The sequence below is a fragment of the Apostichopus japonicus genome, chromosome 18, assembly GCF_037975245.1.
Source record: "Apostichopus japonicus isolate 1M-3 chromosome 18, ASM3797524v1, whole genome shotgun sequence".
NCBI lineage: Eukaryota > Metazoa > Echinodermata > Holothuroidea > Aspidochirotida > Stichopodidae > Apostichopus > Apostichopus japonicus.
In genome coordinates, this window is record NC_092578.1 from 11,376,469 (window position 1) to 11,448,557 (window position 72,089).

A 72,089-nucleotide genomic window follows, 5' to 3' on the forward strand; every position below is an offset into this window, starting at 1 on the left:
GGGTAATGTCGGACCGACTTAAGATCGGTTGGCCGGAGTACCCATTCAAGTGCCACTTACCCTTTGTTTTCGGTGCAGGTCAAAGGTCATTTGGGGTCACCAGGGGTCAAATGGTCAACATCTTGTCAACGAGTTATCTCAAGTGGGTGATGTCGGACCGACTTAAGATCGGTTGGCCGGAGTACCCATTCAAGTGCCAATTACCCTTTGTATTCGGTGCAGGTCAAAGGTCATTTGGGGTCACCAGGGGTCAAATGGTCTCAATTTTGTCAACGCGATATCTCAAGTGGGCAATGTCGGACCGGCTTAACATTGGTTGGCCGGAGTACCCATTCAAGTACCACTTACCTTTGTTTTCGGTGCAGGTCAAAGGTCATTTGGGGTCACCAGGGGTCATCATGGGTCAAATGGTCAAAATCTTGTCAACAAGATATCTCAAGTGGGTAATGTCGGACCGACACAAGATCGGTGGGCCGGAGTACCCACTCAAGTACCACTTACCCTTTGTTTTCGGTGTAGGTCAAAGGTCATTTGGGGTCACCAGGGGTCACCAAGGGTCACCAGGGGTCAAATGGTCAAAACCTTGTCAACGAGATATCTCAAGTGGGTAATGTCGGACCGGCTTAACATCGGTTGGGCGGAGTACCCATTCAAGTACCACTTACCCTTTGTTCTCGGTGCAGGTCAAAGGTCATTTGGGGTCACCAGGGGTCACCATGGGTCAAATTGTCAAGTTCTTGTCAACGAGATATCTCAAGTGGGTATTGTCGGACCGACACAAGATCGGTTGGCCGGAGTACCCATTCAAGTGCCACTTACCCTTTGTTTTCGGTGCAGGTCAAAGGTCATTTGGGGTCACCAGGGGTCAAATGGTCAACATCTTGTCAACGAGATATCTCAAGTGGGTAATGTCGGACCGACACAAGATCGGTGGGCCGGAGTACCCATTCAAGTGCCACTTACCCTTTGTTTTCGGTGCAGGTCAAAGGTCATTTGGGGTCACCAGGGGTCACCAGGGGTCACCAGGGGTCAAATGGTCAAAATCTTGTCAACGAGATATCTCAAGTGGGTAATGTCCGACCGACATAAGATCGGTTGGCCGGAGTACCCATTCAAGTGCCACTTACCCTTTGTTTTCGGTGCTGGTCAAATGTCATTTGGGGTCACCAGGGGTCAAATGGTCAAAATCTTGTCAACGAGACATCTCAAGTGGGTAATGTCGGACCGACTTAAGATCGGTTGGCCGGAGTACCCATTCAAGTGTCACTTACCCTTTGTTTTCGGTGCAGGTCAAAGGTCATTTGGGGTCACCAGGGGTCAAATGGTCAAAATTTTGTCAACGCGATATCTCAAGTGGGCAATGTCGGACCGGCTTAACATTGGTTGGCCGGAGTACCCATTCAAGTACCACTTACCCATTGTTTTCGGTGCAGGTCAAAGGTCATTTGGGGTCACCAGGGGTCACCAGGGGTCAAATGGTCAAAATCTTGACAATGAGATATCTCAAGTGGGTTATGTCGGACCGACACAAGATCGGTGGGCCGGAGTACCCATTCAAGTGCCACTTACCCTTTGTTTTCGGTGCAGGTCAAAGGTCATTTGGGGTCACCAGGGGTCACCAGGGGTCACCAGGGGTCAAATGGACAAAATCTTGTCAACGAGATATCTCAAGTGGGTAATGTCGGACCGACATAAGATCGGTTGGCCGGAGTACCCATTCAAGTGCCACTTACCCTTTGTTTTCGGTGCTGGTCAAAGGTCATTTGGGGTCACCAGGGGTCAAATGGTCAAAATCTTGTCAACGAGACATCTCAAGTGGGTAATGTCGGACCGACTTAAGATCGGTTGGCCGGAGTACCCATTCAAGTGCCACTTACCCTTTGTTTTCGGTGCAGGTCAAAGGTCATTTGGGGTCACCAGGGGTCAAATGGTCAACATCTTGTCAACGAGTTATCTCAAGTGGGTGATGTCGGACCGACTTAAGATCGGTTGGCCGGAGTACCCATTCAAGTGCCAATTACCCTTTGTATTCGGTGCAGGTCAAAGGTCATTTGGGGTCACCAGGGGTCAAATGGTCAAAATTTTGTCAACGCGATATCTCAAGTGGGCAATGTCGGACCGGCTTAACATCGGTTGGCCGGAGTACCCATTCAAGTACCACTTACCCTTTGTTTTCGGTGCAGGTCAAAGGTCATTTGGGGTCACCAGGGGTCACCAGGGGTCAAATGGTCAAAATCTTGACAACGAGATATCTCAAGCGGGTAATGTCGGACCGACATAAGATCGGTGGGCCGGAGTACCCATTCAAGTGCCACTTACCCTTTGTTTTCGGTGCTGGTCAAAGGTCATTTGGGGTCACCAGGGGTCACATGGTCAAAATCTTGTCAACGAGATATCTCAAGCGGGTAATGTCGGACCGACTTAAGATCGGTTGGCCGAAGTACCCATTCAAGTGCCACTTACCCTTTGTTTTCGGTGCAGGTTAAAGGTCATTTGGGGTCACCGGGGGTCACCAGTGGTCAAATGGTCAAAATCTTGTCAACGAGATATCTCAAGTGGGTATTGTCGGACCGACTTAACATCGGTTGGCCGGAGTACCCATTCAAGTGCCACTTACCCTTTGTTTTCGGTGCAGGTCAAAGATCATTTGGGGTCACAAGGGGTCAAATGGTCAAAATCTTGTCAACGAGATATCTCAAGTGGGTATTGTCGGACCGACTTAACATCGGTTGGCCGGAGTACCCATTCAAGTGCCACTTACCATTTGTTTTCGGTGCAGGTCAAAGGTCATTTGGGGTCACCAGGGATCAAATGGTCAAAATCTTGTCAACGAGATATCTCAAGTGGGTATTGTCGGACCGACATGAGATCGGTTGGCCGGAGTACCCATTCAAGTGCCACTTATCCTTTGTTTTCGGTGCTGGTCAAAGGTCATTTGGGGTCACCAGGGGTCAAATGGTCAAAATCTTGTCAACGAGATATCTCAAGTGGGTAATGTCGGACCGACACAAGATCGGTGGGCCGGAGTACCCATTCAAGTGCCACTTACCCTTTGTTTTCGGTGCAGGTCAAAGGTCATTTGGGGTCACCAGGGGTCACCAGGGGTCAAATGGTCAAAATCTTGTCAACGAGATATCTCAAGTGGGTAATGTCGGACCGGCTTAACATCGGTTGGCCGGAGTACCCATTCAAGTACCAGTTACCCTTTGTTTTCGGTGCAGGTCAAAGGTCATTTGGGGTCACCAGGGGTCAAATGGTCAAAATCTTGTCAACGAGATATCTCAGGTGGGTATTGTCGGACCGACACAAGATCGGTGGGCCGGAGTACCCATTCAAGTGCCACTTACCCTTTATTTTCGGTGCTGGTCAAAGGTCATTTGGGGTCACCAGGGGTCAAATGGTCAAAATCTTGTCAACGAGATATCTCAAGTGGGTAATGTCGGACCGAATTAAGATCGGTTGGCCGGAGTACCCATTCAAGTGCCACTTACCCTTTGTTTTCGGTGCAGGTCAAAGGTCATTTGGGGTCACAAGGGGTCAAATGGTCAAAATCTTGTCAACGAGATATCTCAAGTGGGTAATGTCGGACCGACACAAGATCGGTTGGCCGGAGTACCCACTCAAGTGCCACGTACCCTTTGTTTTCGGTGCAGGTCAAAGGTCATTTGGGGTCATTTGGGGTCACCAGGGGTCAAATGGTCAAAATCTTGTCAACGAGATATCTCAAGTGGGTAGTGTCGGACCGACATAAGATCGGTGGGCCGGAGTACCCATTCAAGTGCCACTTACCCTTTGTTTTCGGTGCAGGTCAAAGGTCATTTGGGGTCACCAGGGGTCAAATGGTCAAAATCTTGTCAACGAGATATCTCAAGTGGGTAATGACAGACCGAATTAAGATCGGTTGGCCGGAGTACCCATTCAAGTGCCACTTACCCTTTGCTTTCGGTGCAGGTCAAAGGTCATTTGGGGTCACCAGGGGTCAAATGGTCAAAATCTTGTCAACGAGATATCTCAAGTGGGTAATGTCGGACCGACTTAAGATCGGTTGGCCGGAGTACCCATTCAAGTGCCACTTACCCTTTGTTTTCGGTGCAGGTCAAAGGTCATTTGGGGTCACCAGGGGTCACCAGGGTCCAAATGGTCAACATCTTGTCAACGAGATATCTCAAGTGGGTAATGTCGGACCGGCTTAACGTTGGTTGGCCGGAGTACTTATTCAAGTACCACTTACCCTTTGTTTTCGGTGCAGGTCAAAGGTCATTTGGGGTCACCATGGGTCAAATGGTCAAAATCTTGTCTACGAGATATCTCAAGTGGGTAATGTCGGACCGACAAAAGATCGGTGGGCCGGAGTACCCATTCAAGTGCCACTTACCCTTTGTTTTCGGTGCAGTTCAAAGGTCATTTGGGGTCACCAGGGGTCAAATGGTCAAAATCTTGTCAACGAGATATCTCAAGTGGGTAATGTCGGACCGACATAAGATCGGTTGGCCGGAGTACCCATTCAAGTGCCACTTACCCTTTGTTTTCGGTGCAGGTCAAAGGTCATTTGGGGTCACCAGGGGTCAAATGGTCAAAATCTTGTCAACGAGATATCTCAAGTGGGTATTGTCGGACCGAATTAAGATCGGTTGGCCGGAGTACCCATTCAAGTGCCACTTACCGTTTGTTTTCGGTGCAGGTCAAAGGTCATTTGGGGTCACCAGGGGTCAAATGGTCAAAATCTTGTCAACGAGATATCTCAAGTGGGTAATGTCGGACCGACACAAGATCGGTTGGCCGGAGTACCCACTCAAGTGCCACTTACCCTTTGTTTTCGGTGCAGGTCAAAGGTCATTTGGGGTTATTTGGGGTCACCAGGGGTCAAATGGTCAAAATCTTGTCAACGAGATATCTCAAGTGGGTAATGTCGGACCGACACAAGATCGGTGGGTAGGAGTACCCATTCAAGTGCCACTTACCCTTTGTTTTCGGTGCTGGTCAAAGGTCATTTGGGGTCACCAGGAGTCAAATGGTCAAAATCTTGTCAACGAGATATCTCAAGTGGGTAATGTCGGACCGAATTAAGATCGGTTGGCAGGAGTACCCATTCAAGTGCCACTTACCCTTTGTTTTCGGTGCAGGTCAAAGGTCATTTGGGGTCACCAGGGGTCAAATGGTCAAAATCTTGTCAACGAGATATCTCAAGTGGGTAATGTCGGACCGACACAAGATCGGTTGGCCGGAGTACCCACTCAAGTGCCACTTACCCTTTGTTTTCGGTGCAGGTCAAAGGTCATTTGGGGTCATTTGGGGTCACCAGGCGTAAAATGGTCAAAATCTTGTCAACGAGATATCTCAAGTGGGTAATGCCGGACCGACACAAGATCGGTGGGCCGGAGTACCCATTCAAGTGGCACTTACCCTCTGTTTTCGGTGCTGGTCAAAGGTCATTTGGGGTCACCAGGTTTCAAATGGTCAAAATCTTGTCAACAAGATATCTCAAGTGGGTAATGTCGGACCGACATAAGATCGGTTGGCCGGAGTACCCATTCAAGTGCCACTTACCCTTTGTTTTCGGTGCAGGTCAAAGGTCATTTGGGGTCACCAGGAGTCACCAGGGGTCAAATGGTCAAAATCTTGTCAACGAGATATCTCAAGTGGGTAATGTCGCACCGGCTTAACATCGGTTGGCCGGAGTACCCATTCAAGTGCCACTTACCCTTTGTTTTCGGTGCAGGTCAAAGGTCATTTGGGGTCACCAGGGGTCAAATGGTCAAAATCTTGTCAACGAGATATCTCAAGTGGGTAATGTCGGACCGACTTAAGATCGGTGGGCCGGAGTACCCATTCAAGTGCCACTTACCCTTTGCTTTCGGTGCAGGTCAAAGGTCATTTGGGGTCCCCAGGGGTCACCAGGGGTCAAATGGTCGAAATCTTGTCAACGAGATATCTCAAGTGGGTAATGTCGGACCGACACAAGATCGGTGGGCCGGAGTACCCATTCAAGTGCCACTTACCCTTTGTTTTCGGTGCTGGTCAAAGGTCATTTGGGGTCACAAGGGGTCAAATGGTCAAAATCTTGTCAACGAGATATCTCAAGTGGGTAATGTCGGACCGAATTAAGATCGGTTGACCGGAGTACCCATTCAAGTGCCACTTACCCTTTGTTTTCGGTGCAGGTCAAAGGTCATTTGGGGTCATTTGGGGTCACCAGGGGTCACATGGTCAAAATCTTGTCAACGAGATATCTCAAGTGGGTAATGTCGGACCGACATAAGATCGGTGGGCCGGAGTACCCATTCAAGTGCCACTTACCCTTTGTTTTCGGTGCAGGTCAAAGGTCATTTGGGGTCACCAGGGGTCAAATGGTCAAAATCTTGTCAACGAGTTATCTCAGGTGGGTAATGTCGGACCGACTTAAGATCGGTTGGCCGGAGTACCCATTCAAGTGCCACTTACCCTTTGTTTTCGGTGCAGGTCAAAGGTCATTTGGGGTCACCAGGGGTCACCAGGGTCCAAATGGTCAACATCTTGTCAACGAGATATCTCAAGTGGGTAATGTCGCACCGACTTAAGATCGGTTGGCCGGAGTACCCATTCAAGTGCCACTTACCCTTTGTTTTCGGTGCTGGTCAAAGGTCATTTGGGGTCACCAGGGGTCAAATGGTCAAAATCTTGTCAACGAGATATCTCAAGTGGGTAATGTCGGACCGAATTAAGATCGGTTGGCCGGAGTACCCATTCAAGTGCCACTTACCCTTTGTTTTCGGTGCAGGTCAAAGGTCATTTGGGGTCACCAGGGGTCACCATGGGTCAAATGGTCAAAATCTTGTCAACGAGATATCTCAAGTGGGTAATGTCGGACCGACACAAGATCGGTGGGCCGGAGTACCCATTCAAGTGCCACTTACCCTTTGTTTTCGGTGCAGTTCAAAGGTCATTTGGTGTCACCAGGGGTCAAATGGTCAAAATCTTGTCAACGAGATATCTCAAGTGGGTAATGTCGGACCGACATAAGATCGGTTGGCCGGAGTACCCATTCAAGTGCCACTTACCCTTTGTTTTCGGTGCTGGTCAAAGGTCATTTGGGGTCACCATGGGTCAAATGGTCAAAATCTTGTCAACGAGATATCTCAAGTGGGTAATGTCGGACCGACACAAGATCGGTGGGCCGGAGTACCCATTCAAGTGCCACTTACCCTTTGTTTTCGGTGCAGTTCAAAGGTCATTTGGGGTCACCAGGGGTCAAATGGTCAAAATCTTGTCAACGAGATATCTCAAGTGGGTAATGTCGGACCGACATAAGATCGGTTGGCCGGAGTACCCATTCAAGTGCCACTTACCCTTTGTTTTCGGTGCAGGTCAAAGGTCATTTGGGGTCACCAGGGGTCAAATGGTCAAAATCTTGTCAACGAGATATCTCAAGTGGGTAATGTCGGACCGAATTAAGATCGGTTAAACCGGAGTACCCATTCAAGTGCCACTTACCCTTTGTTTTCGGTGCAGGTCAAAGGTCATTTGGGGTCACCAGGGGTCAAATGGTCAAAATCTTGTCAATGAGATATCTCAAGTGGGTTATGTCGGACCGACACAAGATCGGTTGGCCGGAGTACCCACTCAAGTGCCACTTACCCTTTGTTTTCGGTGCAGGTCAAAGGTCATTTGGAGTTATTTGGGGTCACCAGGGGTCAAATGGTCAAAATCTTGTCAACGAGATATCTCAAGTGGGTAATGTCGGACCGACACAAGATCGGTGGGCCGGAGTACCCATTCAAGTGCCACTTACCCTTTGTTTTCGGTGCTGGTCAAAGGTCATTTGGGGTCACCAGGGGTCAAATGGTCAAAATCTTGTCAACGAGATATCTCAAGTGGGTAATGTCGGACCGACTTAAGATCGGTGGGCCGGAGTACCCATTCAAGTGCCACTTACCCTTTGCTTTCGGTGCAGGTCAAAGGTCATTTGGGGTCACCAGGGGTCACCAGGGGTCAAATGGTCAAAATCTTGTCAACGAGATATCTCAAGTGGGTTATGTCGGACCGACACAAGATCGGTGGGCCGGAGTATCCATTCAAGTGCCACTTACCCTTTGTTTTCGGTGCTGGTCAAAGGTCATTTGGGGTCACCAGGGGTCAAATGGTCAAAATCTTGTCAACGAGATATCTCAAGTGGGTAATGTCGGACCGAATTAAGATCGGTTGGCCGGAGTACCCATTCAAGTGCCACTTACCCTTTGTTTTCGGTGCAGGTCAAAGGTCATTTGGGGTCACCAGGGGTCACCAGGGGTCAAATGGTCAAAATCTTGTCAACGAGATATCTCAAGTGATAATGTCGGACCGAATTAAGATCGGTTGGCCGGAGTACCCATTCAAGTGCCACTTACCCTTTGTTTTCGGTGCAGGTCAAAGGTCATTTGGGGTCACCAGGGGTCAAATGATCAAAATCTTGTCAACGAGATATCTCAAGCGGGTAATGTCGGACCGAATTAAGATCGGTTGGCCGGAGTACCCATTCAAGTGCCACTTACCCTTTGTTTTCGGTGCAGGTCAAAGGTCATTTGGGGTCACCAGGGGTCAAATGGTCAAAATCTTGTCAACGAGATATCTCAAGTGGGTAATGTCGGACCGGCTTAACGTTGGTTGGCCGGAGTACCCATTCAAGTGCCACTTACCCTTTGTTTTCGGTGCAGGTCAAAGGTCATTTGGGGTCACCAGGGGTCAAATGGTCAAAATCTTGTCAACGAGATATCTCAAGTGGGTAATGTCGGACCGACACAAGATCGATGGGCCGGAGTACCCATTCAAGTGCCACTTACCCTTTGTTTTCGGTGCAGTTCAAAGGTCATTTGGTGTCACCAGGGGTCAAATGGTCAAAATCTTGTCAACGAGATATCTCAAGTGGGTAATGTCGGACCGACATAAGATCGGTGGGCCGGAGTACCCATTCAAGTGCCACTTACCCTTTGTTTTCGGTGCAGTTCAAAGGTCATTTGGGGTCACCAGGGGTCAAATGGTCAAAATCTTGTCAACGAGATATCTCAAGTGGGTAATGTCGGACCGACATAAGATCGGTTGGCCGGAGTACCCATTCAAGTGCCACTTACCCTTTGTTTTCGGTGCAGGTCAAAGGTCATTTGGGGTCACCAGGGGTCAAATGGTCAAAATCTTGTCAACGAGATATCTCAAGTGGGTAATGTCGGACCGAATTAAGATCGGTTAAACCGGAGTACCCATTCAAGTGCCACTTACCCTTTGTTTTCGGTGCAGGTCAAAGGTCATTTGGGGTCACCAGGGGTCAAATGGTCAACATCTTGTCAACGAGTTATCTCAAGTGGGTGATGTCGGACCGACTTAAGATCGGTTGGCCGGAGTACCCATTCAAGTGCCAATTACCCTTTGTATTCGGTGCAGGTCAAAGGTCATTTGGGGTCACCAGGGGTCAAATGGTCAAAATTTTGTCAACGCGATATCTCAAGTGGGCAATGTCGGACCGGCTTAACATTGGTTGGCCGTAGTACCCATTCAAGTACCACTTACCCTTTGTTTTCGGTGCAGGTCAAAGGTCATTTGGGGTCACCAGGGGTCACCAGGGGTCAAATGGTCAAAATCTTGACAACGAGATATCTCAAGCGGGTAATGTCGGACCGACAGAAGATCGGTGGGCCGGAGTACCCATTCAAGTGCCACTTACCCTTTGTTTTCGGTGCTGGTCAAAGGTCATTTGGGGTCACCAGGGGTCACATGGTCAAAATCTTGTCAACGAGATATCTCAAGCGGGTAATGTCGGACCGACTTAAGATCGGTTGGCCGAAGTACCCATTCAAGTGCCACTTACCCTTTGTTTTCGGTGCAGGTTAAAGGTCATTTGGGGTCACCGGGGGTCACCAGGGGTCAAATGGTCAAAATCTTGTCAACGAGATATCTCAAGTGGGTATTGTCGGACCGACTTAACATCGGTTGGCCGGAGTACCCATTCAAGTGCCACTTACCCTTTGTTTTCGGTGCAGGTCAAAGATCATTTGGGGTCACAAGGGGTCAAATGGTCAAAATCTTGTCAACGAGATATCTCAAGTGGGTATTGTCGGACCGACTTAACATCGGTTGGCCGGAGTACCCATTCAAGTGCCACTTACCATTTGTTTTCGGTGCAGGTCAAAGGTCATTTGGGGTCACCAGGGATCAAATGGTCAAAATCTTGTCAACGAGATATCTCAAGTGGGTATTGTCGGACCGACATGAGATCGGTTGGCCGGAGTACCCATTCAAGTGCCACTTATCCTTTGTTTTCGGTGCTGGTCAAAGGTCATTTGGGGTCACCAGGGGTCAAATGGTCAAAATCTTGTCAACGAGATATCTCAAGTGGGTAATGTCGGACCGACACAAGATCGGTGGGCCGGAGTACCCATTCAAGTGCCACTTACCCTTTGTTTTCGGTGCAGGTCAAAGGTCATTTGGGGTCACCAGGGGTCACCAGGGGTCAAATGGTCAAAATCTTGTCAACGAGATATCTCAAGTGGGTAATGTCGGACCGGCTTAACATCGGTTGGCCGGAGTACCCATTCAAGTACCAGTTACCCTTTGTTTTCGGTGCAGGTCAAAGGTCATTTGGGGTCACCAGGGGTCAAATGGTCAAAATCTTGTCAACGAGATATCTCAAGTGGGTATTGTCGGACCGACACAAGATCGGTGGGCCGGAGTACCCATTCAAGTGCCACTTACCCTTTATTTTCGGTGCTGGTCAAAGGTCATTTGGGGTCACCAGGGGTCAAATGGTCAAAATCTTGTCAACGAGATATCTCAAGTGGGTAATGTCGGACCGAATTAAGATCGGTTGGCCGGAGTACCCATTCAAGTGCCACTTACCCTTTGTTTTCGGTGCAGGTCAAAGGTCATTTGGGGTCACAAGGGGTCAAATGGTCAAAATCTTGTCAACGAGATATCTCAAGTGGGTAATGTCGGACCGACACAAGATCGGTTGGCCGGAGTACCCACTCAAGTGCCACGTACCCTTTGTTTTCGGTGCAGGTCAAAGGTCATTTGGGGTCATTTGGGGTCACCAGGGGTCAAATGGTCAAAATCTTGTCAACGAGATATCTCAAGTGGGTAATGTCGGACCGACATAAGATCGGTGGGCCGGAGTACCCATTCAAGTGCCACTTACCCTTTGTTTTCGGTGCAGGTCAAAGGTCATTTGGGGTCACCAGGGGTCAAATGGTCAAAATCTTGTCAACGAGATATCTCAAGTGGGTAATGACAGACCGACATAAGATCGGTTGGCCGGAGTACCCATTCAAGTGCCACTTACCCTTTGCTTTCGGTGCAGGTCAAAGGTCATTTGGGGTCACCAGGGGTCAAATGGTCAAAATCTTGTCAACGAGATATCTCAAGTGGGTAATGTCGGACCGACTTAAGATCGGTTGGCCGGAGTACCCATTCAAGTGCCACTTACCCTTTGTTTTCGGTGCAGGTCAAAGGTCATTTGGGGTCACCAGGGGTCACCAGGGTCCAAATGGTCAACATCTTGTCAACGAGATATCTCAAGTGGGTAATGTCGGACCGGCTTAACGTTGGTTGGCCGGAGTACTTATTCAAGTACCACTTACCCTTTGTTTTCGGTGCAGGTCAAAGGTCATTTGGGGTCACCATGGGTCAAATGGTCAAAATCTTGTCTACGAGATATCTCAAGTGGGTAATGTCGGACCGACAAAAGATCGGTGGGCCGGAGTACCCATTCAAGTGCCACTTACCCTTTGTTTTCGGTGCAGTTCAAAGGTCATTTGGGGTCACCAGGGGTCAAATGGTCAAAATCTTGTCAACGAGATATCTCAAGTGGGTAATGTCGGACCGACATAAGATCGGTTGGCCGGAGTACCCATTCAAGTGCCACTTACCCTTTGTTTTCGGTGCAGGTCAAAGGTCATTTGGGGTCACCAGGGGTCAAATGGTCAAAATCTTGTCAACGAGATATCTCAAGTGGGTATTGTCGGACCGAATTAAGATCGGTTGGCCGGAGTACCCATTCAAGTGCCACTTACCGTTTGTTTTCGGTGCAGGTCAAAGGTCATTTGGGGTCACCAGGGGTCAAATGGTCAAAATCTTGTCAACGAGATATCTCAAGTGGGTAATGTCGGACCGACACAAGATCGGTTGGCCGGAGTACCCACTCAAGTGCCACTTACCCTTTGTTTTCGGTGCAGGTCAAAGGTCATTTGGGGTTATTTGGGGTCACCAGGGGTCAAATGGTCAAAATCTTGTCAACGAGATATCTCAAGTGGGTAATGTCGGACCGACACAAGATCGGTGGGTAGGAGTACCCATTCAAGTGCCACTTACCCTTTGTTTTCGGTGCTGGTCAAAGGTCATTTGGGGTCACCAGGAGTCAAATGGTCAAAATCTTGTCAACGAGATATCTCAAGTGGGTAATGTCGGACCGAATTAAGATCGGTTGGCAGGAGTACCCATTCAAGTACCACTTACCCTTTGTTTTCGGTGCAGGTCAAAGGTCATTTGGGGTCACCAGGGGTCAAATGGTCAAAATCTTGTCAACGAGATATCTCAAGTGGGTAATGTCGGACCGACACAAGATCGGTTGGCCGGAGTATCCACTCAAGTGCCACTAACCCTTTGTTTTCGGTGCAGGTCAAAGGTCATTTGGGGTCATTTGGGGTCACCAGGCGTAAAATGGTCAAAATCTTGTCAACGAGATATCTCAAGTGGGTAATGCCGGACCGACACAAGATCGGTGGGCCGGAGTACCCATTCAAGTGGCACTTACCCTCTGTTTTCGGTGCTGGTCAAAGGTCATTTGGGGTCACCAGGTTTCAAATGGTCAAAATCTTGTCAACAAGATATCTCAAGTGGGTAATGTCGGACCGACATAAGATCGGTTGGCCGGAGTACCCATTCAAGTGCCACTTACCCTTTGTTTTCGGTGCAGGTCAAAGGTCATTTGGGGTCACCAGGAGTCACCAGGGGTCAAATGGTCAAAATCTTGTCAACGAGATATCTCAAGTGGGTAATGTCGAACCGGCTTAACATCGGTTGGCCGGAGTACCCATTCAAGTGCCACTTACCCTTTGTTTTCGGTGCAGGTCAAAGGTCATTTGGGGTCACCAGGGGTCAAATGGTCAAAATCTTGTCAACGAGATATCTCAAGTGGGTAATGTCGGACCGACTTAAGATCGGTGGGCCGGAGTACCCATTCAAGTGCCACTTACCCTTTGCTTTCGGTGCAGGTCAAAGGTCATTTGGGGTCCCCAGGGGTCACCAGGGGTCAAATGGTCGAAATCTTGTCAACGAGATATCTCAAGTGGGTAATGTCGGACCGACACAAGATCGGTGGGCCGGAGTACCCATTCAAGTGCCACTTACCCTTTGTTTTCGGTGCAGTTCAAAGGTCATTTGGGGTCACAAGGGGTCAAATGGTCAAAATCTTGTCAACGAGATATCTCAAGTGGGTAATGTCGGACCGAATTAAGATCGGTTGGCCGGAGTACCCATTCAAGTGCCACTTACCCTTTGTTTTCGGTGCAGGTCAAAGGTCATTTGGGGTCACCAGGGGTCAAATGGTCAAAATCTTGTCAACGAGATATCTCAAGTGGGTAATGTCGGACCGAATTAAGATCGGTTGGCCGGAGTACCCATTCAAGTGCCACTTACCCTTTGTTTTCGGTGCAGGTCAAAGGTCATTTGGGGTCACCAGGGGTCAAATGGTCAAAATCTTGTCAACGAGATATCTCAAGTGGGTAATGTCGGACCGACACAAGATCGGTTGGCCGGAGTACCCACTCAAGTGCCACGTACCCTTTGTTTTCGGTTCAGGTCAAAGGTCATTTGGGGTCACCAGGGGTCACCAGGGGTCAAATGGTCAAAATCTTGTCAACGAGATATCTCAAGTGGGTAATATCGGACCGACTTAAGATCGGTGGGCCGGAGTACCCATTCAAGTGCCACTTACCCTTTGTTTTCGGTGCTGGTCAAAGGTCATTTGGGGTCACCAGGGGTCAAATGGTCAAAATCTTGTCAACGAGATATCTCAAGTGGGTAATGTCGGATTGACTTAACATCGGTGGGCCGGAGTACCCACTCAAGTGCCACTTACCCTTTGTTTTCGGTGCAGGTCAAAGGACATTTGGGGTCACCAGGGGTCAAATGGTCAAAATCTTGTCAACGAGATATCTCAAGTGGGTAATGTCGGACCGACTTAAGATCGGTGGGCCGGAGTACCCATTCAAGTGCCACTTACCCTTTGTTTTCGGTGCTGGTCAAAGGTCATTTGGGGTCACCAGGGGTCAAATGGTCAAAATCTTGTCAACGAGATATCTCAAGTGGGTATTGTCGGACCGAATTAAGATCGGTTGGCCGGAGTACCCATTCAAGTGCCACTTACCCTTTGTTTTCGGTGCAGGTCAAAGGTCATTTGGGGTCACCAGGGGTCACCAGGGGTCAAATGGACAAAATCTTTTCAACGAGATATCTCAAGTGGGTAATGTCGGACCGACACAAGATCGGTTGGCCGGAGTACCCATTCAAGTGCCACTTACCCTTTGTTTTCGGTGCAGGTCAAAGGTCATTTGGGGTCACCACTGGTCAAATGGTCAAAATCTTGTCAACGAGATATCTCAAGTGGGTAATGTCGGACCGGCTTAACGTTGGTTGGCCGGAGTACCCATTCAAGTACCACTTACCCTTTGTTTTCGGTGCAGGTCAAAGGTCATTTGGGGTCACCATGGGTCAAATGGTCAAAATCTTGTCAACGAGATATCTCAAGTGGGTAATGTCGGACCGACACAAGATCGGTGGGCCGGAGTACCCATTCAAGTGCCACTTACCCTTTGTTTTCGGTGCAGTTCAAAGGTCATTTGGTGTCACCAGGGGTCAAATGGTCAAAATCTTGTCAACGAGATATCTCAAGTGGGTAATGTCGGACCGACATAAGATCGGTTGGCCGGAGTACCCATTCAAGTGCCACTTACCCTTTGTTTTCGGTGCTGGTCAAAGGTCATTTGGGGTCACCATGGGTCAAATGGTCAAAATCTTGTCAACGAGATATCTCAAGTGGGTAATGTCGGACCGACACAAGATCGGTGGGCCGGAGTACCCATTCAAGTGCCACTTACCCTTTGTTTTCGGTGCAGTTCAAAGGTCATTTGGGGTCACCAGGGGTCAAATGGTCAAAATCTTGTCAACGAGATATCTCAAGTGGGTAATGTCGGACCGACATAAGATCGGTTGGCCGGAGTACCCATTCAAGTGCCACTTACCCTTTGTTTTCGGTGCAGGTCAAAGGTCATTTGGGGTCACCAGGGGTCAAATGGTCAAAATCTTGTCAACGAGATATCTCAAGTGGGTAATGTCGGACCGAATTAAGATCGGTTAAACCGGAGTACCCATTCAAGTGCCACTTACCCTTTGTTTTCGGTGCAGGTCAAAGGTCATTTGGGGTCACCAGGGGTCAAATGGTCAAAATCTTGTCAACGAGATATCTCAAGTGGGTTATGTCGGACCGACACAAGATCGGTTGGCCGGAGTACCCACTCAAGTGCCACTTACCCTTTGTTTTCGGTGCAGGTCAAAGGTCATTTGGAGTTATTTGGGGTCACCAGGGGTCAAATGGTCAAAATCTTGTCAACGAGATATCTCAAGTGGGTAATGTCGGACCGACACAAGATCGGTGGGCCGGAGTACCCATTCAAGTGCCACTTACCCTTTGTTTTCGGTGCTGGTCAAAGGTCATTTGGGGTCACCAGGGGTCAAATGGTCAAAATCTTGTCAACGAGATATCTCAAGTGGGTAATGTCGGACCGACTTAAGATCGGTGGGCCGGAGTACCCATTCAAGTGCCACTTACCCTTTGCTTTCGGTGCAGGTCAAAGGTCATTTGGGGTCACCAGGGGTCACCAGGGGTCAAATGGTCAAAATCTTGTCAACGAGATATCTCAAGTGGGTTATGTCGGACCGACACAAGATCGGTGGGCCGGAGTATCCATTCAAGTGCCACTTACCCTTTGTTTTCGGTGCTGGTCAAAGGTCATTTGGGGTCACCAGGGGTCAAATGGTCAAAATCTTGTCAACGAGATATCTCAAGTGGGTAATGTCGGACCGAATTAAGATCGGTTGGCCGGAGTACCCATTCAAGTGCCACTTACCCTTTGTTTTCGGTGCAGGTCAAAGGTCATTTGGGGTCACCAGGGGTCACCAGGGGTCAAATGGTCAAAATCTTGTCAACGAGATATCTCAAGTGATAATGTCGGACCGAATTAAGATCGGTTGGCCGGAATACCCATTCAAGTGCCACTTACCCTTTGTTTTCGGTGCAGGTCAAAGGTCATTTGGGGATACCAGGGGTCAAATGGTCAAAATCTTGTCAACGAGATATCTCAAGCGGGTAATGTCGGACCGAATTAAGATCGGTTGGCCGGAGTACCCATTCAAGTGCCACTTACCCTTTGTTTTCGGTGCAGGTCAAAGGTCATTTGGGGTCACCAGGGGTCAAATGGTCAAAATCTTGTCAACGAGATATCTCAAGTGGGTAATGTCGGACCGGCTTAACGTTGGTTGGCCGGAGTACCCATTCAAGTACCACTTACCCTTTGTTTTCGGTGCAGGTCAAAGGTCATTTGGGGTCACCATGGGTCAAATGGTCAAAATCTTGTCAACGAGATATCTCAAGTGGGTAATGTCGGACCGACACAAGATCGATGGGCCGGAGTACCCATTCAAGTGCCACTTACCCTTTGTTTTCGGTGCAGTTCAAAGGTCATTTGGTGTCACCAGGGGTCAAATGGTCAAAATCTTGTCAACGAGATATCTCAAGTGGGTAATGTCGGACCGACATAAGATCGGTTGGCCGGAGTACCCATTCAAGTGCCACTTACCCTTTGTTTTCGGTGCTGGTCAAAGGTCATTTGGGGTCACCATGGGTCAAATGGTCAAAATCTTGTCAACGAGATATCTCAAGTGGGTAATGTCGGACCGACACAAGATCGGTGGGCCGGAGTACCCATTCAAGTGCCACTTACCCTTTGTTTTCGGTGCAGTTCAAAGGTCATTTGGGGTCACCAGGGGTCAAATGGTCAAAATCTTGTCAACGAGATATCTCAAGTGGGTAATGTCGGACCGACATAAGATCGGTTGGCCGGAGTACCCATTCAAGTGCCACTTACCCTTTGTTTTCGGTGCAGGTCAAAGGTCATTTGGGGTCACCAGGGGTCACCAGGGGTCAAATGGTCAAAATCTTGTCAACGAGATATCTCAAGCGGGTAATGTCGGACCGAATTAAGATCGGTTGGCCGGAATACCCATTCAAGTGCCACTTACCCTTTGTTTTCGGTGCAGGTCAAAGGTCATTTGGGGTCACCAGGGGTCAAATGGTCAAAATCTTGTCAACGAGATATCTCAAGCGGGTAATGTCGGACCGAATTAAGATCGGTTGGCCGGAGTACCCATTCAAGTGCCACTTACCCTTTGTTTTCGGTGCAGGTCAAAGGTCATTTGGGGTCACCAGGGGTCAAATGGTCAAAATCTTGTCAACGAGATATCTCAAGTGGGTAATGTCGGACCGGCTTAACGTTGGTTGGCCGGAGTACCCATTCAAGTACCACTTACCCTTTGTTTTCGGTGCAGGTCAAAGGTCATTTGGGGTCACCATGGGTCAAATGGTCAAAATCTTGTCAACGAGATATCTCAAGTGGGTAATGTCGGACCGACACAAGATCGATGGGCCGGAGTACCCATTCAAGTGCCACTTACCCTTTGTTTTCGGTGCAGTTCAAAGGTCATTTGGTGTCACCAGGGGTCAAATGGTCAAAATCTTGTCAACGAGATATCTCAAGTGGGTAATGTCGGACCGACATAAGATCGGTTGGCCGGAGTACCCATTCAAGTGCCACTTACCCTTTGTTTTCGGTGCTGGTCAAAGGTCATTTGGGGTCACCATGGGTCAAATGGTCAAAATCTTGTCAACGAGATATCTCAAGTGGGTAATGTCGGACCGACACAAGATCGGTGGGCCGGAGTACCCATTCAAGTGCCACTTACCCTTTGTTTTCGGTGCAGTTCAAAGGTCATTTGGGGTCACCAGGGGTCAAATGGTCAAAATCTTGTCAACGAGATATCTCAAGTGGGTAATGTCGGACCGACATAAGATCGGTTGGCCGGAGTACCCATTCAAGTGCCACTTACCCTTTGTTTTCGGTGCAGGTCAAAGGTCATTTGGGGTCACCAGGGGTCAAATGGTCAAAATCTTGTCAACGAGATATCTCAAGTGGGTAATGTCGGACCGAATTAAGATCGGTTAAACCGGAGTACCCATTCAAGTGCCACTTACCCTTTGTTTTCGGTGCAGGTCAAAGGTCATTTGGGGTCACCAGGGGTCAAATGGTCAAAATCTTGTCAACGAGATATCTCAAGTGGGTTATGTCGGACCGACACAAGATCGGTTGGCCGGAGTACCCACTCAAGTGCCACTTACCCTTTGTTTTCGGTGCAGGTCAAAGGTCATTTGGGGTTATTTGGGGTCACCAGGGGTCAAATGGTCAAAATCTTGTCAACGAGATATCTCAAGTGGGTAATGTCGGACCGACACAAGATCGGTGGGCCGGAGTACCCATTCAAGTGCCACTTACCCTTTGTTTTCGGTGCAGGTCAAAGGTCATTTGGGGTCACCAGGGGTCAAATGGTCAAAATCTTGTCAACGAGATATCTCAAGTGGGTAATGACAGACCGACATAAGATCGGTTGGCCGGAGTACCCATTCAAGTGCCACTTACCCTTTGCTTTCGGTGCAGGTCAAAGGTCATTTGGGGTCACCAGGGGTCAAATGGTCAAAATCTTGTCAACGAGATATCTCAAGTGGGTAATGTCGGACCGACTTAAGATCGGTTGGCCGGAGTACCCATTCAAGTGCCACTTACCCTTTGTTTTCGGTGCAGGTCAAAGGTCATTTGGGGTCACCAGGGGTCACCAGGGTCCAAATGGTCAACATCTTGTCAACGAGATATCTCAAGTGGGTAATGTCGGACCGGCTTAACGTTGGTTGGCCGGAGTACTTATTCAAGTACCACTTACCCTTTGTTTTCGGTGCAGGTCAAAGGTCATTTGGGGTCACCATGGGTCAAATGGTCAAAATCTTGTCTACGAGATATCTCAAGTGGGTAATGTCGGACCGACAAAAGATCGGTGGGCCGGAGTACCCATTCAAGTGCCACTTACCCTTTGTTTTCGGTGCAGTTCAAAGGTCATTTGGGGTCACAAGGGGTCAAATGGTCAAAATCTTGTCAACGAGATATCTCAAGTGGGTAATGTCGGACCGACATAAGATCGGTTGGCCGGAGTACCCATTCAAGTGCCACTTACCCTTTGTTTTCGGTGCAGGTCAAAGGTCATTTGGGGTCACCAGGGGTCAAATGGTCAAAATCTTGTCAACGAGATATCTCAAGTGGGTATTGTCGGACCGAATTAAGATCGGTTGGCCGGAGTACCCATTCAAGTGCCACTTACCGTTTGTTTTCGGTGCAGGTCAAAGGTCATTTGGGGTCACCAGGGGTCAAATGGTCAAAATCTTGTCAACGAGATATCTCAAGTGGGTAATGTCGGACCGACACAAGATCGGTTGGCCGGAGTACCCACTCAAGTGCCACTTACCCTTTGTTTTCGGTGCAGGTCAAAGGTCATTTGGGGTTATTTGGGGTCACCAGGGGTCAAATGGTCAAAATCTTGTCAACGAGATATCTCAAGTGGGTAATGTCGGACCGACACAAGATCGGTGGGTAGGAGTACCCATTCAAGTGCCACTTACCCTTTGTTTTCGGTGCTGGTCAAAGGTCATTTGGGGTCACCAGGAGTCAAATGGTCAAAATCTTGTCAACGAGATATCTCAAGTGGGTAATGTCGGACCGAATTAAGATCGGTTGGCAGGAGTACCCATTCAAGTACCACTTACCCTTTGTTTTCGGTGCAGGTCAAAGGTCATTTGGGGTCACCAGGGGTCAAATGGTCAAAATCTTGTCAACGAGATATCTCAAGTGGGTAATGTCGGACCGACACAAGATCGGTTGGCCGGAGTACCCACTCAAGTGCCACTAACCCTTTGTTTTCGGTGCAGGTCAAAGGTCATTTGGGGTCATTTGGGGTCACCAGGCGTAAAATGGTCAAAATCTTGTCAACGAGATATCTCAAGTGGGTAATGCCGGACCGACACAAGATCGGTGGGCCGGAGTACCCATTCAAGTGGCACTTACCCTCTGTTTTCGGTGCTGGTCAAAGGTCATTTGGGGTCACCAGGTTTCAAATGGTCAAAATCTTGTCAACAAGATATCTCAAGTGGGTAATGTCGGACCGACATAAGATCGGTTGGCCGGAGTACCCATTCAAGTGCCACTTACCCTTTGTTTTCGGTGCAGGTCAAAGGTCATTTGGGGTCACCAGGAGTCACCAGGGGTCAAATGGTCAAAATCTTGTCAACGAGATATCTCAAGTGGGTAATGTCGAACCGGCTTAACATCGGTTGGCCGGAGTACCCATTCAAGTGCCACTTACCCTTTGTTTTCGGTGCAGGTCAAAGGTCATTTGGGGTCACCAGGGGTCAAATGGTCAAAATCTTGTCAACGAGATATCTCAAGTGGGTAATGTCGGACCGAATTAAGATCGGTTGGCCGGAGTACCCATTCAAGTGCCACTTACCCTTTGTTTTCGGTGCAGGTCAAAGGTCATTTGGGGTCACCAGGGGTCAAATGGTCAAAATCTTGTCAACGAGATATCTCAAGTGGGTAATGTCGGACCGACACAAGATCGGTTGGCCGGAGTACCCACTCAAGTGCCACGTACCCTTTGTTTTCGGTTCAGGTCAAAGGTCATTTGGGGTCACCAGGGGTCACCAGGGGTCAAATGGTCAAAATCTTGTCAACGAGATATCTCAAGTGGGTAATATCGGACCGACTTAAGATCGGTGGGCCGGAGTACCCATTCAAGTGCCACTTACCCTTTGTTTTCGGTGCAGGTCAAAGGTCATTTGGGGTCACCAGGGGTCAAATGGTCAAAATCTTGTCAACGAGATATCTCAAGTGGGTAATGTCGGATTGACTTAACGTTGGTTGGCCGGAGTACCCATTCAAGTACCACTTACCCTTTGTTTTCGGTGCAGGTCAAAGGTCATTTGGGGTCACCATGGGTCAAATGGTCAAAATCTTGTCAACGAGATATCTCAAGTGGGTAATGTCGGACCGACACAAGATCGATGGGCCGGAGTACCCATTCAAGTGCCACTTACCCTTTGTTTTCGGTGCAGTTCAAAGGTCATTTGGTGTCACCAGGGGTCAAATGGTCAAAATCTTGTCAACGAGATATCTCAAGTGGGTAATGTCGGACCGACATAAGATCGGTTGGCCGGAGTACCCATTCAAGTGCCACTTACCCTTTGTTTTCGGTGCTGGTCAAAGGTCATTTGGGGTCACCATGGGTCAAATGGTCAAAATCTTGTCAACGAGATATCTCAAGTGGGTAATGTCGGACCGACACAAGATCGGTGGGCCGGAGTACCCATTCAAGTGCCACTTACCCTTTGTTTTCGGTGCAGTTCAAAGGTCATTTGGGGTCACCAGGGGTCAAATGGTCAAAATCTTGTCAACGAGATATCTCAAGTGGGTAATGTCGGACCGACATAAGATCGGTTGGCCGGAGTACCCATTCAAGTGCCACTTACCCTTTGTTTTCGGTGCAGGTCAAAGGTCATTTGGGGTCACCAGGGGTCACCAGGGGTCAAATGGTCAAAATCTTGTCAACGAGATATCTCAAGTGATAATGTCGGACCGAATTAAGATCGGTTGGCCGGAATACCCATTCAAGTGCCACTTACCCTTTGTTTTCGGTGCAGGTCAAAGGTCATTTGGGGTCACCAGGGGTCAAATGGTCAAAATCTTGTCAACGAGATATCTCAAGCGGGTAATGTCGGACCGAATTAAGATCGGTTGGCCGGAGTACCCATTCAAGTGCCACTTACCCTTTGTTTTCGGTGCAGGTCAAAGGTCATTTGGGGTCACCAGGGGTCAAATGGTCAAAATCTTGTCAACGAGATATCTCAAGTGGGTAATGTCGGACCGGCTTAACGTTGGTTGGCCGGAGTACCCATTCAAGTACCACTTACCCTTTGTTTTCGGTGCAGGTCAAAGGTCATTTGGGGTCACCATGAGTCAAATGGTCAAAATCTTGTCAACGAGATATCTCAAGTGGGTAATGTCGGACCGACACAAGATCGATGGGCCGGAGTACCCATTCAAGTGCCACTTACCCTTTGTTTTCGGTGCAGTTCAAAGGTCATTTGGTGTCACCAGGGGTCAAATGGTCAAAATCTTGTCAACGAGATATCTCAAGTGGGTAATGTCGGACCGACATAAGATCGGTTGGCCGGAGTACCCATTCAAGTGCCACTTACCCTTTGTTTTCGGTGCTGGTCAAAGGTCATTTGGGGTCACCATGGGTCAAATGGTCAAAATCTTGTCAACGAGATATCTCAAGTGGGTAATGTCGGACCGACACAAGATCGGTGGGCCGGAGTACCCATTCAAGTGCCACTTACCCTTTGTTTTCGGTGCAGTTCAAAGGTCATTTGGGGTCACCAGGGGTCAAATGGTCAAAATCTTGTCAACGAGATATCTCAAGTGGGTAATGTCGGACCGACATAAGATCGGTTGGCCGGAGTACCCATTCAAGTGCCACTTACCCTTTGTTTTCGGTGCAGGTCAAAGGTCATTTGGGGTCACCAGGGGTCAAATGGTCAAAATCTTGTCAACGAGATATCTCAAGTGGGTAATGTCGGACCGAATTAAGATCGGTTAAACCGGAGTACCCATTCAAGTGCCACTTACCCTTTGTTTTCGGTGCAGGTCAAAGGTCATTTGGGGTCACCAGGGGTCAAATGGTCAAAATCTTGTCAACGAGATATCTCAAGTGGGTTATGTCGGACCGACACAAGATCGGTTGGCCGGAGTACCCACTCAAGTGCCACTTACCCTTTGTTTTCGGTGCAGGTCAAAGGTCATTTGGGGTTATTTGGGGTCACCAGGGGTCAAATGGTCAAAATCTTGTCAACGAGATATCTCAAGTGGGTAATGTCGGACCGACACAAGATCGGTGGGCCGGAGTACCCATTCAAGTGCCACTTACCCTTTGTTTTCGGTGCAGGTCAAAGGTCATTTGGGGTCACCAGGGGTCAAATGGTCAAAATCTTGTCAACGAGATATCTCAAGTGGGTAATGACAGACCGACATAAGATCGGTTGGCCGGAGTACCCATTCAAGTGCCACTTACCCTTTGCTTTCGGTGCAGGTCAAAGGTCATTTGGGGTCACCAGGGGTCAAATGGTCAAAATCTTGTCAACGAGATATCTCAAGTGGGTAATGTCGGACCGACTTAAGATCGGTTGGCCGGAGTACCCATTCAAGTGCCACTTACCCTTTGTTTTCGGTGCAGGTCAAAGGTCATTTGGGGTCACCAGGGGTCACCAGGGTCCAAATGGTCAACATCTTGTCAACGAGATATCTCAAGTGGGTAATGTCGGACCGGCTTAACGTTGGCCGGAGTACTTATTCAAGTACCACTTACCCTTTGTTTTCGGTGCAGGTCAAAGGTCATTTGGGGTCACCATGGGTCAAATGGTCAAAATCTTGTCTACGAGATATCTCAAGTGGGTAATGTCGGACCGACAAAAGATCGGTTGGCCGGAGTACCCATTCAAGTGCCACTTACCCTTTGTTTTCGGTGCAGTTCAAAGGTCATTTGGGGTCACCAGGGGTCAAATGGTCAAAATCTTGTCAACGAGATATCTCAAGTGGGTAATGTCGGACCGACATAAGATCGGTTGGCCGGAGTACCCATTCAAGTGCCACTTACCCTTTGTTTTCGGTGCAGGTCAAAGGTCATTTGGGGTCACCAGGGGTCAAATGGTCAAAATCTTGTCAACGAGATATCTCAAGTGGGTAATGTCGGACCGACATAAGATCGGTTGGCCGGAGTACCCATTCAAGTGCCACTTACCCTTTGTTTTCGGTGCAGGTCAAAGGTCATTTGGGGTCACCAGGGGTCAAATGGTCAAAATCTTGTCAACGAGATATCTCAAGTGGGTAATGTCGGACCGAATTAAGATCGGTTAAACCGGAGTACCCATTCAAGTGCCACTTACCCTTTGTTTTCGGTGCAGGTCAAAGGTCATTTGGGGTCACCAGGGGTCAAATGGTCAAAATCTTGTCAACGAGATATCTCAAGTGGGTTATGTCGGACCGACACAAGATCGGTTGGCCGGAGTACCCACTCAAGTGCCACTTACCCTTTGTTTTCGGTGCAGGTCAAAGGTCATTTGGGGTTATTTGGGGTCACCAGGGGTCAAATGGTCAAAATCTTGTCAACGAGATATCTCAAGTGGGTAATGTCGGACCGACACAAGATCGGTGGGCCGGAGTACCCATTCAAGTGCCACTTACCCTTTGTTTTCGGTGCAGGTCAAAGGTCATTTGGGGTCACCAGGGGTCAAATGGTCAAAATCTTGTCAACGAGATATCTCAAGTGGGTAATGACAGACCGACATAAGATCGGTTGGCCGGAGTACCCATTCAAGTGCCACTTACCCTTTGCTTTCGGTGCAGGTCAAAGGTCATTTGGGGTCACCAGGGGTCAAATGGTCAAAATCTTGTCAACGAGATATCTCAAGTGGGTAATGTCGGACCGACTTAAGATCGGTTGGCCGGAGTACCCATTCAAGTGCCACTTACCCTTTGTTTTCGGTGCAGGTCAAAGGTCATTTGGGGTCACCAGGGGTCACCAGGGTCCAAATGGTCAACATCTTGTCAACGAGATATCTCAAGTGGGTAATGTCGGACCGGCTTAACGTTGGCCGGAGTACTTATTCAAGTACCACTTACCCTTTGTTTTCGGTGCAGGTCAAAGGTCATTTGGGGTCACCATGGGTCAAATGGTCAAAATCTTGTCTACGAGATATCTCAAGTGGGTAATGTCGGACCGACAAAAGATCGGTGGGCCGGAGTACCCATTCAAGTGCCACTTACCCTTTGTTTTCGGTGCAGTTCAAAGGTCATTTGGGGTCACCAGGGGTCAAATGGTCAAAATCTTGTCAACGAGATATCTCAAGTGGGTAATGTCGGACCGACATAAGATCGGTTGGCCGGAGTACCCATTCAAGTGCCACTTACCCTTTGTTTTCGGTGCAGGTCAAAGGTCATTTGGGGTCACCAGGGGTCAAATGGTCAAAATCTTGTCAACGAGATATCTCAAGTGGGTATTGTCGGACCGAATTAAGATCGGTTGGCCGGAGTACCCATTCAAGTGCCACTTACCGTTTGTTTTCGGTGCAGGTCAAAGGTCATTTGGGGTCACCAGGGGTCAAATGGTCAAAATCTTGTCAACGAGATATCTCAAGTGGGTAATGTCGGACCGACACAAGATCGGTTGGCCGGAGTACCCAATCAAGTGCCACTTACCCTTTGTTTTCGGTGCAGGTCAAAGGTCATTTGGGGTTATTTGGGGTCACCAGGGGTCAAATGGTCAAAATCTTGTCAACGAGATATCTCAAGTGGGTAATGTCGGACCGACACAAGATCGGTGGGTAGGAGTACCCATTCAAGTGCCACTTACCCTTTGTTTTCGGTGCTGGTCAAAGGTCATTTGGGGTCACCAGGAGTCAAATGGTCAAAATCTTGTCAACGAGATATCTCAAGTGGGTAATGTCGGACCGAATTAAGATCGGTTGGCAGGAGTACCCATTCAAGTACCACTTACCCTTTGTTTTCGGTGCAGGTCAAAGGTCATTTGGGGTCACCAGGGGTCAAATGGTCAAAATCTTGTCAACGAGATATCTCAAGTGGGTAATGTCGGACCGACACAAGATCGGTTGGCCGGAGTACCCATTCAAGTGCCACTTACCCTTTGTTTTCGGTGCAGGTCAAAGGTCATTTGGGGTCACCAGGAGTCACCAGGGGTCAAATGGTCAAAATCTTGTCAACGAGATATCTCAAGTGGGTAATGTCGAACCGGCTTAACATCGGTTGGCCGGAGTACCCATTCAAGTGCCACTTACCCTTTGTTTTCGGTGCAGGTCAAAGGTCATTTGGGGTCACCAGGGGTCAAATGGTCAAAATCTTGTCAACGAGATATCTCAAGTGGGTAATGTCGGACCGAATTAAGATCGGTTGGCCGGAGTACCCATTCAAGTGCCACTTACCCTTTGTTTTCGGTGCAGGTCAAAGGTCATTTGGGGTCACCAGGGGTCAAATGGTCAAAATCTTGTCAACGAGATATCTCAAGTGGGTAATGTCGGACCGACACAAGATCGGTTGGCCGGAGTACCCACTCAAGTGCCACGTACCCTTTGTTTTCGGTTCAGGTCAAAGGTCATTTGGGGTCACCAGGGGTCACCAGGGGTCAAATGGTCAAAATCTTGTCAACGAGATATCTCAAGTGGGTAATATCGGACCGACTTAAGATCGGTGGGCCGGAGTACCCATTCAAGTGCCACTTACCCTTTGTTTTCGGTGCAGGTCAAAGGTCATTTGGGGTCACCAGGGGTCAAATGGTCAAAATCTTGTCAACGAGATATCTCAAGTGGGTAATGTCGGATTGACTTAACATCGGTGGGCCGGAGTACCCACTCAAGTGCCACTTACCCTTTGTTTTCGGTGCAGGTCAAAGGACATTTGGGGTCACCAGGGGTCAAATGGTCAAAATCTTGTCAACGAGATATCTCAAGTGGGTAATGTCGGACCGACTTAAGATCGGTGGGCCGGAGTACCCATTCAAGTGCCACTTACCCTTTGTTTTCAGTGCTGGTCAAAGGTCATTTGGGGTCACCAGGGGTCAAATGGTCAAAATCTTGTCAACGAGATATCTCAAGTGGGTAATGTCGGACCGAATTAAGATCGGTTGGCCGGAGTACCCATTCAAGTGCCACTTACCCTTTGTTTTCGGTGCAGGTCAAAGGTCATTTGGGGTCACCAGGGGTCACCAGGGGTCAAATGGACAAAATCTTGTCAACGAGATATCTCAAGTGGGTAATGTCGGACCGACACAAGATCGGTTGGCCGGAGTACCCATTCAAGTGCCACTTACCCTTTGTTTTCGGTGCAGGTCAAAGGTCATTTGGGGTCACCACTGGTCAAATGGTCAAAATCTTGTCAACGAGATATCTCAAGTGGGTAATGTCGGACCGGCTTAACGTTGGTTGGCCGGAGTACCCATTCAAGTACCACTTACCCTTTGTTTTCGGTGCAGGTCAAAGGTCATTTGGGGTCACCATGGGTCAAATGGTCAAAATCTTGTCAACGAGATATCTCAAGTGGGTAATGTCGGACCGACACAAGATCGGTGGGCCGGAGTACCCATTCAAGTGCCACTTACCCTTTGTTTTCGGTGCAGTTCAAAGGTCATTTGGTGTCACCAGGGGTCAAATGGTCAAAATCTTGTCAACGAGATATCTCAAGTGGGTAATGTCGGACCGACATAAGATCGGTTGGCCGGAGTACCCATTCAAGTGCCACTTACCCTTTGTTTTCGGTGCTGGTCAAAGGTCATTTGGGGTCACCATGGGTCAAATGGTCAAAATCTTGTCAACGAGATATCTCAAGTGGGTAATGTCGGACCGACACAAGATCGGTGGGCCGGAGTACCCATTCAAGTGCCACTTACCCTTTGTTTTCGGTGCAGTTCAAAGGTCATTTGGGGTCACCAGGGGTCAAATGGTCAAAATCTTGTCAACGAGATATCTCAAGTGGGTAATGTCGGACCGACATAAGATCGGTTGGCCGGAGTACCCATTCAAGTGCCACTTACCCTTTGTTTTCGGTGCAGGTCAAAGGTCATTTGGGGTCACCAGGGGTCAAATGGTCAAAATCTTGTCAACGAGATATCTCAAGTGGGTAATGTCGGACCGAATTAAGATCGGTTAAACCGGAGTACCCATTCAAGTGCCACTTACCCTTTGTTTTCGGTGCAGGTCAAAGGTCATTTGGGGTCACCAGGGGTCAAATGGTCAAAATCTTGTCAACGAGATATCTCAAGTGGGTTATGTCGGACCGACACAAGATCGGTTGGCCGGAGTACCCACTCAAGTGCCACTTACCCTTTGTTTTCGGTGCAGGTCAAAGGTCATTTGGAGTTATTTGGGGTCACCAGGGGTCAAATGGTCAAAATCTTGTCAACGAGATATCTCAAGTGGGTAATGTCGGACCGACACAAGATCGGTGGGCCGGAGTACCCATTCAAGTGCCACTTACCCTTTGTTTTCGGTGCTGGTCAAAGGTCATTTGGGGTCACCAGGGGTCAAATGGTCAAAATCTTGTCAACGAGATATCTCAAGTGGGTAATGTCGGACCGACTTAAGATCGGTGGGCCGGAGTACCCATTCAAGTGCCACTTACCCTTTGCTTTCGGTGCAGGTCAAAGGTCATTTGGGGTCACCAGGGGTCACCAGGGGTCAAATGGTCAAAATCTTGTCAACGAGATATCTCAAGTGGGTTATGTCGGACCGACACAAGATCGGTGGGCCGGAGTATCCATTCAAGTGCCACTTACCCTTTGTTTTCGGTGCTGGTCAAAGGTCATTTGGGGTCACCAGGGGTCAAATGGTCAAAATCTTGTCAACGAGATATCTCAAGTGGGTAATGTCGGACCGAATTAAGATCGGTTGGCCGGAGTACCCATTCAAGTGCCACTTACCCTTTGTTTTCGGTGCAGGTCAAAGGTCATTTGGGGTCACCAGGGGTCAAATGGTCAAAATCTTGTCAACGAGATATCTCAAGTGGGTAATGTCGGACCGGCTTAACGTTGGTTGGCCGGAGTACCCATTCAAGTACCACTTACCCTTTGTTTTCGGTGCAGGTCAAAGGTCATTTGGGGTCACCATGGGTCAAATGGTCAAAATCTTGTCAACGAGATATCTCAAGTGGGTAATGTCGGACCGACACAAGATCGATGGGCCGGAGTACCCATTCAAGTGCCACTTACCCTTTGTTTTCGGTGCAGTTCAAAGGTCATTTGGTGTCACCAGGGGTCAAATGGTCAAAATCTTGTCAACGAGATATCTCAAGTGGGTAATGTCGGACCGACATAAGATCGGTTGGCCGGAGTACCCATTCAAGTGCCACTTACCCTTTGTTTTCGGTGCTGGTCAAAGGTCATTTGGGGTCACCATGGGTCAAATGGTCAAAATCTTGTCAACGAGATATCTCAAGTGGGTAATGTCGGACCGACACAAGATCGGTGGGCCGGAGTACCCATTCAAGTGCCACTTACCCTTTGTTTTCGGTGCAGTTCAAAGGTCATTTGGGGTCACCAGGGGTCAAATGGTCAAAATCTTGTCAACGAGATATCTCAAGTGGGTAATGTCGGACCGACATAAGATCGGTTGGCCGGAGTACCCATTCAAGTGCCACTTACCCTTTGTTTTCGGTGCAGGTCAAAGGTCATTTGGGGTCACCAGGGGTCAAATGGTCAAAATCTTGTCAACGAGATATCTCAAGTGGGTAATGTCGGACCGAATTAAGATCGGTTAAACCGGAGTACCCATTCAAGTGCCACTTACCCTTTGTTTTCGGTGCAGGTCAAAGGTCATTTGGGGTCACCAGGGGTCAAATGGTCAAAATCTTGTCAACGAGATATCTCAAGTGGGTTATGTCGGACCGACACAAGATCGATTGGCCGGAGTACCCACTCCAGTGCCACTTACCCTTTGTTTTCGGTGCAGGTCAAAGGTCATTTGGGGTTATTTGGGGTCACCAGGGGTCAAATGGTCAAAATCTTTTCAACGAGATATCTCAAGTGGGTAATGTCGGACCGACACAAGATCGGTGGGCCGGAGTACCCATTCAAGTGCCACTTACCCTTTGTTTTCGGTGCTGGTCAAAGGTCATTTGGGGTCACCAGGGGTCAAATGGTCAAAATCTTGTCAACGAGATATCTCAAGTGGGTAATGTCGGACCGACTTAAGATCGGTGGGCCGGAGTACCCATTCAAGTGCCACTTACCCTTTGCTTTCGGTGCAGGTCAAAGGTCACCAGGGGTCACCAGGGGTCACCAGGGGTCAAATGGTCAAAATCTTGTCAACGAGATATCTCAAGTGGGTATTGTCGGACCGAATTAAGATCGGTTGGCAGGAGTAGCCATTTAAGTGCCACTTACCCTTTGTTTTCGGTGTAGGTCAAAGGTCATTTGGGGTCACCAGGGGTCAAATGGTCAAAATCTTGTCAACGAGATATCTCAAGTGGGTAATGTCGGACCGACTTAAGATCGGTTGGCCGGAGTACCCATTCAAGTGCCACTTACCCTTTGCTTTCGGTGCAGGTCAAAGGTCATTTGGGGTCACCAGGGGTCACCAGGGGTCAAATGGTCAAAATCTTGTCAACGAGATATCTCAAGTGATAATATCGGACCGAATTAAGATCGGTTGGCCGGAGTACCCATTCAAGTGCCACTTACCCTTTGTTTTCGGTGCAGGTCAAAGGTCATTTGGGGTCACCAGGGGTCAAATGGTCAAAATCTTGTCAACGAGATATCTCAAGCGGGTAATGTCGGACCGAATTAAGATCGGTTGGCCGGAGTACCCATTCAAGTGCCACTTACCCTTTGTTTTCGGTGCAGGTCAAAGGTCATTTGGGGTCACCAGGGGTCAAATGGTCAAAATCTTGTCATCGAGATATCTCAAGCGGGTAATGTCGGACCGACATAAGATCGGTTGGCCGGAGTACCCATTCAAGTGCCACTTACCCTTTGTTTTCGGTGCAGGTCAAAGGTCATTTGGGGTCACCAGGGGTCAAATGGTCAAAATCTTGTCAACGAGATATCTCAAGTGGGTAATGTCGGACCGACACAAGATCGGTTGGCCGGAGTACCCATTCAAGTGCCACTTACCCTTTGCTTTCGGTGCAGGTCAAAGGTCATTTGGGGTCACCAGGGGTCAAATGGTCAAAATCTTGTCAACGAGATATCTCAAGTGGGTAATGTCGGACCGACTTAAGATCGGTGGGCTGGAGTACCCATTCAAGTGCCACTTACCCTTTGTTTTCGGTGCAGGTCAGAGGTCATTTGGGGTCACCAGGGGTCAAATGGTCAAAATCTTGTCAACGAGATATCTCAAGTGGGTAATGTCGGACCGACATAAGATCGGTTGGCCGGAGTACCCATTCAAGTGCCACTTACCCTTTGTTTTCGGTGCAGGTCAAAGGTCATTTGGGGTCACCAGGGGTCAAATGGTCAAAATCTTGTCAACGAGATATCTCAAGTGGGTAATGTCGGACCGAATTAAGATCGGTTAAACCGGAGTACCCATTCAAGTGCCACTTACCCTTTGTTTTCGGTGCAGGTCAAAGGTCATTTGGGGTCACCAGGGGTCAAATGGTCAAAATCTTGTCAACGAGATATCTCAAGTGGGTTATGTCGGACCGACACAAGATCGATTGGCCGGAGTACCCACTCCAGTGCCACTTACCCTTTGTTTTCGGTGCAGGTCAAAGGTCATTTGGGGTTATTTGGGGTCACCAGGGGTCAAATGGTCAAAATCTTTTCAACGAGATATCTCAAGTGGGTTATGTCGGACCGACACAAGATCGGTGGGCCGGAGTACCCATTCAAGTGCCACTTACCCTTTGTTTTCGGTGCTGGTCAAAGGTCATTTGGGGTCACCAGGGGTCAAATGGTCAAAATCTTGTCAACGAGATATCTCAAGTGGGTAATGTCGGACCGACTTAAGATCGGTGGGCCGGAGTACCCATTCAAGTGCCACTTACCCTTTGCTTTCGGTGCAGGTCAAAGGTCATTTGGGGTCACCAGGGGTCACCAGGGGTCAAATGGTCAAAATCTTGTCAACGAGATATCTCAAGTGGGTATTGTCGGACCGAATTAAGATCGGTTGGCAGGAGTAGCCATTTAAGTGCCACTTACCCTTTGTTTTCGGTGTAGGTCAAAGGTCATTTGGGGTCACCAGGGGTCAAATGGTCAAAATCTTGTCAACGAGATATCTCAAGTGGGTAATGTCGGACCGACTTAAGATCGGTTGGCCGGAGTACCCATTCAAGTGCCACTTACCCTTTGCTTTCGGTGCAGGTCAAAGGTCATTTGGGGTCACCAGGGGTCACCAGGGGTCAAATGGTCAAAATCTTGTCAACGAGATATCTCAAGTGATAATATCGGACCGAATTAAGATCGGTTGGCCGGAGTACCCATTCAAGTGCCACTTACCCTTTGTTTTCGGTGCAGGTCAAAGGTCATTTGGGGTCACCAGGGGTCAAATGGTCAAAATCTTGTCAACGAGATATCTCAAGCGGGTAATGTCGGACCGAATTAAGATCGGTTGGCCGGAGTACCCATTCAAGTGCCACTTACCCTTTGTTTTCGATGCAGGTCAAAGGTCATTTGGGGTCACCAGGGGTCAAATGGTCAAAATCTTGTCATCGAGATATCTCAAGCGGGTAATGTCGGACCGACATAAGATCGGTTGGCCGGAGTACCCATTCAAGTGCCACTTACCCTTTGTTTTCGGTGCAGGTCAAAGGTCATTTGGGGTCACCAGGGGTCAAATGGTCAAAATCTTGTCAACGAGATATCTCAAGCGGGTAATGTCGGACCGACATAAGATCGGTTGGCCGGAGTACCCATTCAAGTGAAACTTACCCTTTGCTTTCGGTGCTGGTCAAAGGTCATTTGGGGTCACCAGGGGTCAAATGGTCAAAATCTTGTCAACGAGATATCTCAAGTGGGTATTGTCGGACCGAATTAAGATCGGTTGGCAGGAGTAGCCATTTAAGTGCCACTTACCCTTTGTTTTCGGTGTAGGTCAAAGGTCATTTGGGGTCACCAGGGGTCAAATGGTCAAAATCTTGTCAACGAGATATCTCAAGTGGGTAATGTCGGACCGACACAAGATCGGTGGGCCGGAGTACCCATTCAAGTGCCACTTACCCTTTGTTTTCGGTGCTGGTCAAAGGTCATTTGGGGTCACCAGGGGTCACCAGGGGTCAAATGGTCAAAATCTTGTCAACGAGATATCTCAAGTGATAATGTCGGACCGAATTAAGATCGGTTGGCCGGAGTACCCATTCAAGTGCCACTTACCCTTTGTTTTCGGTGCAGGTCAAAGGTCATTTGGGGTCACCAGGAGTCACCAGGGGTCAAATGGTCAAAATCTTGTCAACGAGATATCTCAAGTGGGTAATGTCGGACCGACTTAAGATCGGTTGGCCGGAGTACCCATTCAAGTGCCACTTACCCTTTGTTTTCGGTGCAGGTCAAAGGTCATTTGGGGTCACCAGGGGTCAAATGGTCAAAATCTTGTCAACGAGATATCTCAAGTGGGTAATGTCGGACCGACTTAAGATCGGTTGGCCGGAGTACCCATTCAAGTGCCACTTACCCTTTGCTTTCGGTGCAGGTCAAAGGTCATTTGGGGTCACCAGGGGTCACCAGGGGTCAAATGGTCAAAATCTTGTCAACGAGATATCTCAAGTGGGTAATGTCGGACCGACACAAGATCGGTGGGCCGGAGTACCCATTCAAGTGCCACTTACCCTTTGTTTTCGGTGCTGGTCAAATTTCATTTGGGGTCACCAGGTTTCAAATGATCAAAATCTTGTCAACGAGATATCTCAAGTGGGTAATGTCGGACCGACATAAGATCGGTTGGCCGGAGTACCCATTCAAGTGCCACTTACCCTTTGTTTTCGGTGCAGGTCAAAGGTCATTTGGGGTCACCAGGAGTCACCAGGGGTCAAATGGTCAAAATCTTGTCAACGAGATATCTCAAGTGGGTAATGTCGGACCGACACAAGATCGGTTGGCCGGAGTACCCATTCAAGTGCCACTTACCCTTTGTTTTCGGTGCAGGTCAAAGGTCATTTGGGGTCACCAGGGGTCAAATGGTCAAAATCTTGTCAACGAGATATCTCAAGTGGGTTATGTCGGACCGACTTAAGATCGGTTGGCCGGAGTACCCATTCAAGTGCCACTTACCCTTTGCTTTCGGTGCAGGTCAAAGGTCATTTGGGGTCACCAGGGGTCACCAGGGGTCAAATGGTCAAAATCTTGTCAACGAGATATCTCAAGTGGGTAATGTCGGACCGACACAAGATCGGTGGCCTGAGTACCCATTCAAGTGCCACTTACCCTTTGTTTTCGGTGCTGGTGAAAGGTCATTTGGGGTCACAAGGGGTCAAATGGTCAAAATCTTGTCAACGAGATATCTCAAGTGGGTAATGTCGGACCGAATTAAGATCGGTTGGCCGGAGTACCCATTCAAGTGCCACTTACCCTTTGTTTTCGGTGCAGGTCAAAGGTCATTTGGGGTCATTTGGGGTCACCAGGGGTCAAATGGTCAAAATCTTGTCAACGAGATATCTCAAGTGGGTAATGTCGGACCGAATTAAGATCGGTGGGCCGGAGTACCCATTCAAGTGCCACTTACCCTTCGCTTTCGGTGCTGGTCAAAGGTCATTTGGGGTCACCAGGGGCCAAATGGTCAAAATCTTGTCAACGAGATATCTCAAGTGGGTAATGTCGGACCGGCTTAACATCGGTTGGCCGGAGTACCCATTCAAGTACCACTTACCCTTTGTTCTCGGTGCAGGTCAAAGGTCATTTGGGGTCACCAGGGGTCAAATGGTCAAAATCTTGTCAACGAGATATCTCAAGTGGGTAATGTCGGACCGACACAAGATCGGTTGGCCGGAGTACCCATTCAAGTGCCACTTACCCTTTGTTTTCGGTGCAGGTCAAAGGTCATTTGGGGTCATTTGGGGTCACCAGGGGTCAAATGGTCAAAATCTTGTCAACGAGATATCTCAAGTGGGTAATGTCGGACCGAATTAAGATCGGTGGGCCGGAGTACCCATTCAAGTGCCACTTACCCTTCGCTTTCGGTGCTGGTCAAAGGTCATTTGGGGTCACCAGGGGCCAAATGGTCAAAATCTTGTCAACGAGATATCTCAAGTGGGTAATGTCGGACCGGCTTAACATCGGTTGGCCGGAGTACCCATTCAAGTACCACTTACCCTTTGTTCTCGGTGCAGGTCAAAGGTCATTTGGGGTCACCAGGGGTCAAATGGTCAAAATCTTGTCAACGAGATATCTCAAGTGGGTATTGTCGGACCGACACAAGATCGGTTGGCCGGAGTACCCATTCAAGTGCCACTTACCCTTTGTTTTCGGTGCAGGTCAAAGGTCAATTGGGGTCACCTGGGGTCAAATGGTCAAAATCTTGTCAACGAGATATCTCAAGTGGGTAATGTCGGACCGACATAAGATCGGTTGGCCGGAGTACCCATTCAAGTGCCACTTACCCTTTGTGTTCGGTGCTGGTCAAAGGTCATTTGGGGTCACCAGGGGTCAAATGGTCAAAATCTTGTCAACGAGATATCTCAAGTGGGTAATGTCGGACCGACATAAGATCTGTTGGCCGGAGTACCCATTCAAGTGCCACTTACCATTTGTTTTCGGTGCAGGTCAAAGGTCATTTGGGGTCACCAGGGGTCAAATGGTCAAAATCTTGTCAACGAGATATCTCAAGTGGGTAATGTCGGACCGAATTAAGATCGGTTAAACCGGAGTACCCATTCAAGTGCCACTTACCCTTTGCTTTCGGTGCAGGTCAAAGGTCATTTGGGGTCACCAGGGGTCACCAGGGGTCAAATGGTCAAAATCTTGTCAACGAGATATCTCAAGTGGGTTATGTCGGACCGACACAAGATCGGTGGGCCGGAGTATCCATTCAAGTGCCACTTACCCTTTGTTTTCGGTGCTGGTCAAAGGTCATTTGGGGTCACCAGGGGTCAAATGGTCAAAATCTTGTCAACGAGATATCTCAAGTGGGTAATGTCGGACCGAATTAAGATCGGTTGGCCGGAGTACCCATTCAAGTGCCACTTACCCTTTGTTTTCGGTGCAGGTAAAAGGTCATTTGGGGTCACCAGGGGTCACCAGGGGTCAAATGGTCAAAATCTTGTCAACGAGATATCTCAAGTGAAAATATCGGACCGAATTAAGATCGGTTGGCCGGAGTACCCATTCAAGTGCCACTTACCCTTTGTTTTCGGTGCAGGTCAAAGGTCATTTGGGGTCACCAGGGGTCAAATGGTCAAAATCTTGTCAAAGAGATATCTCAAGCGGGTAATGTCGGACCGAATTAAGATCGGTTGGCCGGAGTACCCATTCAAGTGCCACTTACCCTTTGTTTTCGGTGCAGGTCAAAGGTCATTTGGGGTCACCAGGGGTCAAATGGTCAAAATCTTGTCATCGAGATATCTCAAGCGGGTAATGTCGGACCGACATAAGATCGGTTGGCCGGAGTACCCATTCAAGTGCCACTTACCCTTTGTTTTCGGTGCAGGTCAAAGGTCATTTGGGGTCACCAGGGGTCAAATGGTCAAAATCTTGTCAACGAGATATCTCAAGTGGGTAATGTCGGACCGACACAAGATCGGTTGGCCGGAGTACCCATTCAAGTGCCACTTACCCTTTGCTTTCGGTGCAGGTCAAAGGTCATTTGGGGTCACCAGGGGTCAAATGGTCAAAATCTTGTCAACGAGATATCTCAAGTGGGTAATGTCGGACCGACTTAAGATCGGTGGGCTGGAGTACCCATTCAAGTGCCACTTACCCTTTGTTTTCGGTGCAGGTCAAAGGTCATTTGGGGTCACCAGGGGTCACCAGGGGTCAAATGGTCAAAATCTTGTCAACGAGATATCTCAAGTGGGTAATGTCGGACCGAATTAAGATCGGTTGGCCGGAGTACCCATTCAAGTGCCACTTACCCTTTGTTTTCGGTGCAGGTCAAAGGTCATTTGGGGTCACCAGGGGTCACCTGGGGTCAAATGGTCAAAATCTTGTCAACGAGATATCTCAAGTGGGTATTGTCGGACCGAATTAAGATCGGTTGGCCGGAGTACCCATTCAAGTGCCACTTACCCTTTGTTTTCGGTGCAGGTCAAAGGTCATTTGGGGTCACCAGGGGTCACCAGGGGTCAAATGGTCAAAATCTTGTCAACGAGATATCTCAAGTGATAATGTCGGACCGAATTAAGATCGGTTGGCCGGAGTACCCATTCAAGTGCCACTTACCCTTTGTTTTCGGTGCAGGTCAAAGGTCATTTGGGGTCACCAGGGGTCAAATGGTCAAAATCTTGTCAACGAGATATCTCAAGCGGGTAATGTCGGACCGACATAAGATCGGTTGGCCGGAGTACCCATTCAAGTGAAACTTACCCTTTGCTTTCGGTGCAGGTCAAAGGTCATTTGGGGTCACCAGGGGTCAAATGGTCAAAATCTTGTCAACGAGATATCTCAAGTGGGTAATGTCGGACCGACACAAGATCGGTGGGCCGGAGTACCCATTCAAGTGCCACTTACCCTTTGTTTTCGGTGCTGGTCAAAGGTCATTTGGGGTCACCAGGGGTCAAATGGTCAAAATCTTGTCAACGAGATATCTCAAGTGGGTATTGTCGGACCGAATTAAGATCGGTTGGCAGGAGTAGCCATTTAAGTGCCACTTACCCTTTGTTTTCGGTGTAGGTCAAAGGTCATTTGGGGTCACCAGGGGTCAAATGGTCAAAATCTTGTCAACGAGATATCTCAAGTGGGTAATGTCGGACCGACACAAGATCGGTTGGCCGGAGTACCCACTCAAGTGCCACTTACCCTTTGTTTTCGGTGCAGGTCAAAGGTCATTTGGGGTCATTTGGGGTCACCAGGCGTAAAATGGTCAAAATCTTGTCAACGAGATATCTCAAGTGGGTAATGTCGGACCGACACAAGATCGGTGGGCCGGAGTACCCATTCAAGTGCCACTTACCCTTTGTTTTCGGTGCAGGTCAAAGGTCATTTGGGGTCACCAGGGGTCAAATGGTCAAAATCTTGTCAACGAGATATCTCAAGTGGGTAATGTCGGACCGACTTAAGATCGGTTGGCCGGAGTACCCATTCAAGTGCCACTTACCCTTTGCTTTCGGTGCAGGTCAAAGGTCATTTGGGGTCACCAGGGGTCACCAGGGGTCAAATGGTCAAAATCTTGTCAACGAGATATCTCAAGTGGGTAATGTCGGACCGACACAAGATCGGTGGCCTGAGTACCCATTCAAGTGCCACTTACCCTTTGTTTTCGGTGCTGGTGAAAGGTCATTTGGGGTCACAAGGGGTCAAATGGTCAAAATCTTGTCAACGAGATATCTCAAGTGGGTAATGTCGGACCGAATTAAGATCGGTTGGCCGGAGTACCCATTCAAGTGCCACTTACCCTTTGTTTTCGGTGCAGGTCAAAGGTCATTTGGGGTCATTTGGGGTCACCAGGGGTCAAATGGTCAAAATCTTGTCAACGAGATATCTCAAGTGGGTAATGTCGGACCGAATTAAGATCGGTGGGCCGGAGTACCCATTCAAGTGCCACTTACCCTTCGCTTTCGGTGCTGGTCAAAGGTCATTTGGGGTCACCAGGGGCCAAATGGTCAAAATCTTGTCAACGAGATATCTCAAGTGGGTAATGTCGGACCGGCTTAACATCGGTTGGCCGGAGTACCCATTCAAGTACCACTTACCCTTTGTTCTCGGTGCAGGTCAAAGGTCATTTGGGGTCACCAGGGGTCAAATGGTCAAAATCTTGTCAACGAGATATCTCAAGTGGGTAATGTCGGACCGACACAAGATCGGTTGGCCGGAGTACCCATTCAAGTGCCACTTACCCTTTGTTTTCGGTGCAGGTCAAAGGTCAATTGGGGTCACCTGGGGTCAAATGGTCAAAATCTTGTCAACGAGATATCTCAAGTGGGTAATGTCGGACCGACATAAGATCGGTTGGCCGGAGTACCCATTCAAGTGCCACTTACCCTTTGTGTTCGGTGCTGGTCAAAGGTCATTTGGGGTCACCAGGGGTCAAATGGTCAAAATCTTGTCAACGAGATATCTCAAGTGGGTAATGTCGGACCGACATAAGATCTGTTGGCCGGAGTACCCATTCAAGTGCCACTTACCATTTGTTTTCGGTGCAGGTCAAAGGTCATTTGGGGTCACCAGGGGTCAAATGGTCAAAATCTTGTCAACGAGATATCTCAAGTGGGTTATGTCGGACCGATTTAAGATCGGTGGGCCGGAGTTCCCATTCAAGTGCCACTTACCCTTTGTTTTCGGTGCAGGTCAAAGGTCATTTGGGGTCACCAGGGGTCACCAGGGGTCAAATGGTCAAAATCTTGTCAACGAGATATCTCAAGTGGGTAATGTCGGACCGACACAAGATCGGTGGGCCGGAGTACCCATTCAAGTGCCACTGACCCTTTGTTTTCGGTGCAGGTCAAAGGTCATTTGGGGTCACCAGGGGTCAAATGGTCAAAATCTTGTCAACGAGATATCTCAAGTGGGTATTGTCGGACCGAATTAAGATCGGTTGGCCGGAGTACCCATTCAAGTGCCACTTACCCTTTGTTTTCGGTGCAGGTCAAAGGTCATTTGGGGTCACCAGGGGTCACCAGGGGTCAAATGGTCAAAATCTTGTCAACGAGATATCTCAAGTGATAATGTCGGACCGAATTAAGATCGGTTGGCCGGAGTACCCATTCAAGTGCCACTGACCCTTTGTTTTCGGTGCAGGTCAAAGGTCATTTGGGGTCACCAGGGGTCAAATGGTCAAAATCTTGTCAACGAGATATCTCAAGCGGGTAATGTCGGACCGACTTAAGATCGGTGGGCCGGAGTACCCATTCAAGTGCCACTTACCCTTTGCTTTCGGTGCTGGTCAAAGGTCATTTGGGGTCACCAGGGGTCACCAGGGGTCAAATGGTCAAAATCTTGTCAACGAGATATCTCAAGTGGGTTATGTCGGACCGACACAAGATCGGTGGGCCGGAGTATCCATTCAAGTGCCACTTACCCTTTGTTTTCGGTGCTGGTCAAAGGTCATTTGGGGTCACCAGGGGTCAAATGGTCAAAAGCTTGTCAACGAGATATCTCAAGTGGGTATTGTCGGACCGAATTAAGATCGGTTGGCCGGAGTACCCATTCAAGTGCCACTTACCCTTTGTTTTCGGTGCAGGTCAAAGGTCATTTGGGGTCACCAGGGGTCACCAGGGGTCAAATGGTCAAAATCTTGTCAACGAGATATCTCAAGTGATAATGTCGGACCGAATTAAGATCGGTTGGCCGGAGTACCCATTCAAGTGCCACTTACCCTTTGTTTTCGGTGCAGGTCAAAGGTCATTTGGGGTCACCAGGGGTCAAATGGTCAAAATCTTGTCAACGAGATATCTCAAGCGGGTAATGTCGGACCGACACAAGATCGGTTGGCCGGAGTACCCATTCAAGTGCCACTTACCCTTTGTTTTCGGTGCAGGTCAAAGGTCATTTGGGGTCACCAGGGGTCAAATGGTCAAAATCTTGTCATCGAGATATCTCAAGCGGGTAATGTCGGACCGACATAAGATCGGTTGGCCGGAGTACCCATTCAAGTGCCACTTACCCTTTGTTTTCGGTGCAGGTCAAAGGTCATTTGGGGTCACCAGGGGTCAAATGGTCAAAATCTTGTCAACGAGATATCTCAAGCGGGTAATGTCGGACCGACACAAGATCGGTTGGCCGGAGTACCCATTCAAGTGCCACTTACCCTTTGCTTTCGGTGCAGGTCAAAGGTCATTTGGGGTCACCAGGGGTCAAATGGTCAAAATCTTGTCAACGAGATATCTCAAGTGGGTAATGTCGGACCGACTTAAGATCGGTGGGCCGGAGTACCCATTCAAGTGCCACTTACCCTTTGTTTTCGGTGCAGGTCAAAGGTCATTTGGGGTCACCAAGGGTCACCAGGGGTCAAATGGTCAAAATCTTGTCAACGAGATATCTCAAGTGGGTAATGTCGGACCGAATTAAGATCGGTTGGCCGGAGTACCCATTCAAGTGCCACTTACCCTTTGTTTTCGGTGCAGGTCAAAGGTCATTTGGGGTCACCAGGGGTCACCTGGGGTCAAATGGTCAAAATCTTGTCAACGAGATATCTCAAGTGGGTAATGTCGGACCGACACAAGATCGGTGGGCCGGAGTACCCATTCAAGTGCCACTTACCCTTTGTTTTCGGTGCTGGTCAAAGGTCATTTGGGGTCACCAGGGGTCAAATGGTCAAAATCTTGTCAACGAGATATCTCAAGTGGGTAATGTCGGACCGAATTAAGATCGGTTGGCAGGAGTACCCATTCAAGTGCCACTTACCCTTTGTTTTCGGTGCAGGTCAAAGGTCATTTGGGGTCACCAGGGGTCAAATGGTCAAAATCTTGTCAACGAGATATCTCAAGTGGGTAATGTCGGACCGACACAAGATCGGTTGGCCGGAGTACCCACTCAAGTGCCACTTACCCTTTGTTTTCGGTGCAGGTCAAAGGTCATTTGGGGTCATTTGGGGTCATTTGGGATCACCAGGCGTAAAATGGTCAAAATCTTGTCAACGAGATATCTCAAGTGGGTAATGTCGGACCGACACAAGATCGGTGGGCCGGAGTACCCATTCAAGTGCCACTTACCCTTTGTTTTCGGTGCTGGTCAAAGGTCATTTGGGGTCACCAGGTTTCAAATGATCAAAATCTTGTCAACGAGATATCTCAAGTGGGTAATGTCGGACCGACATAAGATCGGTTGGCCGGAGTACCCATTCAAGTGCCACTTACCCTTTGTTTTCGGTGCAGGTCAAAGGTCATTTGGGGTCACCAGGAGTCACCAGGGGTCAAATGGTCAAAATCTTGTCAACGAGATATCTCAAGTGGGTAATGTCGGACCGACTTAAGATCGGTTGTCCGTAGTACCCATTCAAGTGCCACTTACCCTTTGTTTTCGGTGCAGGTCAAAGGTCATTTGGGGTCACCAGGGGTCAAATGGTCAAAATCTTGTCAACGAGATATCTCAAGTGGGTAATGTCGGACCGACTTAAGATCGGTTGGCCGGAGTACCCATTCAAGTGCCACTTACCCTTTGTTTTCGGTGCAGGTCAAAGGTCATTTGGGGTCACCAGGGGTCACCAGGGGTCAAATGGTCAAATTCTTGTCAACGAGATATCTCAAGTGATAATGTCGGACCGAATTAAGATCGGTTGGCCGGAGTACCCATTCAAGTGCCACTTACCCTTTGTTTTCGGTGCAGGTCAAAGGTCATTTGGGGTCACCAGGGGTCAAATGGTCAAAATCTTGTCAACGAGATATCTCAAGCGGGTAATGTCGGACCGACACAAGATCGGTTGGCCGGAGTACCCATTCAAGTGCCACTTACCCTTTGTTTTCGGTGCAGGTCAAAGGTCATTTGGGGTCACCAGGGGTCAAATGGTCAAAATCTTGTCAACGAGATATCTCAAGTGGGTAATGTCGGACCGACACAAGATCGGTTGGCCGGAGTACCCATTCAAGTGCCACTTACCCTTTGTTTTCGGTGTAGGTCAAAGGTCATTTGGGGTCACCAGGGGTCAAATGGTCAAAATCTTGTCAACGAGATATCTCAAGTGGGTAATGTCGGACCGACACAAGATCGGTTGGCCGGAGTACCCACTCAAGTGCCACTTACCCTTTGTTTTCGGTGCAGGTCAAAGGTCATTTGGGGTCACCAGGGGTCACCAGGTTTCAAATGATCAAAATCTTGTCAACGAGATATCTCAAGTGGGTAATGTCGGACCGACATAAGATCGGTTGGCCGGAGTACCCATTCAAGTGCCACTTACCCTTTGTTTTCGGTGCAGGTCAAAGGTCATTTGGGGTCACCAGGAGTCACCAGGGGTCAAATGGTCAAAATCTTGTCAACGAGATATCTCAAGTGGGTAATGTCGGACCGACTTAAGATCGGTTGGCCGGAGTACCCATTCAAGTGCCACTTACCCTTTGTTTTCGGTGCAGGTCAAAGGTCATTTGGGGTCACCAGGGGTCAAATGGTCAAAATCTTGTCAACGAGATATCTCAAGTGGGTAATGTCGGACCGACACAAGATCGGTTGGCCGGAGTACCCACTCAAGTGCCACTTACCCTTTGTTTTCGGTGCAGGTCAAAGGTCATTTGGGGTCATTTGGGGTCACCAGGCGTAAAATGGTCAAAATCTTGTCAACGAGATATCTCAAGTGGGTAATGTCGGACCGACACAAGATCGGTGGGCCGGAGTACCCATTCAAGTGCCACTTACCCTTTGTTTTCGGTGCTGGTCAAATTTCATTTGGGGTCACCAGGTTTCAAATGATCAAAATCTTGTCAACGAGATATCTCAAGTGGGTAATGTCGGACCGACATAAGATCGGTTGGCCGGAGTACCCATTCAAGTGCCACTTACACTTTGTTTTCGGTGCAGGTCAAAGGTCATTTGGGGTCACCAGGAGTCACCAGGGGTCAAATGGTCAAAATCTTGTCAACGAGATATCTCAAGTGGGTAATGTCGGACCGACTTAAGATCGGTTGGCCGGAGTACCCATTCAAGTGCCACTTACCCTTTGTTTTCGGTGCAGGTCAAAGGTCATTTGGGGTCACCAGGGGTCAAATGGTCAAAATCTTGTCAACGAGATATCTCAAGTGGGTAATGTCGGACCGACTTAAGATCGGTTGGCCGGAGTACCCATTCAAGTGCCACTTACCCTTTGCTTTCGGTGCAGGTCAAAGGTCATTTGGGGTCACCAGGGGTCACCAGGGGTCAAATGGTCAAAATCTTGTCAACGAGATATCTCAAGTGGGTAATGTCGGACCGACACAAGATCGGTGGGCCGGAGTACCCATTCAAGTGCCACTTACCCTTTGTTTTCGGTGCTGGTCAAATTTCATTTGGGGTCACCAGGTTTCAAATGATCAAAATCTTGTCAACGAGATATCTCAAGTGGGTAATGTCGGACCGACTTAAGATCGGTTGGCCGGAGTACCCATTCAAGTGCCACTTACCCTTTGCTTTCGGTGCAGGTCAAAGGTCATTTGGGGTCACCAGGGGTCACCAGGGGTCAAATGGTCAAAATCTTGTCAACGAGATATCTCAAGTGGGTAATGTCGGACCGACACAAGATCGGTGGGCCGGAGTACCCATTCAAGTGCCACTTACCCTTTGTTTTCGGTGCTGGTCAAATTTCATTTGGGGTCACCAGGTTTCAAATGATCAAAATCTTGTCAACGAGATATCTCAAGTGGGTAATGTCGGACCGACATAAGATCGGTTGGCCGGAGTACCCATTCAAGTGCCACTTACCCTTTGTTTTCGGTGCAGGTCAAAGGTCATTTGGGGTCACCAGGAGTCACCAGGGGTCAAATGGTCAAAATCCTGTCAACGAGATATCTCAAGTGGGTAATGTCGGACCGACTTAAGATCGGTTGGCCGGAGTACCCATTCAAGTGCCACTTACCCTTTGTTTTCGGTGCAGGTCAAAGGTCATTTGGGGTCACCAGGGGTCAAATGGTCAAAATCTTGTCAACGAGATATCTCAAGTGGGTAATGTCGGACCGACTTAAGATCGGTTGGCCGGAGTACCCATTCAAGTGCCACTTACCCTTTGCTTTCGGTGCAGGTCAAAGGTCATTTGGGGTCACCAGGGGTCACCAGGGGTCAAATGGTCAAAATCTTGTCAACGAGATATCTCAAGTGGGTTATGTCGGACCGACACAAGATCGATGGGCCGGAGTACCCATTCAAGTGCCACTTACCCTTTGTTTTCGGTGCTGGTCAAAGGTCATTTGGGGTCACAAGGGGTCAAATGGTCAAAATCTTGTCAACGAGATATCTCAAGTGGGTAATGTCGGACCGAATTAAGATCGGTTGGCCGGAGTACCCATTCAAGTGCCACTTACCCTTTGTTTTCGGTGCAGGTCAAAGGTCATTTGGGGTCATTTGGGGTCACCAGGGGTCAAATGGTCAAAATCTTGTCAACGAGATATCTCAAGTGGGTAATGTCGGACCGAATTAAGATCGGTGGGCCGGAGTACCCATTCAAGTGCCACTTACCCTTCGCTTTCGGTGCTGGTCAAAGGTCATTTGGGGTCACCAGGGGCCAAATGGTCAAAATCTTGTCAACGAGATATCTCAAGTGGGTAAAGTCGGACCGACACAAGATCGGTTGGCCGGAGTACCCATTCAAGTGCCACTTACCCTTTGTTTTCGGTGCAGGTCAAAGGTCAATTGGGGTCACCTGGGGTCAAATGGTCAAAATCTTGTCAACGAGATATCTCAAGTGGGTAATGTCGGACCGACATAAGATCGGTTGGCCGGAGTACCCATTCAAGTGCCACTTACCCTTTGTGTTCGGTGCTGGTCAAAGGTCATTTGGGGTCACCAGGGGTCAAATGGTCAAAATCTTGTCAACGAGATATCTCAAGTGGGTAAAGTCGGACCGACATAAGATCTGTTGGCCGGAGTACCCATTCAAGTGCCACTTACCATTTGTTTTCGGTGCAGGTCAAAGGTCATTTGGGGTCACCAGGGGTCAAATGGTCAAAATCTTGTCAACGAGATATCTCAAGTGGGTAATGTCGGACCGATTTAAGATCGGTGAGCCGGAGTACCCATTCAAGTGCCACTTGACCTTTGTTTTCGGTGCAGGTCAAAGGTCATTTGGGGTCACCAGGGGTCACCAGGGGTCAAATGGTCAAAATCTTGTCAACGAGATATCTCAAGTGGGTAATGTCGGACCGACAAAAGATCGGTGGACCGGAGTACCCATTCAAGTGCCACTTACCCTTTGTTTTCGGTGCAGGTCAAAGGTCATTTGGGGTCACCAGGGGTCAAATGGTCAAAATCTTGTCAACGAGATATCTCAAGTGGGTTATGTCGGACCGACATAAGATCGGTTGGCCGGAGTACCCATTCAAGTGCCACTTACCCTTTGTTTTCGGTGCAGGTCAAAGGTCATTTGGGGTCACCAGGGGTCACCAGGGGTCAAATGGTCAAAATCTTGTCAACGAGATATCTCAAGTGGGTAATGTCGGACCGACACAAGATCGGTTGGCCGGAGTACCCATTCAAGTGCCACTTACCCTTTGTTTTCGGTGCAGGTCAAAGGTCATTTGGAGTCACCAGGGGTCAAATGGTCAAAATCTTGTCAACGAGATATCTCAAGTGGGTAATGTCGGACCGACTTAAGATCGGTGGGCCGGAGTACCCATTCAAGTGCCACTTACCCTTTGTTTTCGGTGCAGGTCAAAGGTCATTTGGGGTCACCAGGGGTCACCAGAGGTCAAATGGTCAAAATCTTGTCAACGAGATATCTCAAGTGGGTAATGTCGGACCGACACAAGATCGCTGGGCCGGAGTACCCATTCAAGTGCCACTTACCCTTTGTTTTCGGTGCTGGTCAAAGGTCATTTGGGGTCACCAGGGGTCAAATGGTCAAAATCTTGTCAACGAGATATTTCAAGTGGGTAATGTCGGACCGAATTAAGATCGGTTTGCCGGAGTACCCATTCAAGTGCCACTTACCCTTTGTTTTCGGTGCAGGTCAAAGGTCATTTGGGGTCATTTGGGGTCACCAGGGGTCAAATGGTCAAAATCTTGTCAACGAGATATCTCAAGTGGGTAATGTCGGACCGACTTAAGATCGGTTGGCCGGACTACCCATTCAAGTACCACTTACCCTTTGTTTTCGGTGCAGGTCAAAGGTCACCAGGGGTCACCAGGGGTCAAATGGTCAAAATCTTGTCAACGAGATATCTCAAGTGGGTGATGTCGGACCGACTTAAGATCGGTTGGCCGAAGTACCCATTCAAGTGCCACTTACCCTTTGTTTTCGGTGCAGGTCAAAGGTCATTTGGGGTCACCAGGGGTCAAATGGTCAAAATCTTGTAAACACGATATCTCAAGTGGGTAATGTCGGACCGACTTTACATTGGTTGGAAGGAGTACCCATTCAAGTACCACTTACCCTTTGTTTTCGGTGCAGGTCAAAGGTCATTTGGGGTCAAATGGTCAAATGGTCAAATGGGGTCAAATGGTCAAAATCTTGTCAACGAGATATCTCAAGTGGGTAATGTCGGACCGACTTAAGATCGGTGGGCAGGACTACCCATTCAAGTGCCACTTACCCTTTGTTTTCGGTGCAGGTCAAAGGTCACCAGGGGTCACCAGGGGTCAAATGGTCAAAATCTTGTCAACGAGATATCTCAAGTGGGTAATGTCGGACCGAATTAAGATCGGTTGGCCGGAGTACCCATTCAAGTGCCACTTACCCTTTGTTTTCGATGCAGGTCAAAGGTCATTTAGGGTCACCAGGGGTCACCAGCGGTCAAATGGTCAAAATCTTGTGAACGAGATATCTCAAGTGCGTAATGTCGGACCGACTTAAGATCGGTTGGCCGGAGTACCCATTCAAGTGCCACTTACCCTTTGCTTTCGGTGCAGGTCAAAGGTCATTTGGGGTCACCAGGGGTCACCAGGGGTCAAATGGTCAAAATCTTGTCAACGAGATATCTCAAGTGGGTAATGTCGGACCGACACAAGATCGGTGGGCCGGAGTACCCATTCAAGTGCCACTTACCCTTTGTTTTCGGTGCTGGTCAAATTTCATTTGGGGTCACCAGGTTTCAAATGATCAAAATCTTGTCAACGAGATATCTCAAGTGGGTAATGTCGGACCGACATAAGATCGGTTGGCCGGAGTACCCATTCAAGTGCCACTTACCCTTTGTTTTCGGTGCAGGTCAAAGGTCATTTGGGGTCACCAGGAGTCACCAGGGGTCAAATGGTCAAAATCCTGTCAACGAGATATCTCAAGTGGGTAATGTCGGACCGACTTAAGATCGGTTGGCCGGAGTACCCATTCAAGTGCCACTTACCCTTTGTTTTCGGTGCAGGTCAAAGGTCATTTGGGGTCACCAGGGGTCAAATGGTCAAAATCTTGTCAACGAGATATCTCAAGTGGGTAATGTCGGACCGACTTAAGATCGGTTGGCCGGAGTACCCATTCAAGTGCCACTTACCCTTTGCTTTCGGTGCAGGTCAAAGGTCATTTGGGGTCACCAGGGGTCACCAGGGGTCAAATGGTCAAAATCTTGTCAACGAGATATCTCAAGTGGGTTATGTCGGACCGACACAAGATCGGTGGGCCGGAGTACCCATTCAAGTGCCACTTACCCTTTGTTTTCGGTGCTGGTCAAAGGTCATTTGGGGTCACAAGGGGTCAAATGGTCAAAATCTTGTCAACGAGATATCTCAAGTGGGTAATGTCGGACCGAATTAAGATCGGTTGGCCGGAGTACCCATTCAAGTGCCACTTACCCTTTGTTTTCGGTGCAGGTCAAAGGTCATTTGGGGTCATTTGGGGTCACCAGGGGTCAAATGGTCAAAATCTTGTCAACGAGATATCTCAAGTGGGTAATGTCGGACCGAATTAAGATCGGTGGGCCAGAGTACCCATTCAAGTGCCACTTACCCTTCGCTTTCGGTGCTGGTCAAAGGTCATTTGGGGTCACCAGGGGCCAAATGGTCAAAATCTTGTCAACGAGATATCTCAAGTGGGTAATGTCGGACCGACACAAGATCGGTTGGCCGGAGTACCCATTCAAGTGCCACTTACCCTTTGTTTTCGGTGCAGGTCAAAGGTCAATTGGGGTCACCTGGGGTCAAATGGTCAAAATCTTGTCAACGAGATATCTCAAGTGGGTAATGTCGGACCGACATAAGATCGGTTGGCCGGAGTACCCATTCAAGTGCCACTTACCCTTTGTGTTCGGTGCTGGTCAAAGGTCATTTGGGGTCACCAGGGGTCAAATGGTCAAAATCTTGTCAACGAGATATCTCAAGTGGGTAAAGTCGGACCGACATAAGATCTGTTGGCCGGAGTACCCATTCAAGTGCCACTTACCATTTGTTTTCGGTGCAGGTCAAAGGTCATTTGGGGTCACCAGGGGTCAAATGGTCAAAATCTTGTCAACGAGATATCTCAAGTGGGTAATGTCGGACCGATTTAAGATCGGTGGGCCGGAGTACCCATTCAAGTGCCACTTACCCTTTGTTTTCGGTGCAGGTCAAAGGTCATTTGGGGTCACCAGGGGTCAAATGGTCAACATCTTGTCAACGAGATATCTCAAGTGGGTAATGTCGGACCGACACAAGATCGGTGGGCCGGAGTACCAATTCAAGTGCCACTTACCCTTTGTTTTCGATGCAGGTCAAAGGTCATTTTGGGTCACCGGGGTCAAATGGTCAAAATCTTGTCAACGAGATATCTCAAGTGGGTAATGTCGGACCGACTTTACATTGGTTGGCCGGAGTACCCATTCAAGTACCACTTACCCTTTGTTTTCGGTGCAGGTCAAAGGTCATTTGGGGTCACCAGGGGTCAAATGGTCAAAATCTTGTCAACGAGATATCTCAAGTGGGTAATGTCGGACCGACTTAAGATCGGTTGGCCGGAGTACCCATTCAAGTGCCACTTACCCTTTGTTTTCGGTGCTGGTCAAAGGTCATTTGGGGTCACCAGCGGTCACCAGGGGTCAAATGGTCAAAATCTTGTCAACGAGATATCTCAAGTGGGTAATGTCGGACCGAATTAAGATCGGTTGGCCGGAGTACCCATTCAAGTGCCACTTACCCTTTGTTTTCGGTGCAGGTCAAAGGTCATTTGGGGTCATTTGGGGTCATTTGGGGTCACCAGGGGTCAAATGGTCAAAATCTTGTCAACGAGATATCTCAAGTGGGTAATGTCGGACCGACTTAAGATCGGTTGGCCGGAGTACCCATTCAAGTGCCACTTACCCTTTGTTTTCGGTGCAGGTCAAAGGTCATTTGGGGTCACCAGGGGTCAAATGGTCAAAATCTTGTCAACGAGATATCTCAAGTGGGTAATGTCGGACCGACACAAGATCGGTGGGCCGGAGTACCAATTCAAGTGCCACTTACCCTTTGTTTTCGGTGCAGGTCAAAGGTCATTTGGGGTCACCAGGGGTCAAATGGTCAAAATCTTGTCAACGAGATATCTCAAGTGGGTAATGTCGGACCGAATTAAGATCGGTTGGCAGGAGTACCCATTCAAGTGCCACTTACCCTTTGTTTTCGGTGCAGGTCAAAGGTCATTTGGGGTCATTTGGGGTCACCAGCTGTCAAATGGTCAAAATCTTGTCAACGAGATATCTCAAGTGGGTAATGTCGGACCGACACAAGATCGGTTGGCCGGAGTACCCATTCAAGTGCCACTTACCCTTTGTTTTCGGTGCAGGACAAAGGTCATTTGGGGTCACAGGGGTCAAATGGTCAAAATCTTGTCAACGAGATATCTCAAGTGGGTTATGTCGGACCGACTTAAGATCGGTGGGCCGGAGTACCCATTCAAGTGCCACTTACCCTTTGTTTTCGGTGCAGGTCAAAGGTCATTTGGGGTCACCAGGGGTCACCAGGGGTCAAATGGTCAAAATCTTGTCAACGAGATATCTCAAGTGGGTAATGTCGGACCGACACAAGATCGGTGGGCCGGAGTACCCATTCAAGTGCCACTTACCCTTTGTTTTCGGTGCTGGTCAAAGGTCATTTGGGGTCACCAGGGGTCAAATGGTCAAAATCTTGTCAACGAGATATCTCAAGTGGGTAATGTCGGACCGAATTAAGATCGGTTGGCCGGAGTACCCATTCAAGTGCCACTTACCCTTTGTTGTCGGTGCAGGTCAAAGGTCATATAAGGTCATTTGGGGTCACCAGGGGTCAAATGGTCAAAATCTTGTCAACGAGATATCTCAAGTGGGTAATGTCGGACCGACTTAAGATCGGTTGGCCGGAGTACCCATTCAAGTGCCACTTACCCTTTGTTTTCGATGCAGGTCAAAGGTCATTTGGGGTCACCAGGGGTCAAATGGTCAAAATCTTGTCAACGAGTTATCTCAAGTGGGTAATGTCGGACCGACATAAGATCGGTTGGCAGGAGTACCCATTCAAGTACCACTTACCCTTTGTTTTCGGTGCAGGTCAAAGGTCATTTGGGGTCACCAGGGGTCAAATGGTCAAAATCTTGTCAACGAGATATCTCAAGTGGGTAATGTCGGACCGACTTAAGATCGGTTGGCCGGAGTACCCATTCAAGTGCCACTTACCCTTTGTTTTCGGTGCAGGTCAAAGGTCATTTGGGGTCACCAGGGGTCAAATGGTCAAAATCTTGTCAACGAGATATCTCAAGTGGGTAATGTCGGACCGAATTAAGATCGGTTGGCCGGAGTACCCATTCAAGTGCCACTTACCCTTTGTTTTCGGTGCAGGTCAAAGGTCATTTGGGGTCATTTGGGGTCACCAGGGGTCAAATGGTCAAAATCTTGTCAACGAGATATCTCAAGTGGGTAATGTCGGACCGACTTATGATCGGTTGTCCGGAGTACCCATTCAAGTGCCACTTCCCCTTTGTTTTCGGTGCAGGTCAAAGGTCATTTGGGGTCACCAGGGGTCAAATGGTCAAAATCTTGTAAACACGATATCTCAAGTTGGTAATGTCGGACCGACACAAGATCGGTTGGCCGGAGTACCCACTCAAGTGCCACTTACCCTTTGTTTTCGGTGCAGGTCAAAGGTCATTTGGGGTCATTTGGGGTCACCAGGCGTCAAATGGTCAAAATCTTGTCAACGAGATATCTCAAGTGGGTAATGTCGGACCGACACAAGATCGGTGGGCCGGAGTACCCATTCAAGTGCCACTTACCCTTTGTTTTCGGTGCTGGTCAAAGGTCATTTGGGGTCACCAGGTTTCAAATGATCAAAATCTTGTCAACGAGATATCTCAAGCGGGTTATGTCGGACCGACATAAGATCGGTTGGCCGGAGTACCCATTCAAGTGCCACTTACCCTTTGTTTTCGGTGCAGGTCAAAGGTCATTTGGGGTCACCAGGGGTCACCAGGGGTCAAATGGTCAAAATCTTGTCAACGAGATATCTCAAGTGATAATGTCGGAGCGAATTAAGATCGGTTGGCCGGAGTACCCATTCAAGTGCCACTTACCCTTTGTTTTCGGTGCAGGTCAAAGGTCATTTGGGGTCACCAGGGGTCAAATGGTCAAAATCTTGTCATCGAGATATCTCAAGCGGGTAATGTCGGACCGACACAAGATCGGTTGGCCGGAGTACCCATTCAAGTGCCACTTACCCTTTGCTTTCGGTGCAGGTCAAAGGTCATTTGGGGTCACCAGGGGTCAAATGGTCAAAATCTTGTCAACGAGATATCTCAAGTGGGTAATGTCGGACCGACACAAGATCGGTGGGCCGGAGTACCCATTCAAGTGCCACTTACCCTTTGCTTTCGGTGCAGGTCAAAGGTCATTTGGGGTCACCAGGGGTCAAATGGTCAAAATCTTGTCAACGAGATATCTCAAGTGGGTAATGTCGGACCGACACAAGATCGGTGGGCCGGAGTACCCATTCAAGTGCCACTTACCCTTTGTTTTCGGTGCTGGTCAAAGGTCATTTGGGGTCACCAGGGGTCAAATGGTCAAAATCTTGTCAACGAGATATCTCAAGTGGGTAATGTCGGACCGAATTAAGATCGGTTGGCAGGAGTAGCCATTCAAGTGCCACTTACCCTTTGTTTTCGGTGTAGGTCAAAGGTCATTTGGGGTCACCAGGGGTCAAATGGTCAAAATCTTGTCAACGAGATATCTCAAGTGGGTAATGTCGGACCGACACAAGATCGGTTGGCCGGAGTACCCACTCAAGTGCCACTTACCCTTTGTTGTCGGTGCAGGTCAAAGGTCATTTAAGGTCATTTGGGGTCACCAGGGGTCAAATGGTCAAAATCTTGTCAACGAGATATCTCAAGTGGGTAATGTCGGACCGACTTAAGATCGGTTGGCCGGAGTACCCATTCAAGTGCCACTTCCCCTTTGTTTTCGATGCAGGTCAAAGGTCATTTGGGGTCACCAGGTTTCAAATGGTCAAAATCTTGTCAACGAGTTATCTCAAGTGGGTAATGTCGGACCGACATAAGATCGGTTGGCCGGAGTACCCATTCAAGTGCCACTTACCCTTTGTTTTCGGTGCAGGTCAAAGGTCATTTGGGGTCACCAGGAGTCACCAGGGGTCAAATGGTCAAAATCTTGTCAACGAGATATCTCAAGTGGGTAATGTCGGACCGACTTATGATCGGTTGTCCGGAGTACCCATTCAAGTGCCACTTCCCCTTTGTTTTCGGTGCAGGTCAAAGGTCATTTGGGGTCACCAGGGGTCAAATGGTCAAAATCTTGTAAACACGATATCTCAAGTGGGTAATGTCGGACCGACACAAGATCGGTTGGCCGGAGTACCCACTCAAGTGCCACTTACCCTTTGTTTTCGGTGCAGGTCAAAGGTCATTTGGGGTCATTTGGGGTCACCAGGCGTAAAATGGTCAAAATCTTGTCAACGAGATATCTCAAGTGGGTAATGTCGGACCGACACAAGATCGGTGGGCCGGAGTACCCATTCAAGTGCCACTTACCCTTTGTTTTCGGTGCTGGTCAAAGGTCATTTGGGGTCACCAGGTTTCAAATGATCAAAATCTTGTCAACGAGATATCTCAAGTGGGTTATGTCGGACCGACATAAGATCGGTTGGCCGGAGTACCCATTCAAGTGCCACTTACCCTTTGTTTTCGGTGCAGGTCAAAGGTCATTTAGGGTCACCAGGAGTCACCAGGGGTCAAATGGTCAAAATCTTGTCAACGAGATATCTCAAGTGGGTTATGTCGGACCGACTTAAGATCGGTTGGCCGTAGTACCCATTCAAGTGCCACTTACCCTTTGTTTTCGGTGCAGGTCAAAGGTCATTTGGGGTCACCAGGGGTCAAATGGTCAAAATCTTGTCAACGAGATATCTCAAGCGGGTAATGTCGGACCGACTTAAGATCGGTTGGCCGGAGTACCCATTCAAGTGCCACTTACCCTTTGTTTTCGGTGCAGGTCAAAGGTCATTTGGGGTCACCAGGGGTCACCAGGGGTCAAATGGTCAAAATCTTGTCAACGAGATATCTCAAGTGATAATGTCGGACCGAATTAAGATCGGTTGGCCGGAGTACCCATTCAAGTGCCACTTACCCTTTGTTTTCGGTGCAGGTCAAAGGTCATTTGGGGTCACCAGGGGTCAAATGGTCAAAATCTTGTCATCGAGATATCTAAAGCGGGTAATGTCGGACCGACATAAGATCGGTTGGCCGGAGTACCCATTCAAGTGCCACTTACCCTTTGTTTTCGGTGCAGGTCAAAGGTCATTTGGGGTCACCAGGGGTCAAATGGTCAAAATCTTGTCAACGAGATATCTCAAGTGGGTAATGTCGGACCGAAACAAGATCGGTTGGCCGGAGTACCCATTCAAGTGCCACTTACCCTTTGCTTTCGGTGCAGGTCAAAGGTCATTTGGGGTCACCAGGGGTCAAATGGTCAAAATCTTGTCAACGAGATATCTCAAGCGGGTAATGTCGGACCGACACAAGATCGGTGGGCCGGAGTACCCATTCAAGTGCCACTTACCCTTTGTTTTCGGTGCTGGTCAAAGGTCATTTGGGGTCACCAGGGGTCAAATGGTCAAAATCTTGTCAACGAGATATCTCAAGTGGGTAATGTCGGACCGAATTAAGATCGGTTGGCAGGAGTAGCCATTCAAGTGCCACTTACCCTTTGTTTTCGGTGCAGGTCAAAGGTCATTTGGGGTCACCAGGGGTCAAATGGTCAAAATCTTGTCAACGAGATATCTCAAGTGGGTATTGTCAGACCGACTTATGATCGGTTGTCCGGAGTACCCATTCAAGTGCCACTTCCCCTTTGTTTTCGGTGCAGGTCAAAGGTCATTTGGGGTCACCAGGGGTCAAATGGTCAAAATCTTGTAAACACGATATCTCAAGTGGGTAATGTCGGACCGACACAAGATCGGTTGGCCGGAGTACCCACTCAAGTGCCACTTACCCTTTGTTTTCGGTGCAGGTCAAAGGTCATTTGGGGTCATTTGGGGTCACCAGGCGTAAAATGGTCAAAATCTTGTCAACGAGATATCTCAAGTGGGTAATGTCGGACCGACACAAGATCGGTGGGCCGGAGTACCCATTCAAGTGCCACTTACCCTTTGTTTTCGGTGCTGGTCAAAGGTCATTTGGGGTCACCAGGTTTCAAATGATCAAAATCTTGTCAACGAGATATCTCAAGTGGGTTATGTCGGACCGACATAAGATCGGTTGGCCGGAGTACCCATTCAAGTGCCACTTACCCTTTGTTTTCGGTGCAGGTCAAAGGTCATTTAGGGTCACCAGGAGTCACCAGGGGTCAAATGGTCAAAATCTTGTCAACGAGATATCTCAAGTGGGTTATGTCGGACCGACTTAAGATCGGTTGGCCGTAGTACCCATTCAAGTGCCACTTACCCTTTGTTTTCGGTGCAGGTCAAAGGTCATTTGGGGTCACCAGGGGTCAAATGGTCAAAATCTTGTCAACGAGATATCTCAAGCGGGTAATGTCGGACCGACTTAAGATCGGTTGGCCGGAGTACCCATTCAAGTGCCACTTACCCTTTGTTTTCGGTGCAGGTCAAAGGTCATTTGGGGTCACCAGGGGTCACCAGGCGTAAAATGGTCAAAATCTTGTCAACGAGATATCTCAAGTGGGTAATGTCGGACCGACACAAGATCGGTGGGCCGGAGTACCCATTCAAGTGCCACTTACCCTTTGTTTTCGGTGCTGGTCAAAGGTCATTTGGGGTCACCAGGTTTCAAATGATCAAAATCTTGTCAACGAGATATCTCAAGTGGGTTATGTCGGACCGACATAAGATCGGTTGGCCGGAGTACCCATTCAAGTGCCACTTACCCTTTGTTTTCGGTGCAGGTCAAAGGTCATTTAGGGTCACCAGGAGTCACCAGGGGTCAAATGGTCAAAATCTTGTCAACGAGATATCTCAAGTGGGTTATGTCGGACCGACTTAAGATCGGTTGGCCGTAGTACCCATTCAAGTGCCACTTACCCTTTGTTTTCGGTGCAGGTCAAAGGTCATTTGGGGTCACCAGGGGTCAAATGGTCAAAATCTTGTCAACGAGATATCTCAAGCGGGTAATGTCGGACCGACTTAAGATCGGTTGGCCGGAGTACCCATTCAAGTGCCACTTACCCTTTGTTTTCGGTGCAGGTCAAAGGTCATTTGGGGTCACCAGGGGTCACCAGGGGTCAAATGGTCAAAATCTTGTCAACGAGATATCTCAAGTGATAATGTCGGACCGAATTAAGATCGGTTGGCCGGAGTACCCATTCAAGTGCCACTTACCCTTTGTTTTCGGTGCAGGTCAAAGGTCATTTGGGGTCACCAGGGGTCAAATGGTCAAAATCTTGTCATCGAGATATCTAAAGCGGGTAATGTCGGACCGACATAAGATCGGTTGGCCGGAGTACCCATTCAAGTGCCACTTACCCTTTGTTTTCGGTGCAGGTCAAAGGTCATTTGGGGTCACCAGGGGTCAAATGGTCAAAATCTTGTCATCGAGATATCTAAAGCGGGTAATGTCGGACCGACATAAGATCGGTTGGCCGGAGTACCCATTCAAGTGCCACTTACCCTTTGTTTTCGGTGCAGGTCAAAGGTCATTTGGGGTCACCAGGGGTCAAATGGTCAAAATCTTGTCAACGAGATATCTCAAGCGGGTAATGTCGGACCGAAACAAGATCGGTTGGCCGGAGTACCCATTCAAGTGCCACTTACCCTTTGCTTTCGGTGCAGGTCAAAGGTCATTTGGGGTCACCAGGGGTCAAATGGTCAAAATCTTGTCAACGAGATATCTCAAGCGGGTAATGTCGGACCGACACAAGATCGGTGGGCCGGAGTAGCCATTCAAGTGCCACTTACCCTTTGTTTTCGGTGCTGGTCAAAGGTCATTTGGGGTCACCAGGGGTCAAATGGTCAAAATCTTGTCAACGAGATATCTCAAGTGGGTAATGTCGGACCGAATTAAGATCGGTTGGCAGGAGTAGCCATTCAAGTGCCACTTACCCTTTGTTTTCGGTGCAGGTCAAAGGTCATTTGGGGTCACCAGGGGTCAAATGGTCAAAATCTTGTCAACGAGATATCTCAAGTGGGTATTGTCGGACCGACTTATGATCGGTTGTCCGGAGTACCCATTCAAGTGCCACTTCCCCTTTGTTTTCGGTGCAGGTCAAAGGTCATTTGGGGTCACCAGGGGTCAAATGGTCAAAATCTTGTAAACACGATATCTCAAGTGGGTAATGTCGGACCGACACAAGATCGGTTGGCCGGAGTACCCACTCAAGTGCCACTTACCCTTTGTTTTCGGTGCAGGTCAAAGGTCATTTGGGGTCATTTGGGGTCACCAGGCGTAAAATGGTCAAAATCTTGTCAACGAGATATCTCAAGTGGGTAATGTCGGACCGACACAAGATCGGTGGGCCGGAGTACCCATTCAAGTGCCACTTACCCTTTGTTTTCGGTGCTGGTCAAAGGTCATTTGGGGTCACCAGGTTTCAAATGATCAAAATCTTGTCAACGAGATATCTCAAGTGGGTTATGTCGGACCGACATAAGATCGGTTGGCCGGAGTACCCATTCAAGTGCCACTTACCCTTTGTTTTCGGTGCAGGTCAAAGGTCATTTAGGGTCACCAGGAGTCACCAGGGGTCAAATGGTCAAAATCTTGTCAACGAGATATCTCAAGTGGGTTATGTCGGACCGACTTAAGATCGGTTGGCCGTAGTACCCATTCAAGTGCCACTTACCCTTTGTTTTCGGTGCAGGTCAAAGGTCATTTGGGGTCACCAGGGGTCAAATGGTCAAAATCTTGTCAACGAGATATCTCAAGCGGGTAATGTCGGACCGACTTAAGATCGGTTGGCCGGAGTACCCATTCAAGTGCCACTTACCCTTTGTTTTCGGTGCAGGTCAAAGGTCATTTGGGGTCACCAGGGGTCACCAGGCGTAAAATGGTCAAAATCTTGTCAACGAGATATCTCAAGTGGGTAATGTCGGACCGACACAAGATCGGTGGGCCGGAGTACCCATTCAAGTGCCACTTACCCTTTGTTTTCGGTGCTGGTCAAAGGTCATTTGGGGTCACCAGGTTTCAAATGATCAAAATCTTGTCAACGAGATATCTCAAGTGGGTTATGTCGGACCGACATAAGATCGGTTGGCCGGAGTACCCATTCAAGTGCCACTTACCCTTTGTTTTCGGTGCAGGTCAAAGGTCATTTAGGGTCACCAGGAGTCACCAGGGGTCAAATGGTCAAAATCTTGTCAACGAGATATCTCAAGTGGGTTATGTCGGACCGACTTAAGATCGGTTGGCCGTAGTACCCATTCAAGTGCCACTTACCCTTTGTTTTCGGTGCAGGTCAAAGGTCATTTGGGGTCACCAGGGGTCAAATGGTCAAAATCTTGTCAACGAGATATCTCAAGCGGGTAATGTCGGACCGACTTAAGATCGGTTGGCCGGAGTACCCATTCAAGTGCCACTTACCCTTTGTTTTCGGTGCAGGTCAAAGGTCATTTGGGGTCACCAGGGGTCACCAGGGGTCAAATGGTCAAAATCTTGTCAACGAGATATCTCAAGTGGGTTATGTCGGACCGACTTAAGATCGGTTGGCCGTAGTACCCATTCAAGTGCCACTTACCCTTTGTTTTCGGTGCAGGTCAAAGGTCATTTGGGGTCACCAGGGGTCAAATGGTCAAAATCTTGTCAACGAGATATCTCAAGCGGGTAATGTCGGACCGACTTAAGATCGGTTGGCCGGAGTACCCATTCAAGTGCCACTTACCCTTTGTTTTCGGTGCAGGTCAAAGGTCATTTGGGGTCACCAGGGGTCAAATGGTCAAAATCTTGTCAACGAGATATCTCAAGTGGGTAATGTCGGACCGAAACAAGATCGGTTGGCCGGAGTACCCATTCAAGTGCCACTTACCCTTTGCTTTCGGTGCAGGTCAAAGGTCATTTGGGGTCACCAGGGGTCAAATGGTCAAAATCTTGTCAACGAGATATCTCAAGCGGGTAATGTCGGACCGACACAAGATCGGTGGGCCGGAGTACCCATTCAAGTGCCACTTACCCTTTGTTTTCGGTGCTGGTCAAAGGTCATTTGGGGTCACCAGGGGTCAAATGGTCAAAATCTTGTCAACGAGATATCTCAAGTGGGTAATGTCGGACCGAATTAAGATCGGTTGGCAGGAGTAGCCATTCAAGTGCCACTTACCCTTTGTTTTCGGTGCAGGTCAAAGGTCATTTGGGGTCACCAGGGGTCAAATGGTCAAAATCTTGTCAACGAGATATCTCAAGTGGGTATTGTCGGACCGACTTATGATCGGTTGTCCGGAGTACCCATTCAAGTGCCACTTCCCCTTTGTTTTCGGTGCAGGTCAAAGGTCATTTGGGGTCACCAGGGGTCAAATGGTCAAAATCTTGTAAACACGATATCTCAAGTGGGTAATGTCGGACCGACACAAGATCGGTTGGCCGGAGTACCCACTCAAGTGCCACTTACCCTTTGTTTTCGGTGCAGGTCAAAGGTCATTTGGGGTCATTTGGGGTCACCAGGCGTAAAATGGTCAAAATCTTGTCAACGAGATATCTCAAGTGGGTAATGTCGGACCGACACAAGATCGGTGGGCCGGAGTACCCATTCAAGTGCCACTTACCCTTTGTTTTCGGTGCTGGTCAAAGGTCATTTGGGGTCACCAGGTTTCAAATGATCAAAATCTTGTCAACGAGATATCTCAAGTGGGTTATGTCGGACCGACATAAGATCGGTTGGCCGGAGTACCCATTCAAGTGCCACTTACCCTTTGTTTTCGGTGCAGGTCAAAGGTCATTTAGGGTCACCAGGAGTCACCAGGGGTCAAATGGTCAAAATCTTGTCAACGAGATATCTCAAGTGGGTTATGTCGGACCGACTTAAGATCGGTTGGCCGTAGTACCCATTCAAGTGCCACTTACCCTTTGTTTTCGGTGCAGGTCAAAGGTCATTTGGGGTCACCAGGGGTCAAATGGTCAAAATCTTGTCAACGAGATATCTCAAGCGGGTAATGTCGGACCGACTTAAGATCGGTTGGCCGGAGTACCCATTCAAGTGCCACTTACCCTTTGTTTTCGGTGCAGGTCAAAGGTCATTTGGGGTCACCAGGGGTCACTAGGGGTCAAATGGTCAAAATCTTGTCAACGAGATATCTCAAGTGATAATGTCGGACCGAATTAAGATCGGTTGGCCGGAGTACCCATTCAAGTGCCACTTACCCTTTGTTTTCGGTGCAGGTCAAAGGTCATTTGGGGTCACCAGGGGTCAAATGGTCAAAATCTTGTAAACACGATATCTCAAGTGGGTAATGTCGGACCGACACAAGATCGGTTGGCCGGAGTACCCACTCAAGTGCCACTTACCCTTTGTTTTCGGTGCAGGTCAAAGGTCATTTGGGGTCATTTGGGGTCACCAGGCGTAAAATGGTCAAAATCTTGTCAACGAGATATCTCAAGTGGGTAATGTCGGACCGACACAAGATCGGTGGGCCGGAGTACCCATTCAAGTGCCACTTACCCTTTGTTTTCGGTGCTGGTCAAAGGTCATTTGGGGTCACCAGGTTTCAAATGATCAAAATCTTGTCAACGAGATATCTCAAGTGGGTTATGTCGGACCGACATAAGATCGGTTGGCCGGAGTACCCATTCAAGTGCCACTTACCCTTTGTTTTCGGTGCAGGTCAAAGGTCATTTAGGGTCACCAGGAGTCACCAGGGGTCAAATGGTCAAAATCTTGTCAACGAGATATCTCAAGTGGGTTATGTCGGACCGACTTAAGATCGGTTGGCCGTAGTACCCATTCAAGTGCCACTTACCCTTTGTTTTCGGTGCAGGTCAAAGGTCATTTGGGGTCACCAGGGGTCAAATGGTCAAAATCTTGTCAACGAGATATCTCAAGTGGGTAATGTCGGACCGACTTAAGATCGGTTGGCCGGAGTACCCATTCAAGTGCCACTTCCCCTTTGTTTTCGATGCAGGTCAAAGGTCATTTGGGGTCACCAGGTTTCAAATGGTCAAAATCTTGTCAACGAGTTATCTCAAGTGGGTAATGTCGGACCGACATAAGATCGGTTGGCCGGAGTACCCATTCAAGTGCCACTTACCCTTTGTTTTCGGTGCAGGTCAAAGGTCATTTGGGGTCACCAGGGGTCACCAGGGGTCAAATGGTCAAAATCTTGTCAACGAGATATCTCAAGTGATAATGTCGGACCGAATTAAGATCGGTTGGCCGGAGTACCCATTCAAGTGCCACTTACCCTTTGTTTTCGGTGCAGGTCAAAGGTCATTTGGGGTCACCAGGGGTCAAATGGTCAAAATCTTGTCATCGAGATATCTAAAGCGGGTAATGTCGGACCGACATAAGATCGGTTGGCCGGAGTACCCATTCAAGTGCCACTTACCCTTTGTTTTCGGTGCAGGTCAAAGGTCATTTGGGGTCACCAGGGGTCAAATGGTCAAAATCTTGTCAACGAGATATCTCAAGTGGGTAATGTCGGACCGAAACAAGATCGGTTGGCCGGAGTACCCATTCAAGTGCCACTTACCCTTTGCTTTCGGTGCAGGTCAAAGGTCATTTGGGGTCACCAGGGGTCAAATGGTCAAAATCTTGTCAACGAGATATCTCAAGCGGGTAATGTCGGACCGACACAAGATCGGTGGGCCGGAGTACCCATTCAAGTGCCACTTACCCTTTGTTTTCGGTGCTGGTCAAAGGTCACTTGGGGTCACCAGGGGTCAAATGGTCAAAATCTTGTCAACGAGATATCTCAAGTGGGTAATGTCGGACCGAATTAAGATCGGTTGGCAGGAGTAGCCATTCAAGTGCCACTTACCCTTTGTTTTCGGTGCAGGTCAAAGGTCATTTGGGGTCACCAGGGGTCAAATGGTCAAAATCTTGTCAACGAGATATCTCAAGTGGGTATTGTCGGACCGACTTATGATCGGTTGTCCGGAGTACCCATTCAAGTGCCACTTCCCCTTTGTTTTCGGTGCAGGTCAAAGGTCATTTGGGGTCACCAGGGGTCAAATGGTCAAAATCTTGTAAACACGATATCTCAAGTGGGTAATGTCGGACCGACACAAGATCGGTTGGCCGGAGTACCCACTCAAGTGCCACTTACCCTTTGTTTTCGGTGCAGGTCAAAGGTCATTTGGGGTCATTTGGGGTCACCAGGCGTAAAATGGTCAAAATCTTGTCAACGAGATATCTCAAGTGGGTAATGTCGGACCGACACAAGATCGGTGGGCCGGAGTACCCATTCAAGTGCCACTTACCCTTTGTTTTCGGTGCTGGTCAAAGGTCATTTGGGGTCACCAGGTTTCAAATGATCAAAATCTTGTCAACGAGATATCTCAAGTGGGTTATGTCGGACCGACATAAGATCGGTTGGCCGGAGTACCCATTCAAGTGCCACTTACCCTTTGTTTTCGGTGCAGGTCAAAGGTCATTTGGGGTCACCAGGAGTCACCAGGGGTCAAATGGTCAAAATCTTGTCAACGAGATATCTCAAGTGGGTTATGTCGGACCGACTTAAGATCGGTTGGCCGTAGTACCCATTCAAGTGCCACTTACCCTTTGTTTTCGGTGCAGGTCAAAGGTCATTTGGGGTCACCAGGGGTCAAATGGTCAAAATCTTGTCAACGAGATATCTCAAGCGGGTAATGTCGGACCGACTTAAGATCGGTTGGCCGGAGTACCCATTCAAGTGCCACTTACCCTTTGTTTTCGGTGCAGGTCAAAGGTCATTTGGGGTCACCAGGGGTCACTAGGGGTCAAATGGTCAAAATCTTGTCAACGAGATATCTCAAGTGATAATGTCGGACCGAATTAAGATCGGTTGGCCGGAGTACCCATTCAAGTGCCACTTACCCTTTGTTTTCGGTGCAGGTCAAAGGTCATTTGGGGTCACCAGGGGTCAAATGGTCAAAATCTTGTCATCGAGATATCTCAAGTGGGTAATGTCGGACCGACACAAGATCGGTTGGCCGGAGTACCCATTCAAGTGCCACTTACCCTTTGCTTTCGGTGCAGGTCAAAGGTCATTTGGGGTCACCAGGGGTCAAATGGTCAAAATCTTGTCAACGAGATATCTCAAGTGGGTAATGTCGGACCGACACAAGATCGGTGGGCCGGAGTACCCATTCAAGTGCCACTTACCCTTTGTTTTCGGTGCTGGTCAAAGGTCATTTGGGGTCACCAGGGGTCAAATGGTCAAAATCTTGTCAACGAGATATCTCAAGTGGGTAATGTCGGACCGAATTAAGATCGGTTGGCAGGAGTAGCCATTCAAGTGCCACTTACCCTTTGTTTTCGGTGTAGGTCAAAGGTCATTTGGGGTCACCAGGGGTCAAATGGTCAAAATCTTGTCAACGAGATATCTCAAGTGGGTAATGTCGGACCGACACAAGATCGGTTGGCCGGAGTACCCACTCAAGTGCCACTTACCCTTTGTTGTCGGTGCAGGTCAAAGGTCATTTAAGGTCATTTGGGGTCACCAGGGGTCAAATGGTCAAAATCTTGTCAACGAGATATCTCAAGTGGGTAATGTCGGACTGACTTAAGATCGGTTGGCCGGAGTACCCATTCAAGTGCCACTTCCCCTTTGTTTTCGATGCAGGTAAAAGGTCATTTGGGGTCACCAGGTTTCAAATGGTCAAAATCTTGTCAACGAGTTATCCCAAGTGGGTAATGTCGGACCGACATAAGATCGGTTGGCCGGAGTACCCATTCAAGTGCCACTTACCCTTTGTTTTCGGTGCAGGTCAAAGGTCATTTGGGGTCACCAGGGGTCAAATGGTCAAAATCTTGTCAACGAGATATCTCAAGTGATAATGTCGGACCGACTTATGATCGGTTGTCCGGAGTACCCATTCAAGTGCCACTTCCCCTTTGTTTTCGGTGCAGGTCAAAGGTCATTTGGGGTCACCAGGGGTCAAATGGTCAAAATCTTGTAAACACGATATCTCAAGTGGGTAATGTCGGACCGACACAAGATCGGTTGGCCGGAGTACCCACTCAAGTGCCACTTACCCTTTGTTTTCGGTGCAGGTCAAAGGTCATTTGGGGTCATTTGGGGTCACCAGGCGTAAAATGGTCAAAATCTTGTCAACGAGATATCTCAAGTGGGTAATGTCGGACCGACACAAGATCGGTGGGCCGGAGTACCCATTCAAGTGCCACTTACCCTTTGTTTTCGGTGCTGGTCAAAGGTCATTTGGGGTCACCAGGTTTCAAATGATCAAAATCTTGTCAACGAGATATCTCAAGTGGGTTATGTCGGACCGACATAAGATCGGTTGGCCGGAGTACCCATTCAAGTGCCACTTACCCTTTGTTTTCGGTGCAGGTCAAAGGTCATTTAGGGTCACCAGGAGTCACCAGGGGTCAAATGGTCAAAATCTTGTCAACGAGATATCTCAAGTGGGTTATGTCGGACCGACTTAAGATCGGTTGGCCGTAGTACCCATTCAAGTGCCACTTACCCTTTGTTTTCGGTGCAGGTCAAAGGTCATTTGGGGTCACCAGGGGTCAAATGGTCAAAATCTTGTCAACGAGATATCTCAAGCGGGTAATGTCGGACCGACTTAAGATCGGTTGGCCGGAGTACCCATTCAAGTGCCACTTACCCTTTGTTTTCGGTGCAGGTCAAAGGTCATTTGGGGTCACCAGGGGTCACCAGGGGTCAAATGGTCAAAATCTTGTCAACGAGATATCTCAAGTGATAATGTCGGACCGAATTAAGATCGGTTGGCCGGAGTACCCATTCAAGTGCCACTTACCCTTTGTTTTCGGTGCAGGTCAAAGGTCATTTGGGGTCACCAGGGGTCAAATGGTCAAAATCTTGTCATCGAGATATCTCAAGCGGGTAATGTCGGACCGACACAAGATCGGTTGGCCGGAGTACCCATTCAAGTGCCACTTACCCTTTGTTTTCGGTGCAGGTCAAAGGTCATTTGGGGTCACCAGGGGTCAAATGGTCAAAATCTTGTCAACGAGATATCTCAAGTGGGTAATGTCGGACCGACACAAGATCGGTTGGCCGGAGTACCCATTCAAGTGCCACTTACCCTTTGCTTTCGGTGCAGGTCAAAGGTCATTTTGGTCACCAGGGGTCAAATGGTCAAAATCTTGTCAACGAGATATCTCAAGTGGGTAATGTCGGACCGACACAAGATCGGTGGGCCGGAGTACCCATTCAAGTGCCACTTACCCTTTGTTTTCGGTGCTGGTCAAAGGTCATTTGGGGTCACCAGGGGTCAAATGGTCAAAATCTTGTCAACGAGATATCTCAAGTGGGTAATGTCGGACCGAATTAAGATCGGTTGGCAGGAGTAGCCATTCAAGTGCCACTTACCCTTTGTTTTCGGTGTAGGTCAAAGGTCATTTGGGGTCACCAGGGGTCAAATGGTCAAAATCTTGTCAACGAGATATCTCAAGTGGGTAATGTCGGACCGACACAAGATCGGTTGGCCGGAGTACCCACTCAAGTGCCACTTACCCTTTGTTTTCGGTGCAGGTCAAAGGTCATTTGGGGTCACCAGGCGTAAAATGGTCAAAATCTTGTCAACGAGATATCTCAAGTGGGTAATGTCGGACCGACACAAGATCGGTGGGCCGGAGTACCCATTCAAGTGCCACTTACCCTTTGTTTTCGGTGCTGGTCAAAGGTCATTTGGGGTCATCAGGTTTCAAATGATCAAAATCTTGTCAACGAGATATCTCAAGTGGGTAATGTCGGACCGACATAAGATCGGTTGGCCGGAGTACCCATTCAAGTGCCACTTACCCTTTGTTTTCGGTGCAGGTCAAAGGTCATTTGGGGTCACCAGGAGTCACCAGGGGTCAAATGGTCAAAATCTTGTCAACGAGATATCTCAAGTGGGTAATGTCGGACCGACTTAAGATCGGTTGGTCGGAGTACCCATTCAAGTGCCACTTACCCTTTGTTTTCGGTGCAGGTCAAAGGTCATTTGGGGTCACCAGGGGTCAAATGGTCAAAATCTTGTCAACGAGATATCTCAAGTGGGTAATGTCGGACCGACTTAAGATCGGTTGGCCGGAGTACCCATTCAAGTGCCACTTACCCTTTGCTTTCGGTGCAGGTCAAAGGTCATTTGGGGTCACCAGGGGTCACCAGGGGTCAAATGGTCAAAATCTTGTCAACGAGATATCTGAAGTGGGTAATGTCGGACCGAATTAAGATCGGTTGGCCGGAGTACCCATTCAAGTGCCACTTACCCTTCGTTTTCGGTGCTGGTCAAAGGTCATTTGGGGTCACAAGGGGTCAAATGGTCAAAATCTTGTCAACGAGATATCTCAAGTGGGTAATGTCGGACCGAATTAAGATCGGTTGGCCGGAGTACCCAGTCAAGTGCCACTTACCCTTTGTTTTCGGTGCAGGTCAAAGGTCATTTGGGGTCATTTGGGGTCACCAGGGGTCAAATGGTCAAAATCTTGTCAACGAGATATCTCAAGTGGGTAATGTCGGACCGAATTAAGATCGGTTGGCCGGAGTACCCATTCAAGTGCCACTTACCCTTTGTGTTCGGTGCTGGTCAAAGGTCATTTGGGGTCACCAGGGGTCAAATGTTTAAAATCTTGTCAACGAGATATCTCAAGTGGGTAATGTCGGACCGAATTAAGATCGGTTGGCCGGAGAACCCATTCAAGTGCCACTTACCCTTTGTTTTCGGTGCAGGTCAAAGGTCATTTGGGGTCACCAGGGGTCACCAGGGGTCAAATGGTCAAAATCTTGTCAACGAGATATCTCAAGCGGGTAATGTCGGACCGACAGAAGATCGGTTGGCCGGAGTACCCATTCAAGTGCCACTTACCCTTTGTTTTCGGTGCAGGTCAAAGGTCATTTGGGGTCACCAGGGGTCAAATGGTCAAAATCTTGTCATCGAGATAACTCAAGCGGGTAATGTCGGACCGACACAAGATCGGTTGGCCGGAGTACCCATTCAAGTGCCACTTACCCTTTGTTTTCGGTGCAGGTCAAAGGTCATTTGGGGTCACCAGGGGTCAAATGGTCAAAATCTTGTCAACGAGATATCTCAAGTGGGTAATGTCGGACCGACACAAGATCGGTTGGCCGGAGTACCCATTCAAGTGCCACTTACCCTTTGCTTTCGGTGCAGGTCAAAGGTCATTTGGGGTCACCAGGGGTCAAATGGTCAAAATCTTGTCAACGAGATATCTCAAGTGGGTAATGTCGGACCGACACAAGATCGGTGGGCCGGAGTAGCCATTCAAGTGCCACTTGCCCTTTGTTTTCGGTGCTGGTCAAAGGTCATTTGGGGTCACCAGGGGTCAAATGGTCAAAATCTTGTCAACGAGATATCTCAAGTGGGTAATGTCGGACCGAATTAAGATCGGTTGGCAGGAGTAGCCATTCAAGTGCCACTTACCCTTTGTTTTCGGTGCAGGTCAAAGGTCATTTGGGGTCACCAGGGGTCAAATGGTCAAAATCTTGTCAACGAGATATCTCAAGTGGGTATTGTCGGACCGACTTATGATCGGTTGTCCGGAGTACCCATTCAAGTGCCACTTCCCCTTTGTTTTCGGTGCAGGTCAAAGGTCATTTGGGGTCACCAGGGGTCAAATGGTCAAAATCTTGTAAACACGATATCTCAAGTGGGTAATGTCGGACCGACACAAGATCGGTTGGCCGGAGTACCCACTCAAGTGCCACTTACCCTTTGTTTTCGGTGCAGGTCAAAGGTCATTTGGGGTCATTTGGGGTCACCAGGCGTAAAATGGTCAAAATCTTGTCAACGAGATATCTCAAGTGGGTAATGTCGGACCGACACAAGATCGGTTGGCCGGAGTACCCACTCAAGTGCCACTTACCCTTTGTTTTCGGTGCAGGTCAAAGGTCATTTGGGGTCATTTGGGGTCACCAGGCGTAAAATGGTCAAAATCTTGTCAACGAGATATCTCAAGTGGGTAATGTCGGACCGACACAAGATCGGTGGGCCGGAGTACCCATTCAAGTGCCACTTACCCTTTGTTTTCGGTGCTGGTCAAAGGTCATTTGGGGTCACCAGGTTTCAAATGATCAAAATCTTGTCAACGAGATATCTCAAGTGGGTAATGTCGGACCGACATAAGATCGGTTGGCCGGAGTACCCATTCAAGTGCCACTTACCCTTTGTTTTCGGTGCAGGTCAAAGGTCATTTGGGGTCACCAGGAGTCACCAGGGGTCAAATGGTCAAAATCTTGTCAACGAGATATCTCAAGTGGGTAATGTCGGACCGACTTAAGATCGGTTGGCCGGAGTACCCATTCAAGTGCCACTTACCCTTTGTTTTCGGTGCAGGTCAAAGGTCATTTGGGGTCACCAGGGGTCAAATGGTCAAAATCTTGTCAACGAGATATCTCAAGTGGGTAATGTCGGACCGGCTTAAGATCGGTTGGCCGGAGTACCCATTCAAGTGCCACTTACCCTTTGCTTTCGGTGCAGGTCAAAGGTCATTTGGGGTCACCAGGGGTCACCAGGGGTCAAATGGTCAACATCTTGTCAACGAGATATCTCAAGTGGGTAATGTCGGACCGACACAAGATCGGTGGGCCGGAGTACCCATTCAAGTGCCACTTACCCTTTGTTTTCGGTGCTGGTCAAAGGTCATTTGGGGTCACAAGGGGTCAAATGGTCAAAATCTTGTCAACGAGATATCTCAAGTGGGTAATGTCGGACCGAATTAAGATCGGTTGGCCGGAGTACCCATTCAAGTGCCACTTACCCTTTGTTTTCGGTGCAGGTCAAAGGTCATTTGGGGTCATTTGGGGTCACCAGGGGTCAAATGGTCAAAATCTTGTCAACGAGATATCTCAAGTGGGTAATGTCGGACCGAATTAAGATCGGTGGGCCGGAGTACCCATTCAAGTGCCACTTACCCTTCGCTTTCGGTGCTGGTCAAAGGTCATTTGGGGTCACCAGGGGCCAAATGGTCAAAATCTTGTCAACGAGATATCTCAAGTGGGTAATGTCGGACCGGCTTAACATCGGTTGGCCGGAGTACCCATTCAAGTACCACTTACCCTTTGTTCTCGGTGCAGGTCAAAGGTCATTTGGGGTCACCAGGGGTCAAATGGTCAAAATCTTGTCAACGAGATATCTCAAGTGGGTAAAGTCGGACCGACATAAGATCTGTTGGCCGGAGTACCCATTCAAGTGCCACTTACCATTTGTTTTCGGTGCAGGTCAAAGGTCATTTGGGGTCACCAGGGGTCAAATGGTCAAAATCTTGTCAACGAGATATCTCAAGTGGGTAATGTCGGACCGATTTAAGATCGGTGGGCCGGAGTACCCATTCATGTGCCACTTACCCTTTGTTTTCGGTGCAGGTCAAAGGTCATTTGGGGTCACCAGGGGTCACCAGGGGTCAAATGGTCAAAATCTTGTCAACGAGATATCTCAAGTGGGTAATGTCGGACCGACAAAAGATCGGTGGGCCGGAGTACCCATTCAAGTGCCACTTACCCTTTGTTTTCGGTGCAGGTCAAAGGTCATTTGGGGTCACCAGGGGTCAAATGGTCAAAATCTTGTCAACGAGATATCTCAAGTGGGTTATGTCGGACCGACATAAGATCGGTTTGCCGGAGTACCCATTCAAGTGCCACTTACCCTTTGTTTTCGGTGCTGGTCAAAGGTCATTTGGGGTCACCAGGTTTCAAATGATCAAAATCTTGTCAACGAGATATCTCAAGTGGGTAATGTCGGACCGACATAAGATCGGTTGGCCGGAGTACCCATTCAAGTGCCACTTACCCTTTGTTTTCGGTGCAGGTCAAAGGTCATTTGGGGTCACCAGGAGTCACCAGGGGTCAAATGGTCAAAATCTTGTCAACGAGATATCTCAAGTGGGTAATGTCGGACCGACTTAAGATCGGTTGGCCGGAGTACCCATTCAAGTGCCACTTACCCTTTGTTTTCGGTGCAGGTCAAAGGTCATTTGGGGTCACCAGGGGTCAAATGGTCAAAATCTTGTCAACGAGATATCTCAAGTGGGTAATGTCGGACCGACTTAAGATCGGTTGGCCGGAGTACCCATTCAAGTGCCACTTACCCTTTGCTTTCGGTGCAGGTCAAAGGTCATTTGGGGTCACCAGGGGTCACCAGGGGTCAAATGGTCAACATCTTGTCAACGAGATATCTCAAGTGGGTAATGTCGGACCGACACAAGATCGGTGGGCCGGAGTACCCATTCAAGTGCCACTTACCCTTTGTTTTCGGTGCTGGTCAAAGGTCATTTGGGGTCACAAGGGGTCAAATGGTCAAAATCTTGTCAACGAGATATCTCAAGTGGGTAATGTCGGACCGAATTAAGATCGGTTGGCCGGAGTACCCATTCAAGTGCCACTTACCCTTTGTTTTCGGTGCAGGTCAAAGGTCATTTGGGGTCATTTGGGGTCACCAGGGGTCAAATGGTCAAAATCTTGTCAACGAGATATCTCAAGTGGGTAATGTCGGACCGAATTAAGATCGGTGGGCCGGAGTACCCATTCAAGTGCCACTTACCCTTCGCTTTCGGTGCTGGTCAAAGGTCATTTGGGGTCACCAGGGGCCAAATGGTCAAAATCTTGTCAACGAGATATCTCAAGTGGGTAATGTCGGACCGGCTTAACATCGGTTGGCCGGAGTACCCATTCAAGTACCACTTACCCTTTGTTCTCGGTGCAGGTCAAAGGTCATTTGGGGTCACCAGGGGTCAAATGGTCAAAATCTTGTCAACGAGATAGCTCAAGTGGGTAAAGTCGGACCGACATAAGATCTGTTGGCCGGAGTACCCATTCAAGTGCCACTTACCATTTGTTTTCGGTGCAGGTCAAAGGTCATTTGGGGTCACCAGGGGTCAAATGGTCAAAATCTTGTCAACGAGATATCTCAAGTGGGTAATGTCGGACCGATTTAAGATCGGTGGGCCGGAGTACCCATTCATGTGCCACTTACCCTTTGTTTTCGGTGCAGGTCAAAGGTCATTTGGGGTCACCAGGGGTCACCAGGGGTCAAATGGTCAAAATCTTGTCAACGAGATATCTCAAGTGGGTAATGTCGGACCGACAAAAGATCGGTGGGCCGGAGTACCCATTCAAGTGCCACTTACCCTTTGTTTTCGGTGCAGGTCAAAGGTCATTTGGGGTCACCAGGGGTCAAATGGTCAAAATCTTGTCAACGAGATATCTCAAGTGGGTTATGTCGGACCGACATAAGATCGGTTTGCCGGAGTACCCATTCAAGTGCCACTTACCCTTTGTTTTCGGTGCAGGTCAAAGGTCATTTGGGGTCACCAGGGGTCACCAGGGGTCAAATGGTCAAAATCTTGTCAACGAGATATCTCAAGTGGGTAATGTCGGACCGACACAAGATCGGTTGGCCGGAGTACCCATTCAAGTGCCACTTACCCTTTGTTTTCGGTGCAGGTCAAAGGTCATTTGGAGTCACCAGGGGTCAAATGGTCAAAATCTTGTCAACGAGATATCTCAAGTGGGTAATGTCGGACCGACTTAAGATCGGTTTGCCGGAGTACCCATTCAAGTGCCACTTACCCTTTGTTTTCGGTGCAGGTCAAAGGTCATTTGGGGTCACCAGGGGTCACCAGAGGTCAAATGGTCAAAATCTTGTCAACGAGATATCTCAAGTGGGTAATGTCGGACCGACACAAGATCGGTGGGCCGGAGTACCCATTCAAGTGCCACTTACCATTTGTTTTCGGTGCAGGTCAAAGGTCATTTGGGGTCACCAGGGGTCAAATGGTCAAAATCTTGTCAACGAGATATCTCAAGTGGGTAATGTCGGACCGACACAAGATCGGTGGGCCGGAGTACCCATTCAAGTGCCACTTACCCTTTGTTTTCGGTGCAGGTCAAAGGTCATTTGGGGTCACCAGGGGTCAAATGGTCAAAATCTTGTCAACGAGATATCTCAAGTGGGTAATGTCGGACCGACTTAAGATCGGTTGGCCGGACTACCCATTCAAGTACCACTTACCCTTTGTTTTCGGTGCAGGTCAAAGGTCACCAGGGGTCACCAGGGGTCAAATGGTCAAAATCTTGTCAACGAGATATCTCAAGTGGGTAATGTCGGACCGACTTAAGATCGGTTGGCCGGAGTACCCATTCAAGTGCCACTTACCCTTTGTTTTCGGTGCAGGTCAAAGGTCATTTGGGGTCAC